Genomic DNA, 72089 nt, shown 5'->3' on the forward strand with positions numbered 1-72089 from the left:
AGCCCCACATCTACTCTGCCCACTCAGCCAAACAACAGTTCTGCATCCCTTTTTGCCCCCCAAGTCTTAACCCACATCTGCAGCTGTGGAAATCATTATTCCCCTTCCCAGCCCTGATGGTGCAGCATTAGAAAGAACAGGTAGGAAGGAGTGGACTGACCTATTTTTTGCAGGAGAGGTGGAGGAAGCAAAGCTTCCTAAGTAGTTCTTCCTGCTACCCCACCCCCCACTGAGAATGGTATTAACTACTCCCTCTTCCCTCATCCAAAAACTTCTCTGGCTCCTCAGGGGTGGGAAAAGAGAGAGCGAGAGCTATGTTTGCCTGCAGTAGCTCATATTGTCTCTTCTTCCCAAGTAGCTAGAGAAGTAGGGAAAGGCAACCAATCTGAGGAGATTTTCCCCTTGGCAGTCAGAAAACCACATGGAAGCTGGAGCGTCTGGCATCACTCCAGCAGGAGCCAAAACAACAGGATGAGTATTGCAAACTGTATATTTAGCCCTCTCTAACTTTGGCATGAAAATTATTAGGTGTACTCTGACTAAGCCTAAATTTTCTGTATAGTTTGAATTAATGGGCTAAGCTGATTTTGAGTTACTTGCAGGTCATTACAATATGGCTGTGATTTGAAATGTTGACTTGTTTCTGAAGTCTCTTTGTGTGCCACTACTCAAAAATGGCTCATTATAACTGTCCCTTCAGGCTTTCTCCAGTTTGATTTAGAAACTGCATATGTTGGGTATATTGAAAGAAGACAGTTTAATATTAATGGTGTCAGGGCTTGATCCAATGCCTCGTGAAGTCAATGAGAGTCTTTTCATTGGTTTCAATGGACTTTGGATTATGCCTTTAGTTTGTGTGAGATCAGTCTGCAATTTAGAGAAAACATGAACAAGGACTCATCTGATGGAGGCTCATCCCTTAGTTCAGGTGTTTGAGACCTGAGGTTCTAGTCTTGGCTTTTCAAGTTTGTGTGGTTTCTTTGGTAATTATATTGATTGTAAAGACTGATGTATTATAGAAAATCACCCAGTCATGAAAAACATGGAGAAAATGGGACACGCTGCTTTTGAGTTACAGGTGAATAAAGTTACTCTGAATATGGAGGCACTCATAGTAGCTCCATTGTTAAGGCTGCAACCAGGGCTCTATTACAGCCCTGTGCTCACTGCTCAGTAAAAGTATGTGTGTGATTATTTTCAGGGCATTTTAGAGCGTTGTTGGAATGTTTGAAGGCAATTGATCAAACCACTTTTTAGGTTATGCAGACTTTAAAATGATAGTTTTTAGAAAATTCCTGTCTAATGCTTAGGTCCCTCCAGCTAAATACAACATGGCTGGAAAAATTCCAACTTTATATACATTGATATACCATTAAAATCAAATAATTAAAAAAAATCCTATTATAATTAAGGAAAAATGTTTGTTTTACAAAAATTGGGTTGGTGCTATTTTTCGAAGACCTAAGGGATGGCATACAGCAAGTATTTGCAGGATCAAACCCTAATGGGCAATAGGTAGTTAAATAACTTAAAACCATCTACACAGTCTTCACTGAGTGTGTGCAGCAGGCAAATAGAAGCGTCACCTTGTCATGTATATCATTCTAACCACAGAAGTGTAATGTCTACAGACATGTTTCAGTTGCTCTGAGTTTCTCATTTGAAGAGGTAGTTCTTATCAAGCCACTTTCTGTTTCAGCAGTGAGGTCACCTAATGAATCATACAAGACCTATTGACATGAAACTTTCATCATAATAAAATGCTTCAGTTTTACAGTTAGCAGAAAAAATGAGTTTGATTTTTCTTATGCTGTATACATTTAAACTTCTTGTAAAGCACATTTCTTGGAGTAAAACGAATATGGGTGTGATTTTCAAAGAGTATAAGCCATTTAGCCATAGAAAATGCGTGACTTAATTCTTTGACCTGCTTTGATGTTCCTACAGAAGCTAATAAAGTCCTTTGCCAAGCTTATGGAAAGTTTTACTGTATCATAATGTTGTGGCTTCAGGCATTCTTCAGACCACAAAGTATTTTTTTTAAATGTGAACTCTCTGACCAAAACCTGTTATAGCAGTTCAGTTCCTTACTAATGGAATGTTAATTTAAGAAACACAGACCTCATCCCTAGCACTTAACATTAAATTCTGGCTCCATGAAAGTCAGTGGAAATTTTGCATTCATGTCAATAGGGTTAGGACTTCACTCAACGTGTCTAAACGATGCTGTTTCATTAATACTTTGCTGCTTTTGCCCCTGCAGGAAAAGAATGGCTCAGCAAAGTTTTCTTCCTCTGTTCTAGGTGTGCCTTTCTGTTATTTTACAAAGTTTTGAAGCTGCATATACAGGTAAGTTCAGAAGAAGGACACTTGAGATAAAGATCTGTATGTTAGCTCTGATGTATGGAACAGGTTATTTGATCTACTACAAAGTCCTTTGTTCTTGGTGATTCTCAGTTCTAGCCACATCAATGTATGGCTAGAACTGAGAAGCTAGTCTAGCTCAATAGCTCTCAGAGCCTTCATGAGCTCTGCACTGTGCTGCTTTGTGTATAGGAATGCAATGATGCTGAGTTCTTGGTATATTTTATTACATAATGAGATTAGCCACATTCTTCACAGCCAAGAAGTGTACAAAAGCATTTCCCTCCCATAATAGTGGATATTCATAAACTGAAAAGTGTTTCTAGCAAGTTCAGCTTCTCTCTGGAGGAAAACTGAAATGTTAGCATTATTCGGTGGTTCTTATTTAATAAGACATTGGCACTGTAATCAAGCCCCTAAAAATTCATGTATGTGTGCGCGTTCTGTGTGGGACAATGTACAATTCAATACACTCGTGGTGAGATCCTGAGCCAATATAAATTGGCTGAAAGTGGAGCTATCCCATTTTCACCAGTTCAGGATCTAGCCCATACTATCGTCTAGTGTCCGATTTGGCTTTCTGTGGAAATAGTGAGACATTTTCGTAGGCTGAAACTCATTAGATTATTTGCAGTACCTCTCCTGTTCCTGCAAGGTCAGTTGCTGAGTTAAGATCTAAACTTTTGTTACTATTTTCTCCCACAGTTATAAACAGGACACATCTCTTCAGATGCAATAGAATCCACATTTTACCCTTTTATTACAGCTGGGGTTACTTAAGCCACAACATAAATCAAATAACTAATTTAGTTCTTATTTGAAGTTCGTAAAACTAAACTCTTAACTAGTGTCTTTGAAGGTAATAAAACCAAACTTTCTCTCTGAAATCTTTTACATTAGAATATTCAAAATGACTTCTAATAAAACCTGCTGTGACTGTCTCGTGATATTTGAGTGAATTATTATTCCCTTTTCCTTCAGTTTTCTTTTTATAGGAGTACGCAACATTCTTCTCTGAATGGCAGTGCAGATTTCAAGGAAGAGCATTCTTTTTCCGCTTGTAAGTTATTAGGTCCACCTTCCTGGCTAATTTTCAGAACGTTATCATTGCTTTTGGTGGCTTATAGCAGGAGATTTAGAAGAGAGGCATACAATGAGTTGTTTATAATTCCAAACCAAGTTCAGAGTCCTCTATTACAAAAATGTTCTTGTTGAGGATATTTCTGAACGAAAGCACCTCTCTAATTCAAGGATACCTTTTTGTAAAGTGTTTTAAAATCTATGTATTATTATCATTTTCTTTATTCCTTGATTATTCTTCCTAGCTGATATAAATATGAATTCAGATCATTCATAGATAAAGCCACTGGTAAAAAGTAGCTTCCCTCCCCGTATCCATATGCCGGATGTTTGACTTGTCTGCCTGATGGTGAGTTATGGCAGATAATCTTTCATTAGCTATTACTTTAAAGTAGACCTGAGGCTTTGGTTCCATATTTAAGCCTGCCCCTCCAGCAGCACATAGACTGCCTTCCCCACCCCTGTAAGAGCAGCACCGCTTTCTCATGTGAGCGAGGCACCAACTGCTCATTGTGATACCAACAGTGAGCACTGGTGTCAGGGTGAAGCCTTAAGTATGTGGGAGTGGGGACATAATTAGTCCAATTTTACTGAGGAGAAAACAAAACAAACTGAGTGATGTGCCCAAGGTCACACAAAGTCTGTTGCAGAACCATGAATTATACCCATATCTCCTGAGTCCTAGTCCAATGCCCACAAGACCATCTTCCTCTCTAAGACACTCAAACTACAATTAAACCAACAATGAAAACACTACCACAATCTGCCAACATGCTGTCTTGTCTGGGTGGTTGCTTATTTAATGGAGGCGCTACCACCAACTGACCAACGCTCTAAATGTTTTTCTTGTAAGCCACTGAGCATAGGCAGGGCCCCCACATGGAGAGGAAAAAGGGTACACTTTACCAGGGCCCAGAGGCCCTGGGGGGCTGAACCCAGGCAGCAACCCCCATGGATATGTGTGTGGTAGGGGGCCTGTGTTACAAGTTTGTACTGGGCCTGAAAAAATTATGCTTGGGCCCTGAGCATAGGTCCCATGCAGTAGTCTGCTATACAGATATGGGTCAGAGCCAGAGTGGCACAATGAAAGAGAAGTTCAGCAGACGCTCAAGTTTGAAACCACCCCCCTCCTGCATAAGGGTCTGTTGCAGAAGTTCAGATTTAATATAGTTTGCCAAGTCTCTTCTTGTATTTCCTTTCGTGCAGCTTTACAAGTTTTATTTATTTATTTATTTATTTATTTATTGAAATGCTTACTAACTGTGCAGCATACCTTCTCTCTTTCCACAGAGCAGCCTGCTCTTGTTCTAACCCCATCTTCCCTTGGAGCGAAACAGCTTTCTTTTAAGAGGTTGAGTCTAAATAGGCTCAGCTGCATTTAATTAGCTGATGGTTGGCAGTGCCTTTGAAGTGTGGCTGGGGTATTAACCCTTGAATCCCCAGGTCTTTGGCTAGCTCAGCATGGCTTCCTCCCCGGACTGCCCTGGAAATGCTAAGGGCTTTGAGGAGCCTTCAGGGGATGCCAAAGCACCTACACAAGTATGAGATAATAGACAGCATAGAAGTCATTCGGTGTTAGGACACAATGTAAGCTTCTCAATTCATCCACCTATGCAAAGGAGTGGGCCAGCATCAGGAGCTTACATTTGAGTAGAAAAGAAAAATAAAGCTTTTGCTGGTATATGGGGTTGCCAACATTTCTTGTAGCTAGCTAAGAGCGACATGCAAAGAGGATAGACGGAAGTGGTGGTTGTAGGTGGGTTGCTGATTGATAAATGAAACTTGACTGAAAAGGGCAGTTGGAGTGGAGTGTTGAAGCAAGCAATCCACATATTTTGCATACCATCTCTTTCCTCCTCACATTCAAACACTATCACAGAGACGATGAATGTATTTGTGTAATTTGCTGCAAGAATACTTGAATGTTTCCTCCTCTGAGGCCTGCGTGCCGGAGATGTGCCCATACTTTTGGCGTTGCTTTATTCTGAAAAACGTACTCAAGGTTAAGACTGTACATCGGTGTTTCCCAGTCATTGCTTTGTTGGAGCCCTCTCTTATGATGGGCTGGTGGAAGGCTCTCCTTCCAGAGCCTGCTGTGAGGTGTCCTGGAAAATTTATCACGTTCTTTCTTTTTTCTATTTCATTTCTTAATTCTCCTGTTTGACTGTGTTTTTGTTGTTGTTGGTCTATTTCTTTTTCTTTTGCTCTGTTTGGCTTGTTTGCACCTAGATCTGAAAACTAACTAAAATATTTAAAGAAAAGAGTAAATCTACCTTTTTTCAGTTTTTTCCTTAGAACACATCCTTGCTGCCCTATGTCACATCCTCTTAAGTTTCATAATTATTTTTCCAGTGAAAAGATGACCCAAATTGAACCGAATACTTTGGATGACTACAAAAATTCCACTGTTGTTTTCTATTCTGACCTTCCCTCAACTCTTTAAAAAGAGTAAGCAGCATAATAGACACTTTTAATACATATTTCCTTTGATGAAGTTACTATTTTACATATAACTAACTGCTTTAAAACTGCACTTTCCATCCTGGCACAGGAAATTACAGAACACAAAATGTTTGTGCCAGTGCCAAAGAAAGATATTAGATTGTCTAGAGGAGTTTTAGTATAGTCAGAAAAACGTCAGTTCTGTGAACTTGGTGAGCTCTATGATTTTCCAAAGGACAGATATGACACTTGAGGTTTGACTTCAGCGCAAAGTTATCTTGGTAGAAAAATTTGTGCTGAATCTGTTAAGTCAGCAGAGAGGATAAACTCTATGAGTAAAAAAACAGAAGCCCCTCCCCGCCCCCTCCAAAAAAAAAATGCAGGCCCCTGTTGCTAGATGCTTTCACTTATGAGAACATTTGGTTACCCACATTAATTTAATTTGAATAAACTAGTTTGTATTCAAGAGATGGTGCATCATAGATTCTAGAACTACACTTATAAGATCATCTCTTTAATACACTGAAGATTGGAAATAGTCCTGGTCCTACCTAACCTTTTTTTAAAGCATTAGCTGGGCTAGATCCTAAGCTCCCTTGGAAACCACTTGCAATCTTGGGTGCCTAAAACGAGGCACTTAAATCCATATTAAGACACCTATATGGCTCAACATGTCTGAAAATTAGGCCACTTATTTAAGTGCCTAAATATGGATTTAATATGGAGGCACCCATGTTTGAAAACTGTGGCCTCCATCTGAGAAAAACACATCGAGAAAGCGGCCTCAGTAGGAATGCTAAAACTGGTGGCGACCAGGCTGACAGGGGAACTGCAACTGTGGAGTTTATTATTGGTTTATTTAGGTTCTCATGCCTCTCCCATTGCCATGGTATATGGGCACATTTGATGGAAGACATGTCCTTTTAAAAAAGCAACTATAGTTGAAATAAGGAGTGGTTCAGAGGAGGGGTTTTTAATGGACTCTGTGTAATGCAATTTTAAAAGTTTTATATTTGGCAACTAGGTACTGTACTGCTAGATGCCCTAGAGATGCACTCACATATAGTAATTTGTGTAAATCATGCCTCCTAGTACCTTTAGTTTTGGTATTAGCATTAAATGTATTTGATGGTTTCATGGGTAAAGGCCATAGATGCTCTTTCAGATTAGCAGAGTATTGTGGGAAATAGGGAAGCAAACTCCTGGCAAGACCTGCAGCCCTCTATGTGAGTGCTTCCATTGCAGTGGCCAGTGCTTTACCTGCAATCACGGAAGTGTTGTTAAGTAATAGTGGCAGCTAATAATAGTGGTGTGTTTCGGTTTCTTGAGCAGTGTCAAAGGGGTGGTGGAGAGGACCCTTTGAGGTGTCCTGCTCTTTGATTTTTCTTATGCTTCCTAGAAGCCAAAGACAATGAAGTCAAAGCTAATAGCAAAAAATAAACTTGTTTGATAGATTATTCTGGGAACCAACAGTATTACACTCCTAATTCCTCATATTAATTGAACCAACTGTTCAAGGGAAAGTGAGAATAATGGCAGGTTGAATTTTGGATTACAACCAGATTAAAGCATTTTTTGGATATAATGCCTCTAGTGAAGGTAGGTAAAATACATGAAATCTGAGGCTGAATAAATAACTTTGAGTTACAGAAAAGCCTTACGTTCACAAGAAACTATTATGAAATGAAAATTGATCTTTATAAATGTGACCTTCAGAAGTCTGATCAGTTTTGCCACATCCCTTTCCACACTCCCACTCCCCTCTTGCTCTTAGAACAGTTGTTTTCTCACCTAGATGCTAAATTCAGCTTTTTTTTTTCAATGTCAACAGAAAAATGGTATTTAATATGTTATTCCCACCCACAGAAAAAAAAATTGTTATCCTAGAGTTCAGGTTGCACAAGAATGTTGCTTTTCAGTGCCAACACTAAAATGAACAGAAAATCACCAATTAAGGCAACATTAACATCCAGCTGGATCTCAGCAGAACTTCACATACACTCCAGCACAAAACCAGCTATAGTGCACAGACCCAGTTCCACAGTTTCTTTCCTTACTGTATTTACTCAAAAATACAACCTGAACTCCGACCCCAGCTGGATTAAGATGTTTCCTAGAGACACAGGTTTAAAGTCTGCAATGTGTTATTTGCACTTGGAGAAGTGGAAGACTGGAGTTAAGGCTGGGCGTTTGAAAATCACCAGTAATAAAAATAACTTAATAAGAAAGAGACAAGGTAGGTGAGATAATATCTTTCATTGGGCCAACTTCTGTTGGTGGAAGGGATGAGCTTTTGAGCTTCACAGAGTGCTTCTTTAGGTCTGGAGAAGGTCAGGGTTAGGTAACCAGAGTGTCTAAGCCAGTGCTTAATTTGTAATGAAAGAGCTGCAGGGCTCAAGCAATCTTTTTACTTTCATAACTGACGTGGCAACCCCAGAGGTACCAAGGCTCAGACCTGGCAACAGTGCTTAATTTGTGCCAGGGCTTGTCAGGGCTGAGCCCCCCGCACCTCTAGGCTTGGCATTTCATAGCCCCAGCACCTCTGGGCCTGGCCACGTCACTTATGAAAGTAAAAAATTGCTTGAGCCCCAGCACGTCTTTCTTTACCAGTTAAGCACAGCCTGGCAAGCCCTGGTACAAAGTAAGCACTGGTCTAAGTTAAAGACAAGGTAGACAGATTGTTTAGGCATAAGAGGTTCACACATGCTGTGTACGAGACCATTTAAAATGAAAGGGTCAGTTAAAGGGTAGCAGCGGAGAGCGTTACAAATGGTTGTAAAGAGCCATAAAACCAGCGTCTCCGTTAAATCCATAGTTTTTAGTCTCCAGCAGAGTCCAGAATGCAAGGTCCCAGGCTCACAGTTTGAATGTGGTGTGCAGAGTTAAGTGGGGGGAGGAGTCAGTCAGAACTCAGCTGCTTAAGCCTGTTTCCAAGTCTCTATTATCCTTTGCACCTCCCCCACATCTCATCATGTATTTGTATTGTGGTGGCATCTAGAGGTCCCAGCCTAACTGTGCTCCGAACTGTACAAATATATAATAAAAGGATGGTACCTGCCCCAGAGAGCTTATAAATACCCTCCTCTCCCCCAGCCCCTTGCACAAGTCATGGAATCAGATGTTAAGGCCAAAAAAGAACAGTTATGATCCTCTAGTCTGACCTCCTGCGTAACACGGCCCATAGAATCTCATCCCATGATTTCTACATCAGGCTTATAACTTCTGCATGGGCCAGAGCAAATCTGTTAGAAAAACATTCAGTCTTGTTCAGTCTCCAGAGGTGAATCAGTCTGAACTTCCTCAGATTCATCAGACAGCCGTCCATCGTATGGATGTACAGATGATGCTCACCAGGTGCAGCTGCCTCCGTACTGGGACTGCAAGCGACAGGGAGTGAAATGATGGTCCCATTGAAGTCATTGGGAGTTTTGGCATGGGCTACAGTGGGGCTAGGATGTCATCCTGGGTCTTTAATGATTTGCAATTCAACTCTCCCCCTCGCTTAGCCTCCCCACCCCTATGGCCCCTTGTAACGAACAGAGCGTGGGGCAGAGGATGGGGAAAGTCCAAGTCCAGCCTGTCAGATACTGGGCATTTGCAACTTGGCTGTGGAGAGCGCTGGATAACAGAAATAACTACTTGAAGTTCCATCGCTTTTTACTGGAGACAGTCAGGTTATGAGAAATAAGGGGCATGGCTGGTTTTGTATTTATTGTGATGTTTGAAAAGTGTCCTATTCCTGAGATGTTCTGAAAGCATGAGTGTGCATGTGTTTGTGTGTGTGGTGTACTGTAGAGTTTGTGGGGACTGCAGTTGTTTAGCTAGAAGCTCGATGATGCTGCTGGGCCAGTTTTGGCACAGTTGCCTTCCACTTGGTACTTGGTGCAGCCTGAACCAAAGGGAAATTGGTGAGGAGGTGATGTTGCTGTGTGGTTTGCATCGGACCTGAAAATGCAGGAGGTCTCCCACCCCAAACCTAAATCTTGTAAAGTGTGTCCATCTTGTATGTCAGTCTTGGAGTGGAGTTAAGATGGTGCTAGAGTACAGATTGTTCTGCTCTATTGAACATATTTTGGTTTTGAAAATTTTGGTTGATTATTTTCTTATCTTTTTTTTCTTATCTTCTTATCTTTTGATCTTTTGAAGTTGTTGGTTGCATTTGTGTGTAATTGGATTGTTAATTATGTAAGTAGAGCCTCTGTAGGATTCTGTGAAAATTATGCAATTCCTATGAGCAACTACTGCATTGTAAAGGATAACACTAATCAGATTGATATTTGGTTTGTAATGTTTCTCAGGATATAGCATTTTGTGATTATTCCTAGATTATAACAAAAAATACTCTACAGAGATCTTTTGGGAAAGATTTTCAAAAGTGGCTAGATTTTGGGGCATTAATTTTTGGGTGACCTATTTGAGACACCCTAAAGGAGCCCAATTTTCAGAAAGAACTGAGATTCCATTCTCTGAAAATCAGCCACTTTTGGGGTGTTGGAGGTTGGCCACCTGAAAATGTAGTCACCCCAATTCTTAAGTCACTTTTCAAAATCTTAGGCTGAGTATAGTATATATTATCCAGTCTTTCCTCCTTACTCTGCCACCAATGCTATTACCTTTTATGTATTTGCATATAAGGAATTGTATGTGGTTCAGGGTCAAAGCGAGGAAGACTGAAAACACATTGGTCACCTAGTTTTGTGGTGGCAGAAATTTCTATTTTTACACTGCCGTAGTTCAGATAACCTTCCTCTGTGCTATGGAGGTGGAAAATCCCTTATGTTGCCTCAGCAAACTCTACTGAGGATCCTGCATAAATATTTTTCTTATAGCATCTGTTGCTGGCAGAAGAGTGGAGCAGGGTCTTTGACTGACTGTATGGCCCTGACAAAGAAACTGTCCAGGTAGGTGTCAAGACTCATCTTCAGTGCAAAGTGATTAGCTTGGCTTTGAGAGGTCAGCTGATCACAGGTTAGGCTGATTGGTTTTCCTGTCACCCTTGTACTGCACTAAGTGCATGCAGCTACTAAACTGAATAAACAAAACTATCTGAAATGTCCAACAATCTGATAAATGCTATTAAGTCACGCTGCTATGATGCAGCATTTTAATCCACAGATTAGGACTGGATTTGCAAAGAAGAGGTAGATGGATAATCTATAGTCCTCCAAACTTCGGTGTGAGAAGTTTTAACATGATTTTAACATCAGCAGGAAGAGAAATACAGAAATCCAGCACTGGAAGGTGAAGCACCGATATGCTACCAACATGCTAATAGGGTGCCTTCAATGTCTGTGAGGCTCCCTGACTAAATACTCTTCCTACCAAAAAATCCCATTGATTCATCGATTCCACATTGATTCCCATACCTCAAAAATCCATCAGTTTCATATTCTTATCCCCCTCAAAATTCTGTACTCATTCATTCTGTACTCTTTCTCCCCTAACCCAGCAATGCTTTGTAACTCAATGGTCAACATGTGTTACATGTCTCCCTCTGTTGCAGCCCCCAGCTACTGAGCCTAGATCCTTAGTTCAAACTGTAGACACTCATGGTTTTAGCTCTTGAGGTCCTTGTTTCAATCTCTGGAGTTGGCCAAGATGGCAGCAGGCAGATGTTCTGTGGTATCTTTTAGGAGCTATTAGCCAAGATGGTCACTGACACAACCCCATGCTCCGGGTGCCCCTAAACCCTTGACTGCCAGAAGCTGGAACTGTAGCACAGGGAGTGGATCACTTGACAATTGCCCTGTTCTATTCATGACCTCTGAAGCACCTGGCATTGGCCACTGTCGGAAGACAGAATTCTGGGCTAAGATGGACCATTGGTCTGACCCAGTGTGGCCGTTCTTATGACTGGGGGGTAGTTGGGCAGGTGTGTAACAGGAGTGGTCAATTGGGAAATGGTTCTCCTTTGGCCCTTTAGGTGAGTAGGTCAACCCCTGACTATTGGTGAGTTTACTTAGCTGGCTGCGGGGCTGGGGTCAGGAAGAGAAGCAAAGCTTGCCTAGCTGGCTGATGAGAGGCAAGGAGGAGAACAGGAATCCAGGCTCCGTCTCAGTACTTTGGCCTTTTAAGCTCCAGACTGGAGCTGCGCAGGTAGGCACCATTGGGAGGAGGCCTGGGCATGCACTGACTGTAAGACTTGCTCAGTGAAGCAGCAGCTTCACTCCATGGTGCATTCCTTGGGCTCCTAGTGAGGTAGGTGCAGGATGGAAGAAGGATGTTCCCCTGGTAGCAGCTGCAGTGTCTGCAGCAATGCTGGGAGCAACTTGTGGCTCAGCAGTTGCCTGACTGAGCAGTAGCTTGGCTCAGTCCAGCCTTAGAGAAGGCAATAAACGTTGAGAAGCTGAGCTGGTTTACACTTTCAAGGCCGCTTGCTCAAGAAACAGGGTTAGAAACTGACTCCTTCAAAAATAAAACCTGAGGTTCTCCTTTGTGGGGGCAAATCACAAGCACGGATGGATCTCCTCCAGCTCATCAGTTGGGGAATTTAGGGGGAGTGTGATTTTTCTATTGCTAGCAACAAATAAAACAGCCAACTCTGCCACCTTCTTCCTGGGTCTTACATGGAGTACAGCATGGCAGGACCTGAGCCTCAGAGTCTCTCTTCCTTGGCACCATTTAGGCTAAAGGATCTTGCTTCATGGGTTGTTGGAAAGTGCAATAGTTTCTGGAAAGGAGTTATGTTGAGACATTCCTTTTAGTGATGGTATTGACTGACTGCAGTGCCCCCAACATGCCTCGTGGCTGGCCAAACTCAGAACATACCGATATATAGTAAATGCCATTGTGTTGACCTATTTCCAGTGTAAGTAATTCTGCTGCAGACTCAGTTTATAACCCACAATGTGAATGTAATGAAGGTAGAAGTGTTATTTTCTTCAAAACAAAAAGGTCACTAGATATTTTAATGAGTCTATCTTGTGAAGAATCCAAGTTTAATTCTAGAGGCGGAAGTATTTCTAGGTGCATAGCTGGTGATTTTTGCTAAATAGTTTAACATTGAGGCATTTTCTTTATATCTAAAGAAAATGCAGGACATAATACTATTCTTCCATATTTTCTTCAATTTTGCAACTAAAACCTTCTTAAGGCAGGGGCAACATTTCAGATTTTTGTGTGTGTGTGTGTGGGGGGGGCAACTTTTAACCATTATTCCAGGGGCTACTTAAACAACTGAAAACTCTGGTTTTTTGCACGTAATAAATTAGAAATTTAGCTGATAGGAGCACTGTACTTAATTCCTATATAAAGAAAAAACTAAACACCAATTAAAGCCATATTTTAAGTTTATTTGTAAATTTGGAACAATCAGTAGATGATACAGAAAAATATTCCCAATCCCAAATCTGACTAGGCAGATAATAATGACAACACTGATTTAGGCCACTACAAATGAAAGAATTATAAAAATTTAATGTAGTTGGTAACATCTTATGTAATTTACTTTCTGCATTTCTTTACATGTAGACAATGAAAAAAAAATCAGTTCTACTACTTTTAATTCATTTCAGTCTCCTAGTAAGTGCTCCAGTGTTTGCATTGCAAACACTGCACAGGAATCTTGGTTTAAGAACTATTTTCAGTTGATGCATAGCCTTTTTAAAAGATTTTGGAATCTTTTCTAGAATCTATGGTTTATAACTTTGGTTTTTTTTTAAATAAGTCATAGGTGCTGGAACTAAGAGTCCTAGGAGTGCAGCACCCCCTCGCTTGAAGTGGTTTTCATTATATACAGTGCCAGAACAGTAGCTGCATGATCTGTAGATTATTCTTGGTCATGATATTTTTGGAGAGATTTCTAATCCATCATGAAAGAAATTTTCCGATTATGTGTTATAACTTCATCTTTCACCACTAGCATAAATGAGCTGACGCTAAACTACAGGGTTAAGATAAACATTCAAAAGTTTGTCAAGGGGGAAAGTAGTATTAGAGAGAAAGTATGTGTATTAATTACAAAGGAAGGCGGAGAATAAATTAATGATGGCTCAAAAGTAGTTGAGATACCAAACTTTTAAAAAACCTCTTCAAAAATCACTATCTAGTGTGTAATTAAATGATGGATCTTAGCAGCATGGATCTATACTGAATAAATTTTGGCAGCCAAATCTTGCAAACTGCTCAGACTGGCTTGGGTTTATGTGCACTGAAGGTTTTATACAAATAGTTATGATAAATAAAAAGGATTAAATTGGAGGGAGGTTTCTAGTGTGCAGCTGTAAGGATTTGAGAGAGTAAACATCACTTCAGTGAAATTCACTGAGGTACTCAAGTTTATGAGACTCTGCCCCCCTCAGAAATATTAAAGAGTAAGTACAAGAGGAGCTAAGATTACTTACCAGTTGGAAAAGAATGACACAGCTACAAAATGGCTGCTTGCAGCTTGAGGGCAGTAGTAGCTTGTGTCTGCACATACAAAGGAGCAGCAACTCCTCAGAAGGTATTCTGGGGAAAAGGCCTTAGAAAAGTGCATCCCTGGGGAGATTTAGTAAGATCAAGGAATTCACTGCATTTATCTGTAACAGCCTATGTAGACCTACTTGGTAACCTGACGTAACCAAAGCCCGTTGTAGGCAAAGGAAAGATTCTCACAAGTGGGATAAAATGGCAGAATAAATGGCCACACTGGGGTACTGTCATTCACTAAAAAATTAGAGCATTGGAAAAAACGGGAAAGTTTTAAGTGTAATTTAAACAATATTTGTGGTCTGACGGCATTTACTTATTTCTTCACAGCAGGGAAAGATTCCAGGTGGTCGTTCATTCTTCAGTGCTGCCCTTGCAGCCTGAAACTTCCAAAGCCGGGCTGTCACACAGCGTTCCCGTCGGCTCAGCTCAGTATAAACAGCGCACAGAAGCAGTCGACCTGAGTTACGCAAACTACTTTAGCATAGTTTGCGTAACTCCCGTCGACTGGCGCCGAATCGCGGGGGCAGTGTGAACAAGCCCTAAGCACAGAGCCTGCTGAGAGCTTGTCTTGCTTCCACCCACTGAGCATGTTTGTTTTTTCAAGCTTGAAAAGTGCTGGGAGGCTCCCAGCCTTGCTATTGGCTCTGCCATACGCTGCATTCCTATTGGCTGAGCAAAGACTAGGCCGGTGAGGGGAGGGGGGAAGAGGAGCAAGCAAAGTAATTGCATTGCTCCAAGTCCTGGCTGGTGAGGGAAGGGGGTGGGAGGGTGGGAGGAGCCAAGCAAACTATGTCGTTCCTAGCTGTAGTTACAAAAAATCAGAATAGGTCAAATGCCATATCTTGCCCTCCCTAAATGGCGCCCCTGTCTGAAGGGTGGAGGAAGAGAAATGCAGGCCAAAGGAACTTTACAGATAAAGATCCAACATTACTGGTGAGACATTAAACACACAGATCAGCAAGACATTCATTTCCAGTAATTTATATACATAAAAGAATTACTAATATATAGTAACCAGTAACCACAAACTGCATGTTTTTTTCAGGAACCAATTCCTGGGAAATCTAAATTTATGATAATCCCGTCACTTAACAGGAATTTTATTATTTTTAATGTATCCCATCTGTGATTTCTTGGACATGCCACTTATAAGTTTCCTAAGTGCCCTTTATTTATTGAATTTTATTTTTAAAAATAAATTTTTATTTTATTAAGTTAAAAAAAAGAAAAAAAAAAGAAATAGTGTATGAAAAGCCTAAATTAACTATTTCATAGTGAGGGGCTCAGATGTGCATAACATAAACAACCCAGGAGGTACTTGAATTAATCATTCCCCATCAGAAAAGAACAGGAAACTGAGGAACAACCTCATGGTAGGATAAAAGAACCATTTCCAAGGCACTCTAAGCACTCTAAGAAGAGGCTTTGGTGTCACTGGAGGATTGGGCTCATGGAAAGAAGTCCAAACTGTTGCACATAGAAAAGATCTTTTGGATATGATGGTGTCCGATTTAATTTTTTAGCAGTTTCAGTCAGCAGCCTTCTTTCTGTGCTCCTACCTTCAGATAGGCCCTTCTCTTGTCATGGAGGTGAGTACTTGTTTTCTTATGCAGTGACTTGTTCAGCCTCTCTTCTGTGGACGTGTTTTGTGCAGGTTCCATGTGTGGTTTCTGCTCTAGGAATTGAGTCTCACCGCCTCTTTTTCATGGGGATGATGGGAGCAAGGTCTGCATTTGAAAGAAATGGCTGTACTCTCCTGACCAGGTGGAGATGGACAGAAAAGTTCCTGATCATTGCTGTGGTCTGAACATTTACTAACAGCTGGTGATCAAACAATATTCCCCAACCGTGAATTTTTGTAGCAAAAAGGCAGACACACACGCTGTATTAATTTAGATGGGCCAAAGGTGTTAACGTAATCTAATCACTGTCCAACATTAAACAGTTTTATACAAGTTTTGGGGTTTGGCGTACAGAGACTTCAGCCTGCTTAATCCCATGGCAAATCATTAAAAATCCTTTTATTAAATATACAAAAAAGAAAGAAAAACAATGAAAACATTTGAAATGTCAAGTATTAAATCAGGCTTTCATTTTAACAATATCCTTTGTTCCCTTTCCCTGTAGCTGGAGAGAGTTTTCAGATGTAAACGCCCTCACTTGACAAACATAAATGCTATGATTTTAGATAGCATTAAAGATAAGTGAGCAGGGATGGGCTGGAGCTGTCATTGTTGCTGTTAAAATTCGATCCCGTTTTCTAGAAGACAAAATGAGACAGACACACACAAAGGGGGGAGAGAAAAAAAAGACAGAAAATGCAGCGTCTGCCTCTGGTGTTGACTCTTATCTGCGGCCTCATTGCTGAAGAAACAGAGGCACAGCACATGGTCTTATTAGCTTCTCCGAGACCTGGTAAACAGCATCAGGCTATATAGGGCATTGCTTTTAGTTTCCTGTTTCTGGTCACAGGCTTACAGCAGTGTTGCAAAATATGCAATCTTGGCTGGCTAAGCCAGATTTTTATTAGACAGAAGGAAAAGGGAGAGAGAAGAAATAAGGCGGGGAAGGAAAAGGCCACATGGGATGGGCAGCAGGTGTGCAGGAGGAAGGTCTCACATCTCAAGTGGTGTTTGGGATTCAGCCAGTAGAAGTGGTGGAGTCATCTGGGTTCCTCTCTCTGGTCTGGTCGGGTCAGGACTTCCCTTAGGATTAAGCTGAACAAGGTCCAGAGTTCCAGGAGATGGTCTGGATGGCAGCCATGATGGTGAAGCTTGCTTTAGTAGCCAATTATCTCCCCAAGGTCTATTTCTTTAAGGACCCATGATGGGAATGGTGGGCAGAATAGCCCATCCCCTCATTATTTCACCCACCAATTAAGCCTAGTTTCTCCCTCACCAATTTTGGTTCACTGATTTCTGGTTCCACACTTTTCTTGTTTACTGAACATGAGCTCTGCACAGTCCTTGAGTTATCTCAGTAGGCCTTTTTGGGTGGACTAATTCAGTCTTTCTGATTCCCTTTCATGCTTTTTCCCATTTGTTTTTATAGGTTATTGTGACACCTTATGAACTTTCATGTTCGTTTTTTACAGTTGAGATCACAATTAGGGTAAAATTTGTGTGTGTGTGTGGAGAGGGAGGGGTCAATTATCAGAGCACACAGCCTCATTAAACAAGGCTAATATAATTCTCACCACATATTCCATTTGCTTCCTCCAACCTAGTAGCATCACCTTTGTTTTATCTGCATTGAGCTTCAACTCATGAGTCTCAGGCACTGGGTAAAGCATTCATCAGCAGTGACTGCCTGGGATGGCCCAGAGACACAGAGTGGAGAGTGATGAAAAGGCAGAAAGCATCACAGCCCATAATGCCTCACTGACCCTCTCAGTGGCCTCTCTCACATACACCCATTGATCAGGAAAGCAAACAAAATGGAAGCGTATGGAGCTCCACATGTGGCTGTCTTCCGGCCTAATGAACAACTGCCCAAGGCACCCCTTTGACAGCGTTCAGAAAGAAAGGAAAGAAATCACCCACAGGCAGCCCAAATCACTCTTGTCACGGTGCTTAAGTGACACAATAAACTTCAGGATCAATGGTACTAAAGGCAGCGGACAGCTCTAACATCAGCATAAAGCTCGATGAGTTTTCTTCCCCCATGTTTCTTCAAAGTTTTAATAAAATTGTATTTTGGATTGTCTTGTGCCTTATAGAGTCAGGCTGCATGTAGAAGAGAATAGGTAGAGCTGAACCCAGCTATGTACCACCTGGAATGCTCTCAGGCCTTCATGCTATTAGTTCAGAGGCTGCCTGGCAGAGCTGGGACCAACCAATTCCTACATTGGTTGTGCTTGGGCCTGCATGGAATGGTTTCAAGAGGTGAAGAACTTAAGGCAGGCAGAGATGAGTCCAGCAGACCACTGTTTTGGCTGCTCTTGGGGCTGCCCGCAGTCAGTCAGTGCGTGGCTTGACAAGTGATAGCCAGTGATCTGAGTTTTTAAAGCTGTCACCGAAGGGTTGGCTGAAGCATTGTGCGAGTGGACTAGGTCCCATAATTGTTCAGTTGTAGTTGTTACACGCACCTACTGTCTATATAGTAGTAGTGCAATGATGAAGAGTGATCAGGGGCTCCCTTTACCATCTTCCAGCCCAACCATGTGGCTGCACAGCTGCTCTCCTTTCTCATCTTTGCTGTAGAGGCTATCTCGGGACTGCTTCCCACTAAAAAGCTGCTCCTGCTACTCCAGCTCTTTCTATGGTCAATTCTCAGGCCTTGCTGCCTGGCCAGCCTTTCTCAAGTGCCTCTTCTGTGCTCCCTCCACCCTCTTTCACCTTATGTTCTTGATCCCCAGAGTTCGCTATCTGTCACTTCTTCTTGGTTGTTAATCAAAGTGAATCATACAATGCCGTTTATTGGCCAAGTGCAGCTCTATCCTTCCCTGTCAGATGTTTGCGGGGAAGGGCCCCCTGTAATTAGCCAGCAGGCATATTATATTACAGTCCAAAGGCTTTAAAAAGTTGGTTTAAATGTTGCACATAGTGATTAATAATGAATGCAGTGTTGTTTATGTAAGAATTATACTTATTTGTAGTTAGCAGAGACCATATCTGATACTAACTACCAACGTAATTTATGTGTCTACTAGCTGATAAACCTTGTGCAGTGGGAGGTGCCTTGAAATGAGATTACATATCCTGTTCCTTCAGGCATGAATTGCAGATAAAGTTTCCAGTAATCTCTGGCATGTGCTGTGATAGAGGAATCAATGCAGAGGACCTAGTCAAGAAGACCCAGGTTATTCTCTCCATTCTGAATTTTCCAGCTGGTAGGTTCAATTTCTACATTATAATTTAAATGTAATGCAGTGTGTGATGGAGAGTCAAAATAAAGAGCACACAAAAATAATTCATGTAGGAAACTGAACATCTTGTGGGATCCATTCCTTTGGAGTGAATAACTTCAGAAGCTCAGTTACATGATTCGTTATTTCTGATGTAAATAATGTTGTGTAAAATAGAAGTGAAGGACTCTAAATCTCTGTGGAATACAGATAACTTTGGAACTAAAATGAATGACCTCTCTTGAAATGAGGTACAGTTTGAGAGCAAGATTTGTCTCTCAATTTCCTGAGTTGACTATTTACTTACAGTTCAAAGATATGAAAGATGTTTCTTGTGTGCAACTGGTTTTTGCAGAAGTATATTTTCACATTAATATACCTGCCTGTTTAAAAGTGTATGAAATGTATACATTTTATCATGTTTAGTTATATTTATAAACAATGTTATAAATAATATCCATAAGTACTATCAATATGCAAGATTAGAAAACAGCTACCAGTTGTGTTTGTTAACATAGCTTTATTTGAATGAGCAAAATTACTTTTGTAGACAAATACTCTTTTATAATACAATAACTAAGTTCTGAGCACTTTCACTGTCTTAGACATCAAAGGCAGCTGAGGCCACTCAGTACCTTACAGGGTCAGACACTTAACATGTCTGAAACATGATACATTGGAAGGGATTTCTGTTTTTTCAGACATTGGAGCTACAAATTCTCCTTCACATGGCTAAAGGTTTGGAGAACTGAATCTACAAAGGTATATATCTCTTCCCTCAGACCATGGAACTTATTATCAGGGTCATTGGAAAGTTACAGCAAAGCTTTTGGAGAATGACAAGGAAAAACTATTTTATCCAGAAAACTGACATTTTTGGCAGGATATTATGGAAATAACTCTATTGCATAAGTGGTTTTCCAGGAAACTGTTAGGTAGTTTTTACTTTACATTCCAAATATATCTGCAAAAGTGTGTGTGTGGGGGGGAGTGGGATGATATAGCTGAGGTTAGTCCTGCTTTGAGCAGGGGGTTGGACTAGATGACCTCCTGAGGTCCCTTCCAACTCTAATATTCTATGATTCTATGATTCTATTAGAATCCCCTGTAAATATACAAACTTTCACATAGCCTGAATCCTGTATCACACTATTTTAAGAGGTTCCACAAATATTTGAATGTCCAAAGGCAGGCTGCATCTGTCCCTCAGCCAAGTTACAGAAGCCATTTGCCCATTCTTGCAGTTGTGGTTTGGCAGTATGGGTGCTAGCACCTTATACCTTGTACAGTCATTTTCACTTGTGCCAAGTGGATGTAACATGCTACTAAATGGAAATGGTAGCTATAACCCTTCTGTGCCTAGGGTAGCCACCTGAAAATGCCAAGGTCAGGGTAGGCTGTAAAAGGAGAGCAGATTCTCCCAGCACTGGTGGGTGGCACTGAAGCCAGACTTCCCAACCAGCCACGAACTGTGCTTTTGATTCCCCACACTGGTTATCAAGAAGCCAGTATACAAATACACACAGCCCCCTTTACTGCATTCCAGTCTCCGGCTCCCAATCAGCCAGTAGGTCCAGTAAAGAGACTAGTTATTTAAACTCTCTGCTCTTTACTAAAAAGGTTCCCTCTGACCCCAAAGGGTCAGCCACAGTACCAGTTCAATATAAGTTTGGATCTTACTCAAAATACCACGCTGCCAGCCAATCCTTTAGCAAGTAAAACTAAAGGTTTATTATAAAAAGAAAGACACAAACCATAAGAGAAGTATTAAAGGATCAAAGCAATCAGACACATACAAATGATTTGAAAGTCCATATACATCAGGTTTCTAGAAGAATTGTGGAGTTTGCAGACTTGTATAGTCCCTCTGATATACATCCAGTACTTGTATGGGTCTCAATCCTTCGTTTCACAGCTTCAGTTCAGTTGTAGATGAGCCAATCCAGAGGTAAGTTGGTAGCTGAAGCTGAATCCCGACTGAAGAACAAAATGGATTCCCAGGCCTCTGTCTTATATATCCTCTGGCCCCTTCCATGCTGTTTGTGGAATTTTACAGGAACCAAAATGGAGTTCAGAGTCACATAAGCAAGTCCTGGTGACTCATCAGGTATACCTCTGGCTTTTCCCCCTGGGCCCCTTGCATCTGTGGATGTCTCAATGGGCCATTAAGCAGGCTATTGTTCTGCTCCCACTCTGTCTAGAGTGTGTCTCAGACAGCACAATTTGAAATACAGATATGTCAAATATATCCATAACTTCCATTACACATATAACACATGAACATAAACATTATCATCTTACTTAGCACATTATAGCCTTTCTAACAGTACTCATCATGGCATATCTCACATGAATTATTATGATTCTGACATACTGATGACAAACAATATCATAAATGCTCCCCCTCCCCTCCCGCAATCCAGCCAGCATGACAGTAGCATTTTACATCTGCTTTGTCCTCACTCTTTGCATGAACGTAAATGATAGCACAAGGTTATAAGGTATTGGAGAACCAGGTACATATTGCCGTCGGTGTGTCTAGACTGTGCTAATCCCTGATCCAGCTTTTATTGAGGTCATTTGTAGATTTGCCATTGACTTCAATGGAAAATGGGAGAAAAAACCTGACTTTTTTTTATTCCTTAACAAAGTGCATTTGAAAAACATACTTCTCCCTCCAACATGTGCTGTACATGAATTAACATGCTACTGAAAACTGATGCTAAGACACATGCCATGAGTTTTAAGAATGCAGTAATACAGTGCAGTGAAGAAGCAACACAGTGGCTAAAATTATTTGGGGAGAATTTGCCCATGCAATGCAGCTACTTTGCACCCACTCTGCTGGTGCAAATTGATCACAAAGCTAAAAGCCTCTCCAGGAAATACCCTTGGAACAAGGGGCCTCCTTTGCAATACACTTATCACACCTGGTTCCAAGAGACCCCTAGTGTAGGTGGCATGCCAGTTCCATGTCATGGCCAGTGCACAAATTAGGGCAGCTGCTAATTCTCTCCCCTCTCAATCCTGTTGAATCTCACTGGATTATTTTTTATTTTGATAATGTTGGTATTTAAACTAGGTTCACCTGTGGATGGGGACCTAAGTCTGGAGGTAAGTGGGGAAATGGGACACCAGGAGGAAGTGCAAGGAGGAGGGTGAAACAGGGGTGGCCTCCTGATTTGTAATGAGAAAGTAGGGCAATCGGCTAATTAGCCTGTACATGAATGCAAGAAGCCTGGGAAACAAGCAGGAGGAATTGGAAATCCTGACACAGTCAAGGAACTATGATGTGATTGGAATAACCGAGACTTGGTGGGGTAACTCACACAACTGGAGCACTGTCATGGATGGATATAAACTGTTCAAGGACAGGAAGGGGAGAAAAGGTGGAGGAGTTGCACTATATGTAAGGAATCAATATGATTGCTCAGAGATCTGGTATGAAACTGGAGAAAAGCCTGTTGAGAGTCTCTGGGTTAAGTTTAAAGGTGAGAGAAATAAGGGTGATGTCGTGGTGAACATCTGTTATAGACAATCAGACCAGGAGGATGAGGTAGACGAGGCTTTCTTCAGACAACTGGCGAAAGTTTCTGGATCACAGGACCTGGTTCTCATGGGGGAATTCAATCACCCTGACATCTGCTGGGATAGCAATACAGCAGAGCACAGACAATCTAGGAAGTTTTTGGAGAGTTTTGTGGACAGCTTCCTGGTGCAAGTGCTGAAGGAACCTACTAGGGGCCATGGTCCTCTTGACCTGCTGCTCACAAATCGGGAAGAATTGGCAGGGGAAGTAGAAGTGGGTGGTAACCTGGGCAGCAGTGACCATGAGATAGTCAAGTTCAGGATCCTGACAAAAGAAAGAAAAGAGAACAGCAGCATCTGAACCCTGGATTTAAGAAAAGCAGACTTTGACTCCCTCAGAGAGCTGATGGGCAGGATCCCCTGGGAGGCTAATATGAGGGGGAAAGAGTCCAAGAGAGCTGGCTGTATTTTAAAAAAAACTTATTGACGGCGCAGGAACAAACCATCCCGATGTGCAGAAAGAATAGCAAATATGGCAGGCGACCAGTTTGGCTTAACAAAGAAGTCTTTGGTGAGCTTAAACACAAAAAGGAAGCTTACAACAAGTGGAAGTTTGGACAGATGGCTAGCCAGGAGTATCAAAATACTGCCCGAGCATGCATGAATGAAATCAGGAAGGCCAAAGCGCAATTGGAGTTACAGCTAGCAAGGGACATGAAGGGCAACAAGAAGGGTTTCTACATGTATGTTAGCAACAAGAATGCCAGGGAAAGTGTGGGCCCCTTACAGAAAGGGAGAGGCAACCTAGTGACAGATGATGTGGAAAAAGCTGAAGAACTCAATGTTTATTTTGCCTCTGTCTTTACAGACAAGGTCAGCTCCCAGACTACTACATTGGGCAGCACAGAATGGGGAGGAGATGAGCAGCCCTGAGTGCTGAAAGAACAGGTTCAGGACTATTTAGAAAGGCTGGACATGCACAAGTTCATGGGGCCGGATGCAATTCATCTGAGGGTGCTGAGGGAGTTGCCTGATGTGATTGCAGAGCCATTGGCCATTATCTTTGAAAACACGTGGTGATTGGGGGTGGTCCCAGATGATTGGAAAAAGGCAAATATAACGCCCATCTTCAAAAAAGGGAAGGAGGAGGAACCGGGGAATTACAGACCGGTCAGTTTCACCTCACTCCACGGAAAAATCATTGAGCAGGTCCTCAAGGAATCCATTTCGAGGCACTTGGAAGAGAGGAAGGTGATCAGGAACAGTCAGCATGGATTCACCAAGGGCAAGTCATGGCTGACCAACCTGATTGCCTTCTGTGATGAAATGAGTGGCTCTGTGGGTGTGGGGAAAGTGGTGGACGTGATGTACCTTGACTTTAGCAAAGCTTTTGATACCATCTCCCACAATATTCTTATCAGCAAGTTAAAGAAGTATGGGTTGGATGAATGGACTATAAAATGGATAGAAAGTGGGCTAGATCATTGGGCTCAATGGGTAGGGATCAACGGCTCAGTTTCTAGCTGGCAGCCGGTTACAAGCGGAGTGCCCCAGGGGTCGGTCTTGGGGCCAGTTTTGTTCAACACCTTCATTGATGATTTGGAGGATGCGGTGGATTGCACCCTGAGCAAGTTGCAGATGACACTAACGTGGGGGCAGTGGTAGACATGCTGGAGGGTAGAGATAGGACACAGAGTGACCTACACAAATTGGAGGATTGGGCCAAAAAAAGGCTGATGAGATTCAACAAAGACAAGTGCAAAGTCCTGCACTTAGGCTAGAAGAATCCCATGCACAGCTACAGACTGGGGACTGACAGATTAGGCAGCAGTTCTGCAGAAAAGTACCTGGAGGTTACAGTGGACAAGAAGCTGGATATGAGTCAACCGTGTGCCCTTGCTGCTAAGAAAGCTAAAAGCATATTGGGCTGCGTTAGTAGGAACATTGCCAGCAGGTTGAGGAAAGTGATTATTCCCCTCCATTTGGCACTGGTGAGGCCACATCTGGAGTATTGTGTCCAGTTTTGGGGGCCCCCCTACTACAGAAAGAATATGGACAAATTGGAGACAGTTCAGCAGAGGGCAACAAAAATGATTAGGGGGCTGGAGCACATGACCTATGAGGAGTGGCTGAGGGAACTATACTTATTTAGTCTGCAGAAGGGAAGAATGAGGGGGGATTTGATAGCAGCCTTTAACTATATGAAAGGGGGTTCCAGGGAGGATGGAACTAGGTTTTTCTCAGTGTTAGTAGATAACAGAACTAGGAGCAATGATCTCAAGTTGCAGTGGGGGAGGTCTAGGTTGGATATTAGGAAAAGCTTTTTCACTAGAAGGGTGGTGAAGCACTGGAATGGGTCACCTAGGGAGGTGGTGGAATCTCCATCTTTAGAGATTTTTAAGGTGTGACTTGACAAAGCTGGGATGATTCAGCTGGGGTTGGTTGTGCTTGGAGCAGGGGGTTGGACTAGATGACCTCCTGAGGTCCCTTACAACCCTAATCTTCTATGATTCTATGATTTTAAATAGTGTAAAGTAGGCTTTGAAGTTAAAATCTCATTGTGAACAAGGGAGTGAATCAAGTTTTATGGACTTGTCTGTACTGGAGATTCTTTGTTGGTACAGCTATGTCAGCAAAGCACCCTAGTGTAGATAGAGTCTATATTGGCAAAAGATGATCTTTTGCTAGCATACCTGCACCATCTGCCCAAATAACATTAGCTATGTCTGCAAAGCTCTATTCTATCAGTATAGCTGCATTGACATCAGGAGTTTTGCAGGCATAGCTGTAGTGGCTGAGGTGTGTGATATTTTTCACACACTCCGAGCCAACATAGTTATGGCAGCAAAACTCTGAAGTATAGACGAAGCCCTAGTTAATCCTTTTCTGTTACAGTAGTGTGTGTCTAGAGACACACTAGTTCCTTGATTTATATAGGGAAGAATGAATGATAAGGGATTAAAAACTTCATTCTCTAAAGGTGAAAGCTTAGGCCTGATCTACACTACACAGTTTTGTTAACAAAAGTCAGCTTTTGTCAATAAAACAGTGGAGGTGTACATCCTGAAATGTTCCTCCCGCCAATGTAACTCCCCTGCTACACCAACATACTAAAACCATTTCAGTGAGAAACACAGGGCTTATGTCGGTGTAGTTAGGGTGATGCAGTGTCTGTATACTCACTGCGTTCCTTTCATTGGCTGTTGGCTGTCATTCTTGTCAATTTCTTGACAAGAAAGCCAGGCAGCTAGAGCCAGGCTGCCCACTGCTGTCCTGGAGAGCAGAGTGACTGGACCTGCTCTCGGCTGAGAGCCAGGGTGAGAAGCACCAGGCGGGAGCAGGGAGGCAAGAAGCCCTGAGTGGCTTCCCCATCAGTGGGGAATGGGGAGCTGAGGGGGTGGGCAGCCTGGCTTCCACCAGGGATCTGCCAGTGGAGCTGAGAGACCAAAGACTCAGCTCCCCACACTGCCCTTTTTACATCGGTGGAAGCGCTCCTCGTGGGAATGCACACCACCGACTCTAGTGTGGACATCAGTCACCCCTGTAATTAATGCAATGGCTGTAAATCGACCTAACATGGGTTGACTTATTTATGTAATGTAGACAAATGTAAATTCTTTAGTAAATCACCAATGCTACTTCTCAAAAATTGAGATAACTGTGATTTTCCATTAAGCTTTAAACCCTATCATCTAGATCTGATAATGTCACCAGTAATGCTTGCACCAGCAGTATTTCCTGCTGCTATATCACCCTCTCTCTCTCTCTCAAAATAAATTGGAAAGGGAGATTGAGATTGAGTTTGGACAATCTCTTAATCCAGATAGTATATGCAGTTCTTAGAAAGCAGATTGCTACCTTTATTTTTTTTTTTTTGTTATCTTGATTAGGTTTACTTAACAAAATAACTCTACAAAAAGTAGTAAAACAAACGTCATTTTCATTGGGATAAATGCATTATGGCCACAGAACCAGCAGTTTCACAAAAATTCACTTGGAAGAAAACATTTCAGGATTTTTAGAGGAGAAAAAAAAGTTGTTCTGAACTGTTTCATGCCTATTTAATTTCCAATATTCTTAATAGCCTTCTGTTTCCTTACTAGACCAGACCCCCAAGAGGGTTCTTTTTCACCTCTCTGACTCTTAATCTCTCTCAAAAGATAAACAAATAGGCCCAGATTTTAAAAACTATTTAGATGCTACTGTGCTCAATGTCACAAAACCTAACTCATTTTAAAAAGAGACTTAGGCACTTAGTATTCTAAAGTCCATGAAATAGCCTTTTGAAAGTGCGATTTAGACTCCTAAATCAGTTAGGCACTGTGACAATGAGCGCAGCAATGCCTAAATAGCTTTAAAAATCTGGGCTATAATGACTAATGTGTGGAATATTTGTCTTCTTCTCTGAAGAATATGGGGCTACGTTTCCCTATTTAGGAAGAACCCACGAAGGGCAACAGTTTTAAATTACTATGAGATTGGACCTCAGTTGTGGAATGAAGTCAATAGTGCTACTCAGATGCAGGAGTGTTTGCAGGATCCGGGCCCCCAATTGGATTCAGACTTGAGGTAATCTAGAGATGGAAAGTTCTACATTTCATTATCAATCCCATGAATTATCCAGCTCTCCACCAGAGGCCTTTAAAAATGAGATGTAAAACAAACAAACAAACAAAATATGAGGAATAAAGAAAACTGCTTTTTGATATTCATTGTGAAGGAAAAGCAGATTTTGAAAAATCTACGAAGTTTGCCTAAAATTGCCTGAGAAGAGAGACTATAGGGTGATGTTTCACTTTGCTTGGATCTAATTTAAATGGGTTGAAAATGTTAATTCAGCTCATGATCTTAATTGTCCCTAAAAATTCCCAGCAAATTATTTGCCCTTATTACAGTCTGATGGTAGTGATGCTATGAAGTTAAGACTGAGATGACACTTTCGTTCTAGAGCTATATTTTCTCTTTTTTGAATCTCCCTAAAAAGTATGATATAAATGGAAACTTTCATATTTGTTCTCATTTCAGAAATGATTTTCATTATAGCATTTAAAAGCTTCAGAAAAATCCCCTGGCTGCTACTGAGCTTACTAAATTTGGAAGAAAAAGAAGAGTCTAGCTAGAAAGCTAAATATAAAAATGGTGCTTTTCTATGTGCTCTGAAAACTCAAAAACAACTTTGTTTTACACTTCAGGCTTGGCTCATGTATAGCGCTAGATGAAGAAAAAATGCAGTAGCTTAGTTTGAAAATATTTGATGCTTAAATAAAAAAGCAGCCTGGGAAGAGTGAAGATAGTGTACTTCACATCTGCAGTATGTTACTTACCTATTTTCCAGTAATATTCATGCTTTCCTTATTTCCAAGCTAAATAATTGTAATTCACTTCTAATTAGGTTTCTCTTGAAAACTGCAACAGATGCAAGACATAACTACTTCCTAGTTATAACTTGATGTTGTTATGACATATCATGTTATGCATTACTATTACTGATATGCCATAAAAATTGTAAAAATGATCAAAAGTGAAAAGAATATAAAATAAATGTTGAAAGAAAAATTTTGTTTTGAAATAAAGTTTTAAAATTTTCCCAAACAGAGGAGGTTTTTTTGGCATTTCTGTTTCATAGGATATTTAAAGTGTTTTGATTTTGAAATGTCAAATTTTCTTACATAACAGAAATGCTGAATTTTGACCAGTTCTAATGATAAATTAAGCTCTTAAGGCTGCTTAGTTTAGCTGGATTGTACATATTCCCTCTTTTGAGATGTTGTCTGGATTGAGTTAGGCCAAGGCTGTATTTGCAAATATCCACAGATATATACAAATTTCACTAGGGTTCCCCCCCCTCCCCCACCCCCCCAAAATAGAGTATTTTGTTGGGGAAGTGCTGTGCCATGCTGCTCAGTGTGAATTCCAGCAGGCATTGCGAAGTCTCCTGGAACTTTCTGGTTTATAACGGGAATATGTCTGGTGCTACACCCATTAAGAGAGTGCAGTGTTCACTCCCTTCCTTGCACATCTGTCTTGGCCATGTCTTCACCTCCTCTTTGGATTCCTTAATGATATTAATGACACTAATCCTGCACAGTTCTTGTGCGTAGGTGATTGCAAGGACTGAGGCTGACACCACCTTGCATGAGGAGCACAAGAGTTGGTGGCTCCTTGTGCCCTACCAATCTGGGCCTTCATGAGAATACAGAGATATTTTTCATGTTAGGATAAGGCAAGAATTGTTAAACAGATTTTGCTCAAACTTCTGGAACCAATTCACCTTTTAGCAGAGACCAAGCTTGGGAAATATCAGCAAAAAAGGATAATTTTTTCATAAACATAAGAACGGCCATACTAGGTCAGACTAATGGTCCATGTAGACCAGTATTCTGTCTTCCAACCACAGCCAATGCCAGGTGCTTCAGCGGGAATGAACAGAACTGTCAATCATTGCGTGATCCATCCCGCGTTGTCTACTCCCAGCTTCTAACATCGTAATGGTAGTGTCGACATAATCTATCACATTAACTTATGAGGCAAATGCTATAAATAAAGGTGCAGAAATAGCATGTTATACAGTCAGCAGCCCATATGACTTAGTTTATCATCACCCTATACTGTTATCTCTTAATCGATGTGCATCTTTATCTGTACTCCAGCGATAGTACTGCGGATTCAGTACGAGAGCACTCTGCAAAATCAGCTTTTTTTTATTTCTTGATTTAGAAACACAATGGGCCTTCTACACTTGATCCTGCTATCTACTTTCCTCTCCGTTTCCATGACATCAGAATCATGTAAGTCTCATTTCACAAATACATGACTGCCTGTTCTACAGAAATACCTTGAATGTCTCCAGATAATGGACACTTTACTTAAAACCTCTCTGCCTTAGCTCAATTCACTAAACATAGTTTAAAATTAGTCCCAGATGCTATTGTCTAAGGTTATTAAAATACATCAACCATTTCCCATATCTGAGATATTAAACCGAACTTCCTTTGTCCACTTCCGTTAGCTATGCAGGTGGAAGTTAAAGGTGCGTTATGAAAGAATAACGGGCATTCTAGGCCCCAGTTCAACAAAATCACCTAGGCACATGATTAAGTTTCACAGAAGTCAAGCATATGTTTGAAATCTTCACTGACCTGGTGCCCTAGCAAACATTTCATCTCTCATTAAAGGAGGTTTTTAATGTCCATTGCTATGTGAGATATTGGCCAAGTGCAAATATGACTACCAAGCTTTCCTAGGCATGTCCTGCCACCCTTATTTATGGTAGTCTTCCCATATGCTTCACTATGACCATGTAGTAAGGGCTGTTGGATTGTCCCTACAGCCACTATCCACCAGTAATACCAATATTTAGACCTTACATATCTCTCTTATTTAACTCACTGAATTGCATGTTACTTTGGGCAGCGTGAAGATGAAAGAAGCTATATAAAAGACATTTCTGATTATAGTTTTCCATATTTGCAGGTTTACATATCAATCCCAATTTACAAGTGAATTCAGTTTATTTAGAAGCTAAATTCTGCTTAAAGCTGCACCAAGATAAGCTGCATTGACTTCAATGGGTTTAGGTCAGGTCCCTGGTCTCCTTTATCACTAGGCTTGTCAGAATTTGATATTTTATTTTGTAATTTTGACAGATATATTAATATTTATTTTAAGCATTTTTTTCAATCTTTATCAATTTAAAATTTTACAGTTCTAGGAAATTATGTGAGGGTCACACAATAACAGTCGATGTTGAGCTCAAAAAGTTAAAGCTTTATAACTATTCAAATACAAATTGTCAACATCACATGTCAAAATATACAAAGTAAATATCTTGAAACTTTCAAGCAGTATTCTTTTTACTTTGTAAATTACAGTTATTGTCAATGGGAATATTTTTTGCTGGTTTGCATGTGTACGGTGAGATCAACATTTACCAATAATTACCGATACAAATCTAATCCTTCCAAACCTATTTATAAGCTTTCTCCTCTTTCTTTGTCTTTTTAAAAACTTCCATTTTAAATGTGTTCCTCTTTAGGCCAGGTGATACTGTCACTTCCTGGTACTCCTGACACTTACCACTCTCTTAAGTGGCTTTTGGGAAGGCAGCATTTCTAGCCTGACAAAAAACATCTTTTCTGCCAGAGGGATTTTCTCCATAGTTCCATCTTTTCATCTGGCTACTTCTTCTCTTTCTTGGCTCCTCTCTTGTTTTCCCTCTCCTCTGTCAGCTTGTGTAACCTCCAACCCCACTAATTTTCTCTCATCTCTCTTTTCCCCAATGTGTATGTAATTTTTGGACATGAGTGTCTGTCTTAGAGCAGTCATTTCAGCATTTGAGTGCTCATACAGACATCCAAATAATCAATTGGCAGTATCTATATGCCAATATAGGTACATAGGACTGGAAGAGACTTTCTGGGCCATGAATCATAGAATCATAGAGTTGGAAAGGACCTCAGGAGGTTATCTAATCCAACCCCCTGCTCAAAGCAGGACCAACCTCAGCTAAATAATCCCACCGAGGGTTTTGTCAAGCTGCAGCTTAAAAGCTCTAAAGATGGAGATTCCATCACCTCCCTAGGTAACCCATTCCAGTGCTTTACCACCCTCCTAGTGAAAAACATTTTCCTAATGTCCAACCTAGATCTCCCCCACTGCAATTTGAGACCATTGCTCCTTGTTCTGTCATCTGCCACCACTGAGAACAGCCTAGCTCCATCCTCCCTGGAACTCCCTTTCAGGTAGTTAAAGGCTGCTATCAAATCTCCCCTCATTCTTCTCTTCTGCAGACTAAATAAGCCTAGTTCCCTCAGCCTCTCCTCATAAGTCTTGTGCTCCAGCCCCCTAATCATTTTTGTTGCCCTCCGCTGTACTCTCTCCAACTTGTCCACATCCTTGTTGTAGTGGGGGACCCAAAACTAGACACAATACTCCAAATGCGGCCTCACCAATGCCGAATAGAGGAGAATAATCACTTCCCGTGATCTGCTGGCAACGCTCCTACTAATGCAGCCCAATATGCTATTAGCCTTCTTGGCAACCAAGGCACACTGCTGACTCATATCCAGCTTCTTATCCGCTGTAACCCCCAGGTCCTTTCTGCAGAACTGCTGCCTAGCTCATCAGACTCTGCACTTTGTCCTTGTTGAACCTCCTCAGATTTCTTTTGGCCATATCCTCCAGTTTGTTTAGGTCCTTCTGTATCCTATCCCTATCTTCCAGGGTATTTACCACTTCCCCTAACTTAGTGTCATCTGCAAACTTGCTGAGGGTGCAATCTACCCCATCCTCTAGATCATTAATGAAGATGTTGAACAAAACCGGCCCCAGGACCGACCCCTGGGGCACTCCGCTTGTGACCGGCTGCCAGCTAGACATGGAGCCATTGATCACTACTCATTGAGTCCTATGCTCTAGCCAGTTCTCTATCCATTTTATAGTCCATTCATCCAACCCATAATTCTTTAACTTGCTGATAAGAATACTGTGAGAGACGGTAGCAAAAGCTTTGCTAAAGTCAAGGTATATCACGTCCACTGCTTTCCCCACATCCACAGAGCTAGTCACCTCTTCAAAGAAAGCAATCAGGTTGGTCAGCCATGACTTGCCCTTGGTGAATCCATGCTGATTGTTCCTGATCACCTTCCTCTCTTCTAAGTGCCTTAAAATGGATTCCTTGAGGACCTGCTCCATGATTTTTCCAGGGATTGAGGTGAGGCTTACCGGTCTGTAGTTCCCTGGATCTTCTTTTCTCCCTTTTTTGACGATGGGCACTATATTTGCTTTTTTCCAGTCATCAGGGATCTCCCCCAATTGCTACGAGCTCTCAAAGATAATAGCCAATGGCTCTGAAATCACATCAACCAACTCCCTCAGCACCCTCGGGTGCATTGCATCCGGCCCCATGGACTTGTGTATGTCCAATCTTTCTAAATAGTTTTGGACCTGTTCCTTCAGCACTGCGGGATGTTCACCTCCTTCCCATTCTGTGCCGCCCAGTGCAGCAGTCGGGGAGATGACCTTGTCTGTGAAGACAGAGGCGAAAAAGGCATTGAGTACCTCAGCTTTCTCCACCTCCTCTGTCACTAGGTTGCCTCCCCCATTCTGTAAGGGGCCCACACTTTCCCTAATCTTCCTCTTGTTGGTAACATACTTGTAGAAACCCTTCTTGTTCCCATTCACATCCCTTTCTTGCTGCAACTCCAGTTGTGCTTTGGCCTTCCTGATTTCATTCCTGCATGTTTGAGCAGCATTTTTATAATCCTCCCTAGTCATCTGACCAAGCTTCCACTTCTTGGAAGTTTCTTTTTTGTGTTTAAGTTCACCAGAGACTTCTTTGTTAAGCCAAGCTGGACGTCTACCATATGTGCTATTCTTTCTGCACATCAGGATGGTTTGTTCCTGTGCCCTTAATAAGGTTTCTTTAAAATACAGCCAGCTGTACTCCAGTCCTCTGTTATCTTGGGCAACCCTGTCATATAATCCCGTTCATAAATGCATCAAGCTTCATCCTAAATCTAGTTAGGTTGTTTTCCCCAGTACAGCTGTCAGGAGACTCTTCCAGAATATCACTCCTCCTCCTCCTCCTAATTTCCATCCTACATTTATTCACAGACTTGCTGACAGGAGGAAGTTAGGGGGGCAATTGCCCAGGGACCTGGCAATTTAAAAGGGCCCGGCAGATGGGAGGGTAGATACATATCCTCCTCTCCTGCAGATACTGCCTTCCCCTGAAGCCCCTGTTGTTCACACTCTCCACCCCTTCCCTGAGCTGAGCTTATTGATTATGCACCATGCAGGTTCCCATACAGCTGAAGAGGCAGTATCTGATATTCAGCTTTCTGGGTTCATCATTAATCTCCCTGGGACTCCAAGGGATCTGGGAAGCTGAATATCAGATACCACTTCCTCAGTCGCTCAGGAACCAACATGGCACATGATAAATAAATAAAAACTTCCAGCAGAAGCCCATTCGGAATGCAGCCATCCCTTTCTAGGGGGCCCATTGACTATTCTGCCCTAGGGCCTGGAATTGGTATCGGGGCCTGTTAATTCATGACCAGTTTATACCCAAATGTGGAAGTACACACTCAAGTTTGAACACTGGGTACAGTGTCTCTCCTCAGTTTTCCTTCCTCCTGTCTCTTTTTCTCTGTTTGATTTCTTTAACTTTTCATCTTGCCCTACTTCTCCAATTTCTCCTCTACTCCCTTCCACTATTTCCTGCTCTTTTCACCTCTTCACCAGATCCTGGAATTCCCTCTCCAGTCCTTCTGGTTTCCTTTTCTTACTCTCCTACTTTCCAGGAATTTCTAAAGCAATCTGCATTTTTGGCATTTATCCCTGATTGTGTGTGTGTGTACAACCTTCTTTCCTCTTCTGATCCCTGTATACATTTTCCCCAATAGATCCTCCTGCCTATGTAATATTTACAGGCACCTAGTTGATGACAAGGTATCTGTCTGCAAAGAACACTGTCACCACTATATATATAAATAACTATATAAATAACGAGCAACTATGCTGAATTGATTAATAGTCTCATTTATATAGTAATAAACATAATATTCAATTGTGTTTGTAATAAAATTAAATGTTACATATATAGAAAGAAAGAATCTAAAAGACAGAGTTTACCTTTTTTATGAGAGCTGGCTGGAAAACTAGAATTCTGATTTGTGAAAAATGTCACAATTGGTTTCATTCCACACTAGAACAAAACTGAGAAGTTTCAAATTTTTGTGTGGAAAAACAAGACAGGGAGGGAGAGCTCCTCATAGAGATGTTCCAGTTTGTAAAAATAATTAAATATTCCTTGGGCCAAAGAATGAGAGAGTGAATTTAGAACCTGGTGGTTCGGGCACTCATCTGGGATGTGGGAAACCCAGGTTCAAGTCCCTGCTCTGAATCAGGCAAAGCAGAAATTTTAACCTGAAAATCAATCTATTTCCACAACAAGTTTTAATTTCACTGAATTTTCTGATGACAAATTCCCCACCAGCTCTACTTTTGACTGTTTGATTCTGGTATAAATCTGGACATCTCTCTGTCTCACACAGTACTTATTAGTTCTGCATATGACTTATTACATCATTCATGAGAAGGAAAATTTAGAAGAAATTCAAAAAATTTCTTGGAGCTAAATTAACTTCTATGATGATTCCTGAAAGTCTGCTGTTGCCAGTGTTCCATAGTTTAAATATGAGATCAAGAGTCAGTTTCTTTGTGCGTTTGTTACTTCATGGAGCTGCTATCAATTAACAAACACCACAAAGCGGTTCTATTGCCCAATATAATGTGCACTGGTAATTTAAAGTCATACCAAAATCCAACCTAAATTCCTTTCTCTAGCTCACACGAAACGTGTTGCACTCACAAATGCAATCTGAACTTGAAGTGAAGCATTTGTAGAAATGGGTATGCTATATAGCAGTGGTTCTCAACCTTTCCAGACTATTGTACCCCTTTCAGGAGTCTGATTTGTCTTGTGTACTCCAAGTTTCACCTCACTTAAAAACCATTTGCTTACAAAATCAGACATAAAAATACAAAAGTGTCACAGCACACTGTTACTGAAAAATTGCTTACTTTTTCATTTCTACCATATAATTATAAAATAAATTGATTGGAAAATAAATATTGTACTTACATTTCAGTGTATAACATATAGATCAGTATAAACAAGTCATTGTCTATAAAATTTTAGTTTGTACTGACTTCACTGGTGTTTTTTATGTAGCCTATTGTAAAACTAGGCAAAGATCTAGATGAGTTGATGTACCCCTTGGAAGACCTCTGTGTACCCCCCGGGGTACGTGTACCCTGGTTGAGAAATACTGCTATCTACGCATAGGTTTAATGAGAAGAATTTGTCACTTTGGATTTTCACGTATGTACTAAAAGCTTGTCCACATCTGAAAATTGCATCCATTCAACTTAAATTGCTTTAAAAGCTGATTTAGTTAAATGGATGCAACCCCCATTGTGGCTACTCTTATATCACTTTAAACCTGGTTTATATACATTTAGCTTCAACCTGATGCAACTGATATAAGTCTGGTATAAAGTGTTTGAAGATTGCCCACACACAAAGTAGCACCAGTTTAATTTGGTTTAAAATTATACCTTAACCTTTAATTAAACCGGCACAGCTTTGTGTGTAGGCCATATCTTCATACTGTCCTGTTATACATCATATAGTGTCCCATTATAGATCATCATACTGCCCCATGAACAGTGTCTTGAGATATTGTGCATTAGTGATAATACATCAGCACGGCTCCTTCTGAAATTTTATTACATTTTCCTATTAAATATGTAAAATATTGGATACTCACAGGCTGACATTCTGGCCCCATTGAGATCAATGTCAAAATTCGCATTGATTTTGCTGGGGCCAGGATTACACTTATAGGCTTGCCATGTCTTTTCTCTCCAGCCAGCATCAGAATTTTTTTAAATTTTCTTCTTTTGTAGTTCATGCAATGGAAGGCGAGGCTTTGGTTGTAAAGTGTCCCAAAAAATATCGAAATATGACAGTCAAATGGTATCACACACAAACTAACCAGCTCATTCCTGCAGAAGAAGGAGCACGGATACGTTCCTCTGGGCGATTTCTTTGGTTTCTGCCAACATCAAAGGAGGACTCAGGAAACTACACTTGTGTTGTATGCTAGTAAGCAGAACATTGAAAAATGCAAGTTTTAAGGCTATAATAAGCATAGATGGCTGTTTTAATAAGATGGCTAGTTATAATCCCTATCTGTATAATCATACTTATTTCCATGATATGCATCTGAGTCCCTGAAACTTTTATACTCCAATTGCTATTTTTATGTTGGTCATTTTTTCCAAATTTTTTAACTGAAAGTGAAATATAGTATCATCTGCATATTTATAAAGCAAGAATAACATTCAGTAAAAATTGTAAGTTATTTCTAGCTAATCCCTAGAAATATTCCACAATCCTCTGTGACTGATCTGCCTTTTTTTTTCTTTTTTTTTTTTTTTAAAGTTTTAATAATTATACGACACAGTCCAGAGTGAGTGTGGTGGTGTATCCATACAAACAAGGAATTTGTTTCCCAGCTCAGATACGTTACCCAAATGACACCGGAACGTTAATTTCTGGAAGAGTTGTTTGCCCTACGATTGACAATTATGAGAATGCTACTATTGTCAAGTGGTCTAAGGTAAATAAAACCCTAATAGCATCAATGAAAATCAGATCATATGTACAGCCAAATGATTAAAGTGTCTTGTTTTCCAGGACTGCAAACCTCTACAAGAACAGAGTGAAAAATATTTAATGGGAGAGAAGTATCTTTTTATTACACGTCCCCAAAAAACTGACGAAGGATATTATACTTGCCATTTTACCTACACACAGAGTGGAAAGGTATATAATGTATCAGCAACAAGACCTTTTATAGTTAAAGGTAAGATGTTCATATTGCTGTTCAATAAGATAAGGGTCACCACCTGCCTTGCTACAGCAAAGTGAATTTTGTTTGTATAATTAAAGAGAAAAAGGCTCTCCGCTAGTTTGTTGCTTCTTGTTGATGAAGCCTGTGACCAGCTGCTCGCAACTCAATTTAGTGGGTAGAAAAAGCTGAGATACAGAGCAAAGTTGGACTCCATCTCATAATAATCCCTCTGCCTACCAACACTGTCTTGGCCCTGAACTGTACTTTCTGACTACATTAAATATTCCACCACCAGCCTCTGATAACACTGGCTGTTGGATGTGACAATAGATTTGCTGATCTTGGTGCTATTCTGGCTCTGCTTATTTCTGGAGGCATAAACTTGCTTGCTTGGTTGGCTCCCTCAGTGGAGTGCCACATGGTTCCATTTTGTCCCCTTTGCTGTTTGGTGAGGGTCATATGGATATGGTTTATGGTATCATCAATATGCTAATGACATGTAACTCAGTGCCATCTCTTTGTATGGCATATTCTGGATTATTCTCAGTTCTTGGACTGTCCATTTTACTTTGTTTTTTTTGAATGAGAGACAACCCAGACAAGACTGAGGTGATGAATATGAGCAGAGAGAAATGTTTTGAGGAGTTGAGTGGATGTGTGAGTCTTCATTTATTTTGAAAGAGTGGGGGCCACTTGTGAGATGGGTGTGGAATTTGGGGTACACTCTTGATTGCTGTCTTCTCAAGGGGGCCCAGTGTTGTGACCATGATCAAGGGCAGAGATGACTGGACAAAAATTCCATTTTGCAGCAACATTTGAGGTTTTGAAATTGATTTTGTTTTTGATCTTCATTGGAACGTGGTTGGATTTTTTAAAATTTTTTGTTTTGGTCTGCTTCCTCTGAAGCATAAGAGATGGCCACAGCTTATGATGGGACACTGGAGGGAGATGGCCTGTGCTCTAAGGTGGTACCAAGCATTCTCTCATCTCTCGGGTGCTTGGCTGGTGGATCTTGCTCAAATGCTCAAGGTCTAATTGATTGTCATATGTAGGGTCTGAAAATTTTTCCTCTGGTCAGATCTGCAGCACAGGTTGGCAAATTTCTTCTGCAGCACAAGGCCTGGGTCACTTGTTATGATCATCTGGGCATATCTCGCTTAACTAATTCCCTGCCACTGCAGGGGTTTCTGGCACTGGTGCACCTCAGTCCCTCCTCTTTTCTGATTATGATTCACAATTGTTTAGAGAAACAATGTGGGTGAGGTAATATATTTTACTGGACCAACTTCTGTTGGTGAGAGAGACAAGCTTTGGAGCCATACAGAGCTCTTCTTCAGGTCTGGGAAAGGTACTCCCAGCATCAGCAAAATGCCAGGTGGAACAGGTTGTTTAGCATAAATAGTTAGCACCCATTCTAAAGGACAATTCAAAGTACATTCATTACATATCCACAATCATTTAGAGCGTAGCAAGGCACCAGATGGTCCTGGTGCAAGAATAGATTAGGGACTCCTTCCTAATTCTGAAATCTACAATTTTGCTTACTTTTACCCTTTTGGAAAATCAGAACATATCCACCCTATCCATAAATACACAAACACAACATGCAGACTGTGTCTACACACTTTTTGCTGGCTATCTACACACCGCAACGTTCTATTTACACACTTGTACAAAATTCTGACTCTCATTGAAGTGCTAAATTTTATAGCGCAGGAACCCTGCAGAAAGATCTCATGTTGGTAATTCTTGTGTGTGAAGTCACCATAAGATAAAGCACCCATATTTTAAACCAAACATTTTACCAGTAACTAGTATCTACTGGGAGAGCTGTAACAAGAACAATTATGAGACTTCCCACATTAGTAATAAATACACATAAATAAAACGCATTTTTAACAGTAAAAAAAGGTTAATGTTGACCAGGGCCTACTCGCCATCTGCTCTCTGAAGCCCTCCCCCAGCCTTCACCCCCTGGGGAAAGGGAACCTCATCCCCTGCAACCCTTCCCCTCGAGCTTCTTAGCTCAACCACTGTGGGAACCAGCCCCTCCTCCCCCAGTCCACACCCCCATCCCATCCCAGCCTGAGCTGGGCTCCCATAACCCAGTGGACCCTGGCATGACTGCACTCCTTGCCTGGCCCCTAGCAACCTCCAGTCCACTCTCCCATATCTTTCTGGTTGAGCTCCTGGCTGTTGAAGTAGCCACCACCACGGCCTCTGCCTGGGCGGCAGGGCTGATGGGGAACAGGCACTGAGCAACAGGCGTGGACTTGGTGCAACATGAAGCTTCAGCAGCACTTGCGGTGTCCCCAGGAGCAGCTCCAAGCTGCTCAGCATCTGAGCCATGGCTGCAGCTGCCATCTTGCTGGGATGGGGAAGTCCCTGGGGAGGAGGCAGGAATGATTCCCTAGTAGCCTGGTGGCTTACTACTCCTTACAGCCCCAACTGGCTGCTAGCCAGCTGCCTACTCTGCCTATATGTAGACTGTGGCATAACTATAACAGTGCCTAAGATATAGTGGCATCTGCTGGTTGGGCTCCCATAATCCTCTGGGCCCTGGCATGACTGCACCGCTTGCATCATTGTAGCTATACCACTGCTTAAGGGCTTAATGCTTTGGTCTAATTTCAGTTGTTGGGCTTGGTGTAGGAATGGCTGGGTGATGTTGTTGGCCTGTGATATACAGGAGGTCAGAGTAGATGATCTCTGGCCTTAAACTCTTACTCTGTGAAAGCTGGAGGCAGGGGCATGCAGCTGTGCACAGCTTGTGCCTGCACACTGGAAAAGGTAGGCCTATCAATGTGTCAATATCGTTATTACTGGAGATCTAAATTGCCAACTACCCCAAAGGAAAAGTGCCATTCCTGCCAACAGGTCAATAAGAGGGAATCTACCAGGCAGAAGTTATGGGCAATAGTCCCTGGCTCAAATACCTGAGGAAATTCCCCATCCTGTCTTTTAAAAAAGATTTAAATGTTACCAAAAAGCGATATAAATAGCTGAGAAAACATGATGGGGTGTAACTAATTATTCTTCTCCACCAAGTAGCTAAGGCAACAAGCTTAGAAAGATACTCTTTCTTCTTTCCCCTTATTTATGAATATTGATGTAAAAATGCAACAAAAATTAATAAACAACCTTTGCCTGTAATACAAATCTACAGATTTTCCAAAGTATTTTGTCATGAAAGTAACATCAGAAAATTTTAGTAAATATAGGGACCACCGTTCTGAGGTTAGCTTGCCTTTCTGCCTCTGTGGTGCTAAAAGGTTAGCACAGCAAACTATAATCAGAATGTTGTAAGCCAGTCTAATACTTGCTTTCCTTTTGTCTTAATATCAGAAGAAAGCTCTTCACCTATATCTCCCAAAATTCAATATCCAAGTGATGTAATACAAGTAGAGCTCGGTATGTATCGACTTCTTATCTTAATCATTTTTAAATGGCGTTCTGCAATGGGTTGTCTAGCTTGGGATTGATAACAGAATTAGTGATGGAATTCTTATCTTGAGGTCACTAGACTGAATTCATCCCTGTCCATAATGATGGAAAGTTGATTTCCAGTTAGTGGGTTATTTGGGCATTAATTAGCTCTCTTGGTGCCATTCTCAGGAGAGAGGCCAAGGAATGATCATGTAAACTGAGCTCTCCTCTCATAACTAGACACATTGCTTCCTAATGATGGTTTGGGTGCATTGAACAGAGTGTGAGGATAGATTGGACTGCCTTCTGTGCTAAAAGATTTCACTCTCCTAGGCTGTCAATTTAGCACCTTTTGTGCAGAGCAGTGGGTTCTGTCTGGGTTCTCTGCTCAATGTCCCCATCTGGTTCCCTTGTTTTAAACCTATGATCTGCACTCCTATTCCTGCTCCTCCTCACCCCCATTATTTATTCCATCGATTTAGTTGATCCCAGTTCTTGTGGCTGCTTCCTTGATAAAGGGAATGGACCTTTAGTTTTAGGTGGGTTCTGCCCACCTTTCAAAGACATCAAATTGACCTTTTGCAAGCACTGAATTTACTTGAAGAAATAAAATATACTAAACTCTTTGCTGTAATGAATCTATCATTCCCTATTTGCAGGAGTGTTGGAATTCCTCCCTCCCCATTGCAGATAACCAGTTTATACCATGAAGTGTAAGATTTCTTAACCTTTTTTTAGGCCTTGCCTAAACAAACTTGCACACATATGATTAAATCAGTTTTAATTCACATCTTCCATTATTTCGGTGCAAGTCTGTACAACTCTTATATTGGAATTTTTCTTGTGTCAAGGATTATTTACAAAATTCCACTGACTTTTGTTTAGGTTCTCCTGTGAATATGAGCTGTAGAGCTCTTCTGGGGATCGGGAAGCAAAATATAGCCTGTGTTACATGGGATATTAATGAAATCCAAGCTAAGGATCTCAATTCTTCAAGGTTTCGTGAAGACCGTCAATAGTAAGAACAGTACCATGTGAAATAATTTTCATATCTTGCAAACTGTTCCTGTCCGTTAACAACTAACAGTAACAACTCTCTCTGCTAGTTTTATGGGACCTGATCGGGAATATTATGGAGAGGCCACTTTAAATATTGGAGAAGTGAAGGAAGAGGATCTTCTGTCGAATTTCACATGTATAGCACTAAATGAAAAGGGAAATGTAATGCTCAGAGTGACCTTACAGCTCAAAGTCCCTTGTAAGGGTAAGGTGCCTTTCAATTTTCTTTCCTTATATTATTTACCTACAGTTTAAAGTGTCAGAAACAGGTGGCTGTTTGTTTCAGTTGGCAAAAGTAAAATAAAAAAATGTACAATCCCTCCCACTGCCACCTCACATCGTCAAACTATATAACACAGATAATATAATACATACCATGCATATGTGTATATATATAAGCGCTATAGAATCATAAAAGATAGAGTTGGAAGGGACCTCAGGAGGTCATCTAGTCCAACCCCCTGCTCAAAGCAGGACCAACACCAACTAAACCATCCCAGCCAGGGCTTTGTCAAGCCATACCTTAAAAACCTCTAAGGATGGAAACTCCACCACTTCCCTATGTAACCTATTCCAGTGCTTCACCACCCACCCTCCTAGGGAAAGGTTTTTCCTAATATCCAACCTAGACCTCCCCCACTGCAACTTGAGATCATTGCTCCTAGTTCTGTTATCTACTAACACTGAGAACAGCCTAGCTCCATCCTCCCTGGAACTCCCTTTCAGATAGTTTTAAAGGCTGCTATCAAATCCCCCCTCGTTCTTCTCTTCTGCAGACTAAACAAGCCTAGTTCCTTCAGCCTCTCCTCATAAGTCTTGTGCTCCAGCCCTCTAATCATTTTTGTTTCCCTCCACTGGACTATCTCCAACTTGTCCACATCCTTCTGTAGTGGGGGGCCCAAAACTGGACACAATACTCCAAATGAGGCCTCACCAGTGCTGAATAGAGGAGAATAATTACTTCCCTCGATCTGCTGGCAATGTTCCTACTAATGCAGCCCGATCTGCCATTAACTTTCTTGGCAACCAGGGCACACTGCTGACTCATATCCAGCTTCTTATCCACTGTAACCCCCCGGTCCTTTTCTGCAGAACTGCTGCCTAGCCAGTTGGTCCCAGTCTGTAGCAGTGCACTGGATTCTTTCATCCTAAGTGCAGGACTCTAATTGTAAGATATGTAGATACACACTATAATATAGAGAGTCTTGTTGGTGTATTTGTAGAAGTCTGTCCTTGAAGCTTCAGGGTAAAATCCTGGCAAAATTCCCCATTGACTTTGCTAGGGTCAGGATTTCACCCCCAGAGTCTAGTGCTTGGAGGGCTAGAGTCTGCTCAGTGTGTGTGTGGAGAGTTCCTTGTCCAGTGTAAATGAATAATTAAGAGTGAGAAGTAGAATGACACGTAGGGGATCCAATCCTGGATTCATGAGAATGTTGCTGCCCAGTGACTCTTTCTTTGTAGCAAGATTAACCTTCATTAAATCTATGCACAGCATCCACTTGCACATGTGTTGAAGCACAAGCAGCCCCGTGCAGCCTCCGTGCACTGCAGAAGGACCCCCAGGATCAAGATCTGAGTCACAGATCAGCGTGATCTGATTAGGTTCTCAGTTTCTGTTATCAGCAATGTTAAGATACTATTAAAACAACATAGTTTTATCTCTTTTTGAATAGCAAACTATTGCTGCTAGTGCAGAACAAAGTCAGGAAACACAAAATCTTAAAGATCTTGGAAAAAAAAAGTTGAAGGTTGAGCTGCCAGTTCTTATAGCGTCAAAGGATTGCCATTCTATTCTATCCTAACCTATTCTATTCTATTCAGGTCCTTATGTCACCCTTACCACCATAGTAACTGAACACTTTCCAGTAGTGCATTAAGTGACATGACTAGCATCCTCTTTCCAAGGGAGAACTGTATGTGCAGTGGTTTGTTTTGGTAGGGTGTTGGGTTTTTTTTTTTCATGTATATGCTGCTATATGTGTATGTTAGAGAAGTGAGGTTGAAGGAGCGCCCCATGCACTTAGCTCCCGGGGGGGGTTGTTCCACAGTCTCAGATCAGCCCCGAAGAAAGTTCTGTCTCTTCCACAGAGGAGCTTGACTTTTATCATAGAAAGTTCCACTGTGCCTGAGGAGCAGAGCTATTAATTATGGTCTTCATTCCAGAGCTTTGGGTGATCTTTTAGGCTACATCTACACTACACACCACTGGTGGCTGCAGGTAGAGTATGTGCAGCTACTCACCACGATGAAAAGCACACCCATGTAGCTACAGGTGTCAGTCAAAGATTCTTGTAGAGGGGAGGCAGCGGCAAAAGTCTTCAGCAGCTCCACACTCCCTTTCGCTGCGGTGAGGCACCTCCCCCCACCACAGCCTTTCCCTGCTGCCAGAGTTTTTCCCTGTGGCAGGGCAAGGGTTCAAGCAACAGGGTGCTGGCAGAGTCTTTCCCTGCTACCTAGAGGCTTTCCATGTGGCACGGAGCTGCTGGACCCTTTCCCCATTGCTGGAGTACTTTCCTGTGTTGGAGAAGGGCTCCAGCAGTGGGCACTACACTGCTAAAAATAGCAGTGTAGACGGGTAGGCATGGTTTGAGCAAGTAGAGAGCTGTGTAGGGTATGTACTCAGGTACATACCCACAGCCTTCAGGTCGGTCTTTATTCACCTAAGCTGTGCCTCATCATCTACACTGCTATTTATACCTTAGGAGGACTATGTATGTATGTACACTACATGCTGCTGAAAGAAGGGGGCAGTGTAGACACACCCTCAGGTATGCTAAGCACATGTCATTGAGTCCTTGAAGATAAGGCCTTGGTCTTGACTTGATAGTCTATGAGAAGCCAGCATAAAGGACAGGTTTGATGTTCTTACAGCAACCCATGTTGCTGAGGAGATGTGCTTCAGTGTCACTGGCGTTTCCAAAAGACTGATGGCTTCATGCTCAGGTATACTGCATTGCTGTAGTCCAGACGGAAGGTGATGAAGGCTTGTATAATTGAGGCCAGGTCATCGTCCACCAGGATGGGATGGAATCTCCTCGCCATCCAGAGATGGAAGATGCTGTGTGTGAGCTTAGCTCAGTGAGGATCCCAGGAGCACTTCTAAGCTATGGTCTGAATTGACCTATTGTGGGTGTGTCCCTTCAATCAAAGGAAAGTAAGCCCAGTGGTGCAGTCCTGCAGTACTGTTGCTAGCCATAGATATAGTAATATGCATCTCTTGTTGTGTTCATATGCAACTGGATGAAGAAAATGATGATTTAAACGATGCGTATCTGACTTTCAGTGTAAGAATAATTTTTCTCTCTCTGAATTCTGGGAAATGTAATCATTAAGTATCCAGTCCTTGCTGAAGACAAATCCTATTTTGTTTTTATCCATAGGTCTTCAATAATAATTCATGAAAGGCTCTTGAATGTGACCACTATGTTGCTGCCTGGTGTGTGTGATGTCTGTCCCCCTTCTGTCTATTGCTGCTATCGCCAAGATCCCTGCTTCTGTCATTCTTGGCTGATGGTACCACACCCAGGAGTGCTTATTCTGTACTGTAGCTGCCTCCCCTCCTTCCTAATGTGGCTCAACAATATGGATGGTGAAATAACAGTAGCTGGCATTTAAGTCTAATCATTGATACAGTAGGGATTTCTTATATCTGTTGTCCGATTAATTATAAATGTGCAATAAAAATAATTTAAAATGCCTCCCTTATTGTTTTTTCTGAACCAAGCAGATTTTTAAATCAATTCAAATACCATGCCCCTTCACCATTTATTCCCATCATCCCCAAGACTGCCCACGCCTTCCAGTGGCCTCTGCTACCCAACTAGTGGTGCCTCTTTCCACTCATGCACACAAGTCCCCTTCTGCCAGTGATTTGCCTCCAATATGTTCACAAGGAACTCCCATTATTGTTGTTTATATCACAGTAGTGCTGAGAGCTCCATGCAGGATTTAGAGCCTCATTGTGCTAGGTGCTGTACAAACACATAGTCAGAGACAGTCCATGCCTCAGAAGAACTTACCGTCTAAGTAGACAAGATGGAAAGAAGTGTTATTTTACAAAAAGAGAACTGAGGGATTACGTGACGGGCCCAAAGACGCACAGAAAGTCTGCAGCAGAGCCAGGAATTGAGCCCCAATCTCCTGGGTCCCAGTCAATTGCCTAACTACAAGACCAGCCTTAAACACAATGTCCCCCTTAAATCTGTAATATCATATTGAAAGGTGACAAAGGGGTGAGGATTGTGCTCAAACAGGAGTGGGGAGAGACTGGGAAATCTATTCATTCCCTCCTGCCTCCTGTCCCATGGGTAAAACAGAAGTGCTTTTTTCGTTATCACTACCATGGAAGGAGGTGACACTTCTTGGCAAACATTCTTAGATTAAGTTCATTTCAGTGGAAATGTTTGCACTTTCTCCCCTAGGAATATACTCAGTGTACGCACATTTGAAGTGTATGTGAAGATCCTGTAGGAAGGCCTGAGGTGTGCGTCCCAAGGATTTTTCTTTAGTAGTCTGTTTAATAATAGGCATGGTGCAACCCAAAAGAAACAAATTAGCTCTTCAGAAACGTCTTATGTCACCTTGCATACTGCTGGTGCTATACACATAACATGTATAGCAAAGTATTACAAATATCATAAAATCGTGTAAAAGAGACAAGGTAGGTTAGGTAATATCTTTTACTAGACCATCTTCTGTTGATGAGAGAGACGAATTTTCCAGCTTTGCACAGAAGTTGGTTGCGTAAAATATATGTCCTACCCACCTTGTCTTTCATATCCTGGGACCGACACGGCTACAACAACACTGTATACAGAAAATCATGTAGTCAGCTCTTTCTGGGATGATTTAGCAGCATCCAGAAGGGGCTGAACTCCTTCAGAAGCAGGAATATCACCCAGGCCATCCCACCACTTTAGTACCAGAATTTTAATGAGGGGGTCCTGGGAAATTCAAGGGCCCCTTCCACCACCACCACCTCTGCCTCCTACCATCCCTCTCTGTCTCCACCACCATCTGCCTCTACCTATGTGGCGTGGCTCTTCCAGCGTACACTGTATTCTTCCACCACTACTACTCTTCTGGATGACTCTGCCTTCCATGCTAGTTTCCCCTTCTCTAACCCACCCCATGCACAGTTTTTTCTGCCATGTGAATATTGCTCCCTTCCTCCACCCGTCTCTCTCCTACTTCCCTCTCTCTAAAAACACAGGACTCTTTTCTCATACAATCCACAGGCCCAAACCCTCCTAATACAAACACCAAGTCTCATCCCATACTCCACATTCACAGTTTGTCCCTGATATCATCTGATTCCTCCTCTCCCAAGCCTAGTTCATGGAAAAGATGCTCCTGATGTCTCCTGAACCCTTTTCATAGGAATGACAGGCTGCTCCACTGCCTCCAGATCCTTCCATCTTCCTCTCCTTTGTCCCAGAGATGGCGAGCACCACATCCTCAGTATTCTCTCAGTATCTGACTGCCAGATGCTGGGACTGGGCGACAGGGGATAGATCACTTGATGATTGCCCTGTTCTGTTCAGTCTGTTTGAAGTATCTGGCACTGGCCACTGTCGGAAGACAGGATATGGGGCTAGATGGAGCTTGACCTAGGATGGCCGTTCTTATGTTCTCTCCATTCACAGACAGGACATTTCCGATGTCCTCTAAGGTGAATTCACAGACAGGTTTTGTCTGGTCTATATGTCTGTTTATGGAGTGTTGGCTTCTGAGCACCTACAATGGCAGGTTACTCCTCACATCTCTTAATTCACTTTTTCTGCTCCTTTCCCACAGTCAGGCCATTCTCAGTCTCTCTTCCTGTTCACTGAATGAATGCCTGAACACCTCTTAATTCTTTCCCTCTCTCTTCACAGACAGGCTGCCTCTGGCATCTTTATGTCCCTCACCCCAATTCAGAGCTGTTCCACTACTGACACTTCTTGCTCTGCCTTCACAGACAGCCCCCACTGATACCTTCCATTTCTCCCTTCTTCTTGATCTTCTCATCCACATTCACAGGCAGGCCCATAATGTGGGGGGGAAATCTTGTCCTTGGTGCACTCTCCGCTGTAGAAAATATTCACTTCTCCAGACACCAAAATCATTCTGAGTGGAGGTTGGCTTACATCCAGAACATCAGATTCATCTTCTCTCAAACTTTAGGGAAAGTTCTCTGGAAGATGGATTTGAGTGAATTGCTTAGCTGGATCCAAACTTTGCTACTTGGATCTCTCGCTAATTTTAAGGCAAAAGCAGCCATAAAATATCTTAATTCTTTTGGCTGGTTTCCATCACGCTATCCCTCTTCAGTCTCCTTTTGTGTCTTCTTATCAACTCTTGTCTCTTTGTGTTATTTTATAACGAGCCAGAAATTTCATGTTCCCCATTGCTTTTGTTGTTACTTGAAACAAAACAAAACCATGAATATGCTGTTTGTAACAGGATGAAGTAAAGTAATAATTCAGTAACCAGAAACATCTAAGTCACATTGTACAAGGCCTACACAAGTATCCTGCCCAGAAATGGCATAGAACTCAGTTTAGCTCTTCCAGAGGGAAGAGGAGCTGAGTCAGCCCTGCTGAGAATTGAACCCAGAGTTCCAGGAAGCCCAGTTCCTGTCTGATACTTATATACTTTATAAACACGGAAAATTTATGACCTTTTTTAGAGTCTTGGTGTATCTAGCACAAATAAAGATGTCAACAGCTCCTTATAAGATTCCTGTATTCGCTGAACTGGGATGCCAGGACTCCTTTTTTTTTTTTTTTTTTAAATTAGCTGTCTTTTAGACATTTAGACCTCAGGGCAGAACAGTCATTATATATGTATATAATATTGTTTATGTGATATCCTTATGTAATATTATATTAAATATATTTATAAGTGCCTTCATGGGGAGAAAATACACGATACTAGGGGGTTCTTTAATCTATCAGAGAAAGGCATGACAAGAACTAGTGACTGGCAGTTAGACAGACAAATTCAAATCGGAAATTAGCAGACATTTTAAAGATTCAGGGTGATTAATCGCTGGAACAAACTACCTGGGGGAGTGGTGGATGCTCCATCTCCTGATATCTTAAATCAAGACTGGATGTATTGCTGGAAGATCTGCATTAGCCAAACAAATTATGCTTCAGTCAAACACAAATTATTGGGCTGAATACAAGCGTAACTGTGAAATGCAGGAGATGAGACTCGATCTAATGGTCATGTCTGGCTTTAAACTCTGTGAATATAAGAATTTACATCCTGGGCAGAGTTAAGCAAATAAATAATAAAAATAAGGAGTGATTAATTAAAAGCTTTGTCCCTCGGCTGAGCCCTGGAAGACAGTGAGAGTCATTCCCCAATATTGTTGCTGTGTATTGACTGATGAGAAAGAGTGTTGTCATTGGAGGCCTGATTGCTTCATGGCCCTTTTACCCAGTAGGAATTCTGAAAACAAAATCAAGAGTATAAACTCCATGTCAGATTTATCTAACTCCCAGCACTATAGGGACAAGGGATGGCCTACTTCAGCTCCTTTATTTTTCTGGCTTTGAATGGAATTTCTCAGTGGCGCATGCTTTTAGGTTGCCTCCCTGCTCTAAATGGCCACTTAGTGCATTGTCTCTCTCTGGCGCAGATTCTTCTGAAGAAACCGTGAAACTGTAAATCGGACTAAAACAAGCTCTTCCATTTCAAATGTTTCTTTTTCTTTTTATTAACTTTGGACCCAATCCAGATCCAAAGGCCTAGCAAATCTGCCCCAGGCTGTGGAACTGCTCCATGGAGGCTATGTCAGCCTAATCGCTGTATCAGTCTATGCCAGATAGTTATTCTTCTGATCCCTCCAAATCCCTGGATGGTAGATAGGATGGGAAGAGCCTACCTTTATCTTGCTCCTACCTCTCACCCCCACCCACTGCCACAGAGCCAGGGCTCCATGACATACAGATGATGTGCGTCCAGTTATGCTTCATGAAGCAACTGGCTAGATTTGCTCCCCAAGCACACGCTATAAATAGGAAATGACACTGTTTCTTCCATCATTTTAAAAAATGTACATTAGTCTGTGAGGTAAAAGTGAATATCGAAGCGCCACTCCTCCAAAAGGCACCAGGTAGATGGAGCCCTGTGCCTTCTCGGAGCCCCACTGACTGCAGTGGGCTCTGCCTGTGCAAAGCTTCTTGAAGGATCAGGTCCTTGGTGCTGGCTAGAACCAACATGGTCAATTTGCTGCACGAAGACGATGTTAGATTTAAGAACAAACAAAACTTTACAGTGATATAAATTAACCAGAGACTGTTTATGTCATAATGAAAAATGGTGGATCATACATCACATTGAAACTATTTTAAAAATATTTAGAATTGGAACATGGCTTAACAAGTTCTGTCTATTTTATTATTGTTATTTTGGCAGAATTATATCTGTGCTGGAAACTTGTATACAAAGAGCCAAATCCTCAAACTTTACTGAGCTAGCACTCCTTTAGTGCAGTCACAATGCTGCCAAAGTAAGATTGGCATGACTTTGGTCCTAAATTACGACCCAACGTCCTTTGAGAAGGTTAATCTGTTTTACTTAAATGTGTCTTAGCTATAGCTTAACACATAACACAAGAGTATAGGCGCAGGAAAGAGAAAACAAGAAAATAGTTTTTGTTAATAGAATTTAAACATATAATTGTTTTGTTTTTGTTTTTTGGTTTGTGAGTGAACTTGATTTTCATGAAAGAGAGTTCACATGCTAAGGTGTAAAATGACAAAAAACTGGATACCTTTAAAATCTTGACGTTTACCACTCACAGTGGTTAAATGTATTGTGGTATTTACAGTACTCCCTCTCTAAGTAATAGTACTATTTTACATACCCATGGTAACATACAGTTAAATACAGCAATGCCATAAACATTTAACAGTGACCATAATAAATAATGAATAAGATGGAATTTATTTGTTAAAAACATCAAATTCTTGTTAGGAATGTGATGCAGGGTCACTAATTATATATCCACACAGAGGGTCAAGACAAAACCAGTTTTTCTTTTGCTAGGTGCCCAGATACTATGGTGATGTGCATAATATAAACACTAAAGCTGGTCAGAAATTTTCTGATGGCATGCTTTTAACCAAAAATGAAATGTTCTGCAGGAATGTGTTGATTTTTAGCAACTCTTTTTGACAGAAATCTTGCAGGTTGCTGACTGAAAACCTGCCTGGTTTCCTACCTACTAACCTGCCCCATTCCTCAGCAGCCTGCCTGGTGGGCTACCAGGGAGCTGGGGCTCCCTGAGTCCTCAGCAGCCTGGGACCTCAAGCTTCCCTGTCTGTCAGTAGCCAGCTTGGTGGACTACTGTGACGCTGCTACTTACAGGTCTCCCAGGCTCCAGATTCCTTCATAGTCCTCCAGGCAGTCTGCTGAAGTGTTTGAAAGTCCTGGGAGATTCAGCTTCTTAGCTTCCCAGCTCCTCAGCAGCTCACCTAGCGTGTTGCAGTGGAGCTGGGGCTTCCAGGACTTATAGGATTCTGCAGAGCCTGGGAGTTTTGGAAACACCCAAACATTCCCACTGCAGGAACATTTTGATGTTTCTGAAATGAAATATTGTGGAATTTTACTTCCATGAAAACGTCTGATGTTTTGGCTTTTTGTCCCAATTTGAGATGAAAAATTATCCAAAGCCACAAAAACTTTCATGGAATTAAAATTTAATTTCCCACCCTGCCCTAATAAATATCTAGAAGGATGGATGGATCTGTTAGAGAGATTAGGGCTTTAAATACAGATGAAGCTTAAATCAGTTACATTGTTTTGTATGAAAAAGAGGCTAAATGTGAAGTTACAAGGTTGAATCCATAACCTTAACGAAATCTGTAGCAATTACTTTGCAGTGTGCCTACTAGCATCTTTCATTTTAAGTATCTTTTCAAGGTACAACTTTCAATAAATAAATATTGAAACAAGGGCCATAGTACCAAAAGTGTTCTATGACAATTAAGAAAAACAAATTATTTGATACTTAATTGTGCATACGCCTAAAAAAAAAAAAAAAAAAAAACCCCACAAAAAAGCCCCCAAGTTCCCCCAGGCACCTGGGGGTATGAATTAAACATTGGGTGGGTGGGGAGGAAAAGGATGTAAGAGTAAATAGTTCAATAGTTAGATGTATTAGAAGTGCGGTTGTGCTAGTTTTAGTAATTCTGTGTTAGTAAATTTAAATAACCCATGATTGAAATCAAGTTAAACTTGACAAAAATTCATGTTGGTGAATTCTGACTACAGTTGTTATTTGTAGGGGGGGGAGATTTTCTAAAAAGAGGCTTTTGTGCTTCCAAATATCTTAGGCAATTTTGAAAATCTTCCTATATGTTGAAAGTATTATGAGTAAATTCAAAAACAGTCATTTTGGGTTGACAGCAAGGTGGATACCTTATCTTCAGTGCCCAGTTTGTCCTTTATTTCACTGATCCATTCTGAGAAGAGAAGCTTTAATGTCCTTAAAATCAAAAGAGAAATATTTTTCTCATCTTTACTGCAGTGATTTGGATAGAAACGAAACCAAGGCCTCGAAACGCAAAGTAAACAATTCCGCTAGTTAAAGCATGAATTTCTTTCTACAGGCCTAGGTGACATTTGATACACTAAGAAATATAAGAACCTCTTTATCTAAATAGAAAGTATCACCTCTTTTCTTTTCATCATATCAAATAACATCATTCATGCCTATGATGGATTGTCTGAAAGTGTTAAAAAGTTTAAATATTTGCTTGGGAGGTTTGACGTAATCCTCAGAATTTTGAAAATTATTAATAGAATTGTACTAGCTTTATGATCCCTGGGGAAACCCCCAAACACACATTTTACTAAGCTCACAAAACTCATATCTTATTAATCAGCTTTTATATGGCAATACGTATTGTCTTTAATTAATCCTCCCATGAGTGACTTGTACTGTCCTTCTCTAGTTTCCAGAATTCTTAATATTTCTTAGATTTCATTTGTGGGTTTTCAGCTTATTCATACTCTGTCTTTGAGTCAGACATTTTAATAGCTAAGTGGTCATTGGTGTGAATCGGGGTAACTTCACTGAAATCCCAAGAGGTTGAAGTTTGTGGAACTACACCCTTTTACACCGGCTGAGGATCTGGTCCAAGGAGTCCTATTTACTTTTTTAAAGAATCAAGCTTCTAAGCACGGTATTGCAGTGAAATGATTATTTGAAATAACTGTAGAAGTGGCTGTAGCATTGAAAGGTTAGTAGTAGGTATGTTTTCAGTTATTTCAACAGCTTCACGTACAGTGGCTGATAAAAGAGAACAGAATAGGGACTCTGACATGAGAGAAATTTTCCTTCAGCCTCATTTTGTGTCACAGGAGTAACTGCTAATGCCTAGATACAGTTCAGCATTGTTATTCTGCTTGCATTGAAAGGATATATAGCAAAATATACATAAACCTAAGGCAGGGTCTCTCCTACCACAGCTGCTGTTTCCTTCTCCCGCATTCCCCACCCCATGTCCCCTGATGTCACCTCAGTGGGGCAAGGCTGATGGTGAAGACCTCTTAGCACAGTAGCTACAATCACCCATCCCCTGACAGCACCTCTGGTGGGAAAGTACAAATGTTGGGGGCCTTCTTAGTATGGCAGCTGCTTTATACCTTGGAGAGAAAGGCTTTAAAACTCACCCAGCTCTGAAGTGACGTATGGGAGGCTGGCCATAGTGGGGAGCCCCTTCAATGCAGTGGCTACAACACCCCTGCCACATATTCCCTGACATAACCTCCAGGTATGGAGCTGTGGGTGGGGTCTTCTGGGTGCATCAACTACTGCTCACTGGGGGAGGTTCTTTTAATCCCTCTACTTTTTAACATCGTATCTGGGGCATGTGTGAGAGGCTGAGGATGGGGCCCAACTACTAGCTTCTTTAATACTAATGCTATCTTTTTTTCTTTTTCTTGGCAGAACATCATCACAGCACCTACATAACAGTAGGGATTCTTGTTTTGTTGGTTATACTAGCCCTCTTGGTCATACTTCACCGGTTTTTCCGAATTGATATTGTCCTACTGTGTCGTGGGATATTTAAACCCTACACAACCCAGGATGGTGAGTAAGAATTATGCAAAACATGGGGGGAAGAAAATAAGCCAAAGAGTTAAATTGCTCTGAAGTGGTTTAATTGCATAACGGTTTATTGCATCCCATGCACTTGGGGACTGATTTGCCACTTTGTTACACCTTATAAGGCCATTTACACCCAGGTGTAAAATGGTAGCATTCTGATCTCACAGTGTTTTATGCTCACTTTGCACAAATATAATTGAATACACAATTAGAAGGGCAATGGAGAACCAGGCCCTTTATAAAATATGAAGGCGGTTTTCTAAATTTAGTACTTGAAGGGGGGGAATATTTTTGATGTACAAATACTAACCTCGAGGTGAGTTAGGTCTACCCAGGCAGCCTAACCATCTGCAGTCCCTGTGTAAAGCCCTTTGTTCCCAGGGACTGTGTAAGTGCTATCAGTGTATTATGCAAAAAAAAAAAGCACTTCAACCCAAAGAAAATCCTTGCTTGAAACATGGCACTAGGAAGGGACAGTGCAAATGTGATACATAAGACTATCAATTTTAATGGTTGTAAGGGTGCCCAGAACATACAATGGGCGCCTGTTAATAGAAGAATATCTTTTGTAAATCAAAGCAAAAAATATATTCATAAATAAGAGAGAGGTAGCCGTTTTTTAAAAGGGTCCTTTGAGAAGGCACTTTTTATTTAACAGGTAATATAAGTGATGAACTGCAGGACATAACCATTGGTGCTCTAATGCAAAACAGAATGAAAATTCATGCAAATCAACCTGTTTGTATGCACTGAGTTAATCCTGGCAAGTTTTCATTTATTGCATGCATCTTCTTTTCCATCCAACTTTATTTTACTTAAGACAATTCACTTTTCTTTTGCATGGCATCTTCTATTATATCCCAAAGCACCTTACAGAACTCATTAGTACATTTTCAGTTAAATAAAGGTTGGAGACTCAAAGATGGAAAAAGAAAATGGAGGAAACAGTGTCCCCATTTAAGAGGAAATCAAAGGAGAAAAGACCAGTCAGTCAAGGAAAGAAAGTAGATGTCAGATTGAGGAAATGGGGCAACAAACGAAACAGGGTTAAGATTAGAGGGGAGCAGGAGATGAAGGGAGAGATGTTTGAAGGAAATAAAGGGCATAACAGAGAAAATGGAGAATTTGAACTAGGCGTTGGCTGTGGCTGCAACACCACATCTTGAGTGAACAGGACCTTCATACAGATGCATGAGGTATCCTAGGAGTGAGGGGTAATTTCCACAAGTAGGAAGACTTCAAATGTGCTGTCTGGTCCCAGCATGGCAAAGGATGTTACTGGTTTATGATGCCACCAAAGGAACAAATGCTGAAAATGATATTGGATTCATGCTGTGACAGGCGTGGGTTTGTTTCATTCTAACTCGATGACCAGTATGGATTGTTGAATTTAGGGAGACAGTCTTTAGCGCTGTAAATTTTCACCTGTGCTTCAGTATTTGCAGGACTGGGGCCTAAATCATGACAACCCATGATGGTAAAACACCAACAAGATTGCTGTGTATTCTCTTTAGTTTACAAATATCCATACAATGATTTACAAGCGTCTGCTTAACAGGAAGGTCTAATTAAATCTATTTCAAAAGATTCATTTTTCTTTTCTAACTCTTGAACTAACTGCTCTTCATCCTCACTAACAGCCATGTGCTTTCCCCTTGTTTCAACTTGCAGATGGGAAGATGTACGATGCATATGTTATCTATCCCCAAAATCGCACTAATGAAGCTAATTTTGTGGAATATTTTGTTCACCAGATTTTGCCAGATGTTCTAGAAAATAAACATGGATATAAACTGTGCATTTATGGGAGAGACATCTTGCCTGGCGAAGGTAAGGATCAAAAGCTATTTTGCAGTGGATGATTTGGGAGCAGACTGTGACCCTGGTTGTGTGCTGACATTGGGAGTAAGGAATCCCTTTATGCTCTTGTGCAGGCTACTCACATCACAGGCAGCAGTGTGTCAGAGTAGTCTCTGTGGAGCTGCTACTCTCCCCGTGCACAGATGGGTAGGGAGCATGTGAGCAGGGCCAGAGGAGGTGGCTTTGTGCTGGCTGGTGTGCCAAGGAGAGTAATCTGCAGATTAGTGGCACAAATTGTTTACCACCTTTCTGAAGAAACAGGGAACTACTGGGATTGTACTTGGATCAGCTATCCTGTCCTAGTGCCCATGCCACAGCAGCTACACTTCTATTTTTAGCACGTTCGCTCAATCAGCCCCAGTGCAGGTCCGTCAGCCTGAACTGGAAATTATACCTCCAACTCTAGTACAGACATACCCAAAGGCAAAATCTACTTCATGGTCTTCTCGTGAAGGCAGTGTAACTATGCACTGTTACTTACTCAGAACTTGTGGGAAAGCCACAGTTGAACCCTGCATGAGCAGCTTTACAAGAAACTGAAAAGGCAAAAATCCCAAATTAAGAGTTCAGGATTCAGTCTCGCTGCTCTTTCTCACAATTGTATGCACACTGATGATCCCTGATGGATAACTTGCATGAGTACGGTTGTGGGATCTCACTATAGTCATTAATCAAATACTCACTGGCCATGTAAGTAAAGGACTGATGTAATCACTAGTCTTTGGAAAACTCTGAGGTAAGACTCCAGTTGACTTCAGTCCCTTAATCATTGGCATTCTCTTTCAATGAAATACAGCTGCATAGGAAAAGTCAAATGCCATGACTAGATTTAAAACAAGGGTTGGATAATTGTTGGCTGGTAATCTGAGATAGATAGATAGATAGATAGATATGAGTGATAAAATAAGGGTAATCATATCTCATTCTATAAGGCATTTTCTGTAGGGATGAAGAAAGAATTCTTTATCCAACTACTGTATACTGATGTATAATTGGTCAAATGCATAGGGGTGTCACAGGATGGGGATAGTCCCTTTTAAATGAAGTGGGTCCAGCTTCCCTGATGACCTGTCAGGTGCTCCCATCTTAGGCCCTACAAAGCGGTGGGATGACATGGGACTGAGAGGATAAGTAGAGAGCTGCAGAGACAAAAGGGAGGCTACAGAAGGGCAGCCTGGGAAAAGGCTATATGGAAAGATGAACTCCAAAAGGGGAGCCAGAAAGAGAACTGTGGGAAACTGAAAACCCCTCAGGAAAGAAGGTAGGCCCAGAGAGAGGATTGATTCAAATAGCAAAAAAAAAAAGACTGCCTCTCCTGTGATGAGAGAACATTGCCAGTTGACTGTTGGGAAGGAAACTGAGGGCTGCACCCCAGAAAAGGCGACTGAGTGCCTGAAGAACTAGGTGTGGAGAAGTAGGAGATGACAAAGGTCTGCTTTAAAGATGATGGGTTGAGTTATCTATAATGTTAATAAATAAACCAGCATTGAGGTTACTTAACAGAAAAAAGGTGTCTGTGCAGTCATTGAAGAGAAACTGAAGAGAAGTCATAATCATGACTGAACCAGTAGGTCCTTATTGGACCAGCTGAGGGCACATGTGGATGAATCCAGATGATGACAGGGGGATATCACCTTCTTCTGAAACATCAAGTATTGATCTCTGATAGTAGCAGGATCCTGGACTTTGTGAATCAATAGTCAAATCTGGTTTGACAAATCCTATGTTCCAAAATGAAATTTCCAGAATTTCAGCTCTCAGATCTTCCGTAGTATAACACCTAATTCTGCTGTGATTTTGTTAATAAACAACCACAACTATTGCATGTCTCCTTGGGGTTTGCATGTGTTTGTAGAGCAGACAGCATGCGCTTCTTGCATTAATATAGATTTGTTTGTCTATTTTGTCAACCCAATTCTGAAAGCATTCACAAAAAGCCATACCATATCCTTTAACTCTGTACACAACTTCCACTGAAACTGCGCACACAGAGAACTGCACACACAGAGTAGGAGCAAAGTATGGCTCTGTGTATGTACTGGATCAATTTTTTTCTCTCTTCAAAAAACTGGGCCATATTTTTCCATCTATTTTTAAACAGAACTTCCCATTGATAATAGAGAATTCTGCATAGAAATGATTGGGATGATATGGATCACAACATCGTTGTGTCATTCCCAGGAGTCAGAAGCAAAGGAGCTAGAGCCTGTTAATCTGACTGTACCACATGTTTGCATTCCCAAAAAGAAATGATTATGCAATTCAGAGCTGCATATAGCCAGTCAGTTCTCCATGGGATACAGTTTGAGAACCTCATTTATATAAGAACTATGGACCAAACTCAGATCTGGTATAAGCCATCGCCATTGAATTTGACCTTAGGTTTTCAAAATTGTGTAAAGCACCAAAATTAGAAATACCCTGTAAATACTGGGCACCGGTAGTTAAGAAAATCAGTATATTAAGGTTTCAAATAAAGAGAGAATTTGAAATAAAACCCTTGATTACTGAGTGCTTTTCAGCTTCTATTCCTAATGAGAGACTAATTCAGATTAAAGTGAGACAGAAGAGTCTGTAAAAGAAATCTCACAATATTGTGATTTTTTTGTGCATTATTAGATGCAGCCAATGCACTTGAAATGAGAATACAGAAGAGCAGAAGACTGATGATCATTCTAACACCACAGCTAATTCAGTGTGAGGAATTTTCTTATGACCATCAGATTGCCTTATACAGTGCTCTCATTCAGAACAATATAAAGGTGCTCCTCCTTGAAATGGATACAATCGGGGACTATGAAAACTTGCAAGAATCCCTCAGGCACATCATCAAGCAACAAGGTACCATAAAATGGAAAGAGAAGCACACAGCATGCCCACATGCATCCAACTCTAATTTTTGGAAACATGTGAGGTACCATATGCCACTGAGACACAAGCCTTCACAGCTCAACGATGCTGTGTAAATAGGAAGTTTTGTTATTTTGTCTCTTTGAGTTGTCTGCTTCTCTTTGCTTTCTGTAAATATCAAGGATATCGAGGGAGTAGTATATAGATCCTTCTTACTCTACATAAAATTTAAAAGAACAGCAACAAACCAAAAACCTCTTCCTTACTCCACCACTTTGTGAAGTAATCATGTTGTCTAACTGATGGTCCCTCTAGTCTTCATCTCCTACACTCTCCGTCTTATCATCTCACTGCATCATATCTAATACTGGGTTCTAATTCCGCAACAGATCCGTGCAGGTGGACCCTACCATCTATGTGGAGCTCCATTGACTTGTATCTGATAGCAGGATCAAAGGCTTAGTTTGTAAGCTCTTCAGTTCAGGGACTAGGACATCTTCTGCTTTTGGGAGGTTCATCACATACCATTAGATGCTACACCATTATATGCCATTATAAATAAAGTTATAATAATGAGCTAGTAATAACAAAGATATGCTTTAGATGCTGCTGCTTATGTATTTTTGAGTGCTTGGTATAGAAATGTGAAATGTGAATTAAAATAAATACATTCTTTTTATAGGTAGTGAATTTATTATCTGTGCCATGTTAAAAAAGAAATGAAAATATCACTCCAGTGTATTTTCATTGCACAGTATACATTTTTAAAATTAAACATTTTAAAGCTAAATTTACAGAAACATGATTTTAAAGAAAATTGCTACATTTTCAAAACAATCAACAAAATTGATTGCAAAAAGTTAAATATTGTGGATGTGCTTGATATTGGATTCTGAAGTAAAATGGGATACTTTGTGCATTAGATTGTTTCAGGTATCTTTTTCTCTTATTTTCATGAGAATTTGCAAGAATAATTCCAGATTCTGATCCAGCAAGATCTTTTAAAACTCAGAGAATAATCTGTGGGTTTGCTTAATTGAAAATCAAGCAATGACTTCCATCAACTCTTGCAAGAAGATAGGGGCCTCTTTTGTGTCTTTGCATATGAACATGGGAGAGAGCAAACTATGCAGAAAATAACAAGAAATTCTTACAAGCAATTGAACAAACGTGTGTTATAAGGTTCCTCACAGAAGAGCCTGAAAGAGCAGTTGATTTTTTTTCTGCATTGTTAAGAAAGGCTTTCTTGTGTGAATGGGTTTTCTTGAATGGTCAGAATGTTGGAAAGACAGCACACTTGTTTCTACCTATAAATAATAGTTTACTTCCTTTTTTAAGTAGATCTGGTTGAAAATTCTCAATGGGTTTTCAGTTTTTTGACAAAAAATCTAAATTTTCAGCTGACAATTTTGGTGAAAACTTTTTGGGGACATTTCCCCCCCCGACCAATTATATTTTACAATGTATTTGACATTAATTTGCCTTAACTGAAAAAGTACAAATTCACCATGGCTGTAGATCAGATTTCCTCTGAGTGTGTGCCTGTTTGATTGGATCACTGGCAAATTTACCCTTCCCTTCACCTAAATATCTATTTCCAAATAGAGAATCTGCTGTGCCTTGTAAAAAGATAAACTGAATCCTGCCCAAGATATCTGTCATGAATGTATCCCAATGTATGTGTTTCATTAGAATATTCAGAAAGATGTGATGGAAGAAAATAGAAACATTCATCTCTGAGAACTGATCAGGAGTCAGAGCACCACTTAGTGGATGAATGAATTATTAAATAAAGGTTAGAATTAATAGATTGCAGTCAGTGCGGACTATATCAACATAAAAAAAAATTTAATAGAATTTAATAGAGTAAATATAGCGGGCCAGTTTCTCAGCTTGTGTAAACTTAAATGCTCTATTGAAGTCAATGGAGCTACACTGATTTACATCAACTGAGGATCTGAGATAACAGACAGGGCTTTTGAAGTACTAGGTCCACTAACTCAGTAAAGAATAAGATATCCATTGCAAAAGAGAAGTTGTTTGCCTCCAAGGCATAGAAGTTATGGAATGTGATACAACTAGTTGTGCAGTCTTATCTTGGAATATGATACATATCACAATAGTGTGTTCCAGCTGAAGCAGCAACAGGTGGTAGAGATGGAGAAATGAGGAGTGACATACGGCCTTGTGAAGTCAATGGTAAAATTCCCATTGATTTCAATGGAGACAGAGTTTCACCCAAGATATCTGCTAACATGAACTGAGTTGGTTTAATAACCTGTGCTCTACAACTTACACTGTGTATCCCTTACATGTGTTAAATGTGTATAAGCCCTTTGTACAGAAACCTGTTAAACGTTCTAGGCCTGATTTACCATTGCTGTACTCCAGCTTTATACAGTTGTAACTCCATGGAGTCAGATTCAGTGGTATGATCAGGATGCTTTGCATTGTTGAGTGGCACAAAGCAGCCAGAACATACCAATGGATCTGGGCATTGATTTCACTTGAATTATGTCAGCGTAAAACTGCAGTAATGCAGTGGTGAATCACGTGCATTTTCTAATGTGTATTTTTGTATATATCACATATGTCGTGATCTAAAAACCATAAATTTGGTACTATGAAAATACAGTTTACTTTAATTCACATTATTGTGGACTGTGTTGTGCAGTAATTGATGACCAGAGAGACTGTTTTCTATGCTGAAGGTAGGTGTAACAGATGTAAATTTCATTTATGTGGTAATAGCATCCTTATTTTTCAGGTTTGGAAAAAGTTTTTAATTTTGAAGCTAATGAAATCAGCTGACCAGCAACTTTTTATAGCAGAGTTAATATACATAGGGAATTGTATGTCCCTGATCCATTCAGATGTTGAAAAAGTTTAACTCTTGTGTTAGACCCAGTTAAACAAAATGTTGTTAACCTGCACAATATTTGCTGTTTTTCTTAAAGCCTAGGCTTTGGAGAATCCTTTTCTTATGTGAGAATCTCAGCTTTTATTTATTAACTTTTTAAAAGTAAGTTTCTAGCCAACCAGATTGTGGAAAAGACAAACCTTATAGGGTCAGAAAGCAGAAGGCAAATAAAAAGAGCCCATTATTTATTATTTGTTTAAAATATCATAATTGTTAAGCCAGTGTCCTGAGTTTGGGGCCTGGTTTAGAACACCTGGGGCTGGGAACATTGCTACATCCATTTGACATAAGTTAATGCCTACTTGAGAATCAGAAATGACTGGATGCGGAGATGGGAGGACAGACTAACGGAATATCACCAAAGGCAAAGAACTGTTTTTTGTCTGTGGTCATGACTCTCGGATGTGTTGCTATTTAAGACGGAAGTTGTTTTGCAACTAAGTTCTCATATTCTAGTCTAAACAGCTAGCCCTTCTGCTTAGGGAACATTTGGGTAGAAAAGAAAAAGATTGTGTGAAAACTCATCTAAAGCAAATAACGTTCAGGAGACGTTTAATTGGGTGACCATGGCTTCCTCAGTGTTGCACATTTTTCAGTCTCAGTTTGATTTTTTGATTTTTCATGATGATCAGATCACGTTGCAGTCCTGAATAGTGGATATTTCCAATAGTCAGGTTGCTTCTCTGCTGCTGCTCAGCTCCTCTGCTCCCACAAACCACTCACAGACCTCAGCTTCACGCTCCCACCAGTGCACTTTATTTACAGGTTGTTACCAACCACCGTCAATTGACACACAGTCTGGCCTGCCTCAGAGGCATCACAGTTTCAGCCAAACTGTAGCCAAACTTTCAGACCAAAGGTAGCTCAGCCTCCTGCTGTGGCTTCTCCCTTCCAGGCTGTTCGCCCCCACCCCCCCACTTCTTTCTGAGAGTCTTGGCTAAGGAGCCTGGCAGCTGCTCCCCATTGGCCCACTCCCTGCAGGCTTACTCAGCCAGCTGCAATTCTCCCTCAGTTAGGGCTCCAGAGGCAGAGGGCCGACTCAGCCTGTTTTCACCCAGCACCCTGTCACATAAGGCAGTTGTATTCTCTGTGGACTCAGAACATTGGATTTGATTCTCCTCTCACTTACACCAGTGTAAATGAGAACTCATTGTGAGATCAAAATTGTGAATTAATGTTAATGCAGCCAAGGGTCAGATCTGTGGCGAGCGTCTGAATGATATCACAGACCCAGTCATGCTACTAACCACCTTTTACCTATTGTCATGTGTTTTTCCCAGTGCACCCATCCATACACAGATTCAGCAACAAGCACACGCTCCTGCTTGGATCCATTCGCCCAACACAGTCCATCAGTGAGCCATCCTGTCACCACCTCTCAACATCCCCTGCAGACTGAGGGTTTGGCTATACGTAGAGTTAGAGCGCAGCAAGCTGGGCTGTAAATCTACAGCTCTCCAGCAGGCTGGGCAACAACTGTCCCTGTGGAGCCTGTTACTGCAGACTAAAAATTCCTGAGTGCACTTTGAGCTACTCTGGTTTGAAACAGCAGTATGCAAAGCCCACTAGGGAACTTTTATTGCTGAGCAGCAGGGTCCACATGGCCTTTTAGTGCATGGCACACTGGAGCACTGTAGAGTTACACCCCAGCTTGCTGTGTGCTAACTTGCTGCATAAGCAAGTCCTAAATCAATCCTCTCCTACCATGTGCCACAGTCTGGTAACAACCTACATCTACTGTGACTTTCCCCCCTCTGTTTGTCAGGCCATTCCCAAGCACCCAGTTCTCTTTTACCAGTCCTTACTCATCATCCTGGCACCCTTATGTCTATTCCCTCCCCTGTACACAATCACCGTTGTGAATCTAACCCTCTCCCAGCAAACGACTCAGGGTCAGTTGAACCCATCTACCTCTGGCAATCCTCCTCCTCTATGGTAATGACCCAGCGGTAAATGAAAGGTCAGAGCAGAGATCGGTGACCCTCCCCACTCCGGCTTATCTTTCCAAGCAGGCCCTGCACCCTGGCAGAGTGCTCAGAACACGCTGTGCTAGCTGCCACCCGCCAGAAAATCTAAAAGGCAAAAATGAGCAGCGGTTTGCAGAGAACATCCCTTCATGCACCCTCCCTCCTCACAGCATTACAGAGAGAGGGTGTTGTGTTTTCCTCTCTGTACACCATTACGCCTATGAGGAAACCACATAGAAACAGTTGGTGCTCCAAATAATTTTTTTTCATATATATACATTGTTGCTCTCTAAGCACCTAGAAGACAGGGAGGTCCACTAGATGGCTTCCCAACTATTTAAAGGGATACTTCCCAATTCCTATACCCTACAGAGGCAGGTATTCTGAGCTGTACTTCTATATTATGTAAGATGCAGCATGCCAGGAACATCCCATTGCCCACCTGGAGCTATACTGCAGTGTGCCACCAAACAGATGGAGACACCTCCACTGCGTCTTAGGATGCCGAAGGCTCTCTCTCTATTACTGGCTGAGTGGTTTTGTGGGCATGATTGGCTTCAGGCTGAGGATTGACAATGGCATCACAAGCCATGGTTGGCTGGGTTATTGTCTGTCTCCTGTGAGGGAAACATGTGAAGCAAGGGAAAAAGCACCCATATCATCATGCATGTCTTGCGTTGTAGTGATTGGCAGTGTGCTGGGATGGCTGTGGCAGGCATTGTTTAAGAAGGGGTGGGAGAATACCCATATGAAGGGTGCTTGGTCATGGGAGGGAGGGATGGTGCAGTGTGTTGGGGGAGTTCCCTGCTGGGAACTCCTCTCCGATGAAGTGCCTTGAGAAGCCTGACATCATCCAGGCCGTGACATCTGTGAACAGGAGTTGTGCATGGCAGGCAGCCACCATGTTGAGAGTATACGTTCTATGTCTATTGATGTCTGTGCATCTATGCGTAGCATCCTCGTGCTGACATAAGTGCCACCCACAACCCTGAGTACAAATGGGAAATGCAGTGACTAACCTATTAAACTCCCACATATTCCTCTGCTGCATTTGTTTGTGCATTGCGAAATCGATGGTGTAGTTCAGCAGGGCCTCAGGAATTGGTGCACTGTGTAGGAGGCAGTGGATTGGGTTATTCCTGTGGTCTGGCCTATGAGCCTCTGAAGTGTTCCAATAGCCAGAATACCCAGGGAAGTGGTGATCCTGATGGGCGGGCTCTAGGAGTGCATCGCTGTGTTGTATAACAGTGTAGTGATCATTGTCGGGCAATTCACAGAGGTCATGGATGGCCTTCTCTGTAGGCAGCCCTACTTGGGTAGCCCAAGGAAACTGCTACAAGGCTGGTAGGTGTGAGTGTAGCATGGGCATCTCCTTGCCCCTCGGTGCTGATGTCTCCCTTTGCACGATGTCCTTCGTCTCTGTTAGGAATGGTACCATGTAGCTGTTCCACATGATTTTCTGCTTTCCAGGCTGCCTGCCTCAACCCAGCAACCCAGCCTCTTCCTTACTCCCTCTTCCATCTACTGGTGATCCTCCCTGCTCCCTAGCTTTGACCCAGCTCCTTTCCCACTTCCTGAGGGTGCCCTCTCAGCTTCCTGGCCCTATCTAGCAGGGTTCCACCTTCCCACCTTATCTGACTACCTGAGCTTTCCCTACGCTCTTCTCTTCCCCTACTCTGTGTCCCACTGCTCCCCCCACCCCCGATCACCTAACCCAATCCGCATTCCTGAGCAACTAAATTACAGCCTCTGTCTAATTAAAAAATATTGCCCCACGCTTGTCTATCTTTCTGGCTCATGCTCAATGACTCCTTCACATTCACCCTGAAGTTCTTTCCCACCTGGTGTCTTTTGAATGGGTGTATTGCTGCCACTCACCTATTACTGGTCTGCATGTGTCTCTCTTGATGCAGTCCATTACAGGTAACAGGTGTTAGGTATGATCCCTCCATGCCTACTTGATCAAGTCCCGACAGTGAGAAAAGCCATGAAAATACCAAATAGGCACTCAAGGGATTCTCTTTCTGCTATGGGACCAAAAGTTGGAGGATGTATCTATGCAGATGTTCTGATGATTCAGTCTGGGACTGCACCCAGGTATCAGCAAGTTAAAGAAGTATGGGTTGGATGAATGAACTATAAAATGGATAGAGAACTGGCTAGAGCATAGGGCTCAACAAGTAGTGATCAATGGCTCCATGTCTAGCTGGCAACCGGTCACAAGCAGAGTTCCCCAGGGATCGGTCCTGGGGCCAGTTTTGTTCAACATCTTTATTAACGATCTGGAGGATGGGGTAGATTGCACCCTCAGCAAGTTTGCGGATGACACTAAGCTGGGGGGAGTGGTAGATACCCTGGAAGGTAGGGATAGGATACAGAGTGACCTAAACAAACTGGAGGATTGGGCCAAAAGAAATCTAATGAGGTTCAACAAAGAAAAGTGCAGAGTCCTCCACTTGGGAAGAAAGAATCCCATGCACAGCTATAGACTGGGGACCGACGAGCTAGGCAGCAGCTCTGCAGAAAAGGACCTGGGGGTAACAGTGGATAAAAAGCTGGATATGAGTCAGCAGTGTGCCCTGGTTGTCAAGAATGCTAATAGCATATTGGGCTGCATTAGGAGGGGCACTGCCAGCAGGTCACGGGAAGTGATTATTCCCCTCTATTCGGCATTGGTGAGGCCACATTTAGAACATTGTGTCCAGTTTTGGGCCCCCCACTACAAAAAGGATGTGGACAAGTTGGAGAGAGTCCAGCGGAGGGCAACAAAAATGATTAGGGGGCTGGAGCACAAGACTTATGAGGAGAGGCTGTGGGAACTGGGCTTGTTTAGTCTGCAAAAGAGAAGAATGAGGGGGGATTTGATAACGGCCTTTAACTACCTGAAAGGGGGTTCCAGGGAGGATGAGGCTAGGCTGTTCTCGGTGGTGGCAGATGACAGAACAAGGAGCAACGGTCTCAAGTTGCAGGGCGGGAGGTCTAGGTTGGACATTAGGAAAAAGTTTTTCAGTAGGAGGGTGGTGAAGCACTGGAATGGGTTACCTAGAAAGGTGGTGGAATCTCCATCTTTAGAGGTTTTTAAGCTGAGGCTTGACAAAGCCCTGGCTGGGATGATATAGCTGAGGTTAGTCCTGCTTTGAGCAGGGTGTTGGACTAGATGACCTCCTGAGGTCCCTTCCAACTCTAATATTCTATGATTCTATGAGCCCCAGATCCTATGGCCATGGGCCTTTGCCATGGGGTACTGGCAGTGCTCTGAAAATGTCAATAGGTACCAACAGGTGGGAATATAGGTGTCATGGCGACTTCAGTGTGGCTCTGAAAACGTCAAAGGTGGTTAAATTGTTGACTTAGGCACTTATCTGCATTTTTAGGTGCCTACATACCTTTATAAATCTGGCCCTGTGCCTACATGGCAAAGTTTTATCAGTTAAATCACAGCTCCACTGACAGTTGAGAAGTGAGTGACGATTGCACAATGGAAACTTGCAACTCCAGATAGCTACAGGTCAGTCAGGAATCAATTTGAAGTTGGGAACTCCACTGCAAGGGTCATTGTCATGCAAGTGTGCAGGTCCATTAATCACCTTCTGCTATGCAGGACTGTGCCTCTGGGCAATGTGCAGGACATAGCGGATGGTTTTGCAGCAATGGGGTTCCTGAGCAGTGTTGGGTGAGGGATGACACACATATTCCTATTTTAGCACCAGACCACCTTTCCACAGAGTACATCAATAGAAAAGACTACTTTTCTATGGTAATGCAAGTACTGATGGATCACCGGGGACACTTTACTGACATCAGTGTGGGCTGGTCAGGGAAGGTGCATGACATGTACATCTTTAAGAACACAGGACTGTTCAGAAAGCTGTAAGCAGGGACTTTTTTCCCAATCGGAAAATTACCACTGGGAATGTTGAAATGCCAATAGTGATCCTAGGAGACCCTTGTTCCCATGCCTTGTGAAGCTATACATCAGTCACCTTGAGAGCATCAAGAAGCACTTCAACAACAGAATCAGCAGGTGCAGCATGACAGCTGAATATGCCTTTGGTCATTTGAAGTGATGCTGGCATTTGTCTACTTACAAGATTAGACCTTAGTGAGAAAAATATCCCAATGGTTATAGCTGCCTGCTGTGTCCTGCACAATATCTGGGAAGCAAAGGTGGGAAAGTTGCTGTAGGGGTGGAGATGGAGCAGCTGTCTGCTGAATTTGAACAACCAGATACAAAGGCTGTTAGAAGAGCTCAACACGGAGCTATACTGCTCAGGGAGGCTTTGAAATCAGTGTATGTGAAGCTGTGATTGTCTTTAATGTTCCCCGGAGCAGTGTGGTAATTGTGGTTCACTGACTGCTGAGGTCATGCGGAATGTTGAGGGGGGTACATGGAGGTCCTGATGTTGAGTTCTCTATGGGCTACAGAGGGAGATGAGCACGGGACTGTTGAACCTGCAGATCTACCAGAGTCTGCAGCAGCTCTGTTTGCTGTCTGAAAAGCAAAGCATCTCCTGCTGCACGTCCCTCTCCTTTTCCTGCTCCTTTCTCCTCTCCACTTTCTCTTTCTCCAGGCTGTCTGCAAAGGTGATCCTCCAGGCCCTGTGCTTGTTCCCTGATGCAGCACTGGCTTGCAGGATCTCTTGGAACATGTCATCCCAAATTCTCTTCTTCTCTTAATCTGATTTATTTGTTCTGAGGTTGTGGAGAGGGAGATACGGAAGGCCACAATGTCAGCAGCTGCAGATGCAACACACACAGACACCATTGTCAATGTATTCATGACAGATATTGAAACTTAAGATACAGAACTCACTCTCCTTGTTTCCCGAAAGTTGTAAGCACCACATTCTCACTTCTGCTTGGGATTGATTGAGATTGGTGCAAGTCACAGAACCAGCCATGGTGCGTATGGCCCATGGGTGGGGAATTGGGAAAATGAGGGGGGAATAGCTCGGTTGCATAACTATAGTTGTATAGGGCAATGGCACTGAATACAGGCACCATTTTCCACAGGAGGTGATGATTTTAGCTGATATCTCACTCCTGAGGGTCTCAGAGGTAGACTCAGCACAGCTGCTGCTGTCGTTCTGATGTTGCCCGGGCCCATATGCTGCTATCCTATGTACTGCAAAGATGCCTGCTGAAATAATTGCTGAGTGGCATGGGAAAGTGTCCTAGTGCAGCAAGAAGAAACAAAGCAGCCCTCCCCAGAAACCTATGACAGAGGAGTGCAGAGTATCTTCATGAAAGTTTCATCGAGATCTCTATGGAGAATTCACAGGACATCCCGGTGCACATAAACAAAATGCTCCGCATAGCCCCATCTGCCTAACTCTAGAGGGGCATGAAAAGCAGATAGCAACTCTAGCTCTGTAGGTTGTTCCACTATATTTTCTAGCACGAGTAAATTAATAGATGTGTCCTGCCACTTTGGGGGTGCCATCCATGTAATTTCAAAGCAAACTGCATATTTACCAGAGGTTCCTTCCCTTGCATCAGGCTTGCCTGTGCTCAGCTCCTGGGACTTTCTAACTGCTCGTGGCAGGGGCCTGTGATTCGGGCTCCTTGGACGTATCCACGGTGCTTTTAGGGGTGGAAGTGCGGTCTCCGCCGAGGATGGCTTGCAGCTCTTTGTAAAAATGGCAGGTCTGGGACTCAACACCAGATCAATTGTTGGCCTCTCTTGCCTTCTGGTCTGTCTGCCACAGCTCCTTGGCTTCCACGTGGCACTGCTGCTGGTCCCTGTTGTAGCCCTTTTCCTGCAGCCCCTGAGCAATCTGCTTGTAGATATCCACGTTTCTACTGCTGGATCAGAGCTGTGCTTGCACAGCCTCTTCTCCCCCGCAGGCCCAGGAGAGCCAATACCGCCTGTGTACTCCAGGCAGAAGCACATCTGCAGTGTGTAGCCGGCATGGTCAGGTGGGCAGGTGCACTTAACAATGGAGATCTGCTAGGTGTGCCTGCCAAGCTGGGCAACCAGGAAAAGAATTTTAAAAATGTGTGGGGCTTTGAAGGGGTGGGGCAGCTTCCTGTCTACCTGACCCCTGGGCAGCGGCGTTCACAACAGTGACCAGAGCCATCGGTGTGGGGCACTGTGGGACAGCCCCTGGAGGCCAGTAACAGTTGCCTTAAGTAATGCAGTATCTACACTATCACTGTGTTGACCTAATTACATTGACCATAGCTCTCTGCTGCTCAGGGAGGTGATGTTATTAAGTCTGCTTAGCGTGGCACTTATGTCACCAGGAGCCAAATTTACGTGAGACACATGCACAGCTAGGTCAACATAAGGTGCCTTGCATCAACCTAATTGTGTAGTGCAGACCTGGCCTGCGAATTTTTTGTCTAGCACACGTGCAGGTCCCCTGGTGTTAGCAATAGGACAGAGCACAAGTGTAGACCGACCACAGGCCCTTTGACCACTGTGTCATCTACTCCTGCTCAGAGCAGGTCTAGATGACATAGCTCTCTATATTACAGCTTCCACTATTGCTAGCATCCATGCTAGACCAATGGTGACAGACCCGTCTAAATATTTTAAGTGTTTCTGTTTTTTAGGTCCAGCCAATGCTTTAGGCCTGGTCTACACTAGAAAATGAAGTCAGTTGAACTATGTTGATCAGGGATGTGAAAAATCCATGCCCCTGGGCAGCACAGTCAAGCTGACTTAAGTCCCTGCGTAGACTGTGCTAGGTTGATGGAAGAATTCTTTCCTCAGCCTAGCTACCGCCTCTCGGGGAGGAGGATTACCTGTGCCAATGGAAGAACCCCACCTGCTGGTGTAGGTAGTGTCTACACTGAAGCACCTCAATGGCACAGCTGTGCTGTTGTAGTGTTTTAAGTGTAGACAAGCCTTTAGTATAACTTTGACAGGATTACTGGTCTAGCAGAAGGGGGTAATCAGTGGACATGATATAGCTTGATTTTAGTCTTTTAATATGATCTTGCATGACATTTCCATAATCAAACTAGGGAAATGTGGCCTACATGAAATTACTATAATTCACATCTGGTTGCAAGATCCTATACTCAAGGAGTATTTATCAATGGTTCGCTGTCAGACAGGGAGGATGTATCTATCTCTTGAGATCCTGCAAGGATCTGGCCTAGGGCCAGTGCTATTCAATATTTTTATGAATGACTTGGATAATGGAGTGAAGACTATGCAAATAAAATTTATAAAATTTGCAAATGACTTCAAGGATGACTCCCAGAGTTGATGCAAGCACTTTGGAGGACAGGATTAGAATTCAAAAAGACTTTGACAAATTGGAGAACTGGTCTGAAATCAACAAGATGAAATTCAGCAAATACAAGTGCAAAGCGCTTCATTGACGAAGGAAAAATCAAATGCACAACTACAAAATGTGGAATAGCTAGCGAGGCAGTAGCACTGCTGAAAATGATCTTACAGTGGAGCACAAATTGAATATGAGTTAACCATGTGATGCAGCTACAAAAAAGGCTAATATCATTCTGGGATGTGTTAACAGGAGTGTTGAATGTAAGACAAGGTATGTAATTCTCCCCTTCTGCTTGGCACTGGTGAGGGCTCATCTGGAGTGCCGTGTCCAGTTCTGGATGCCACACTTCAAGAAAGATGTGGACAAATTGGAGGGCCCAGAGGAGAGCAACAAAAATGATAGAAGGTTTAGAAAATAAGACCTATGAGGAAAGATTAAAAAAACTGAACAGGTTTCGTTTTGAGAAAAGAAGCCTGAGGGAGAACTTGATAACAGTCTTCACATATATTAAGGGCTGTTATAAAAAGGATTGTGATCAATAGTTCTCCACATCCACTGAAGGTAAGATAAGACGTAATGGGCTTAATCTGCAGCAAGGGATTAGGAAAAACTTTCTAATGCTAAGGATAGTTAAACACTGGAAGAGGTTTCCAAGGGAGGTTGTGAAACCCATTAATGGAGGCTTTTAAGAATAAATTAGCTAAACATGTCAGGGAAGGTCTGGATTTACTTGGTCCTGCCTCAGCACAGAGGTCTGGAGTTGCTAGGTGTCTGGTTTTCAACTGAAAAATATGGTTTTAAGAAGACCTGTACAATCTCGGGCAGAAGTATTGACCAGAAACCAAAAGTCTGGTTATCGCAATTCCGTTATTACCCCCCATCCTGCCGCCAACCAAGGCCCTTTTAGCCCCCAAGCCAGGGAGGAGCTGAACTGGAGGCCCCCTAGCTGCTAGTCCTGGCTGGCTAGCCACTTCCTCATCCCCTGCAAGGAGTCAGAGTCAGACCCACCTCTGGGTACCTCCCCAGCTTCCTGCTCCCATCCTTCCTTTCAAACTCTTTGCCTCAGAGTGGCTGCAGGAGGGAGCAAGAGAGACACACTTCCCTTCAGCCTCCCTCTTATGGTGAGTTGAGCCTTTGCTAGTAGTGGGGGGGTAGATCAATTTTGTAGGGTCCGGTTTTGAGAAATTGGAAAGTTGGCAACCCTTGGCCACCTTGATGAGCGTTTCTATGAGTACTTCTCTGAGGCTGTGAGTCAGGGACCCCACTGGAGTGCCACAGGCCTGTCTCAGTCAGCATCTCTGCTATGGAGCCGTGTAGCTGCCCCATCCACACTAGACATTTCAGTCAAAGCCAGGGGGCAGCTTGTCAGCGGGCCCCTGACTGGCCTGTACTTGGAGTGGGAGACTGGGCCTCAGTTTCCCCAGCTGTAAGTGGGGGTAATTTGCCCTGCTCGCCCAAGAAAGGTTCACGCAAAATTCACGTCTGCAAAGCCAGTGGGAGCGAGGCACGCTGAGAGAAGCCGCAGAGGCTACAGCCCGCCCAGCCAGCAGGGC

At 42.1% G+C, this 72089-nt stretch overlaps 1 protein-coding gene across 1 annotated transcript; it reads left to right on the top strand.

Moving 5' to 3' along the window:
- Positions 1–19867: 19867 nt before the first annotated feature.
- Positions 19868–58521, top strand: IL1RL1 (interleukin 1 receptor like 1). Its single transcript, XM_067563524.1, has 11 exons — positions 19868–19906; positions 29390–29460; positions 36149–36347; positions 36687–36864; positions 36942–37110; positions 40444–40509; positions 41410–41542; positions 41631–41788; positions 53534–53677; positions 55367–55525; positions 58175–58521. The coding sequence occupies exons 2-11, from the start codon at positions 29397–29399 to the stop codon at positions 58519–58521; spliced, it is 1617 nt and encodes a 538-aa protein (XP_067419625.1). The 5' UTR covers positions 19868–19906; positions 29390–29396.
- Positions 58522–72089: the final 13568 nt, after the last annotated feature.

This window comes from Emydura macquarii, unplaced genomic scaffold (assembly GCF_026122565.2).
Source record: "Emydura macquarii macquarii isolate MOO-44397 ecotype Brisbane River unplaced genomic scaffold, CSIRO-AGI_Emac_v2 contig_2531, whole genome shotgun sequence".
NCBI lineage: Eukaryota > Metazoa > Chordata > Testudines > Chelidae > Emydura > Emydura macquarii.

What these genes read in the sequence shown, in the direction of transcription:
- IL1RL1 (XM_067563524.1), top strand. Translation starts at nt 29,397, where the DNA reads ATGGGCCTTCTACACTTGATCCTGCTATCTACTTTCCTCTCCGTTTCC. An exon ending in TTTCGTGAAGACCGTCAATA is followed by an intron (nt 41,543 to 41,630) that starts GTAAGAACAGTA and finishes TCTCTCTGCTAG; the next exon opens with TTTTATGGGACCTGATCGGG. An exon ending in GCTCAAAGTCCCTTGTAAGG is followed by an intron (nt 41,789 to 53,533) that starts GTAAGGTGCCTT and finishes TTTTCTTGGCAG; the next exon opens with AACATCATCACAGCACCTAC.